The following is a 72,089-nucleotide window of genomic DNA, read 5'->3' on the forward strand; positions in this document are numbered from 1 at the left end:
GTTCACTGAATAGTTGTATATAATTACCAAGAATGTGAATGAGATTTATTGCAAAATAAACAGATAGATTTAAGGACCCAGATAGAATTAATATTTCACTCAGCCGACGTCTGCCATATTTGCAAGAACCTTTTAAAGGAGGAGACGTTAAACATGTATGTCACTATGATTTTTCTGGTGCGTATGGGGTGCTGAACTTGACAGCTGTAACTTGAATTATGGGCCTCACTTCACGATCCCTGTAATATTTCACGTCTCGAGGGATTCCAATCGTTGTTTTGTGATCACAAACTTATGCTAACAAATGGTAACAGACAGTGATACAGAAGTTAAACCAAATTCCATCAACCCTTCTTTGGTGCCATCGAATCTGGAGAGGTGTTCAAAAACTGGCTCTGGGCACTATGGGACTTAAGATCTGAGCTCATCAGTCCCCTAGAACTTAGAACTACTTAAACCTAACTAACCTAAGGACATCACAAACATCCATGCCCGAGGCAGGATTCGAACCTGCGACCGTAGCGGTCACGCGGTTCCAGTCTGTAGCGCCTAGAACGACTCGGCCACACCGGCCGGCTGGAGAGGTGTGAATCATTTACGGAGTCTGTTGCAGTAACGCACCAAGAGAGAAGATGCGATGTACATATACGATTTCCAGATTCGTATAATTTTTTGATATCTTCCCTAAAAAACGTGCATCGTACTTGAGGATGAACGAACGTATGAGGCATTTTTTTGGGTGATCTCAAGTTTAGTGAATCTAGGAGACATATTTTCATGAGGTTAATGAGTCCTTTTACTAGAAGATCGTTTACCACCAATTAAGAGGTTCAAAAGTTTACTAACAGGTGAAATTCTAACAGAATGCGAGTATTGCAAGGAATGCAGTAATGGTATTTATTCAAGAGTGAATCACCAGGAAATTATTCCGATCTGTGTTTGAAAACTGATGTGCTGCTGCTTGCTGACGTAGCAAAAACTATTGTAGCCTATGTCTCTGAACACGTAAATTGGGTCGTGCACATTACACTCGTAAACTGACTTCGCTTGGCAAGGGGTGCTCTACTGAAAATAATAGAGCTGGATTGTAGCTTATTACTCACACTGAACAACTTAAGGTTATTTAACCCTTTCAGACCTGAGTTATTTCTGGTGGAAGGAAAATTTTTCTTTATGCTCTTTGGTGATTTTTTAATGATTTTTGATGCAAGATGTATGGAATCATATGTACGCGTTTTCAAAATATACTTCATACACTTGGCTTCTTCTTCTGGATTAAAACAACTAATCTTGAAATATTCGCTGTTTTAATAAGTAAACTGATGATTCAATGATCGTTCAGTAATCATCATTCAAAATAACATTAATAATAATGTTCATTCATACAGTGAAATATAAATAACCAACCACTTCCGTGTATTCTGGCGCTCACAAGCTTGTGGTCACTGCTACACTGATTTTTTTTTATATTTTTAAAGTGATGTCCAACAGTTTACAGTACTTGTACATGATAAGAAGATGGGGCAACCACGAATGTGTAAATAAGCTTTCCACTGCGGAAGAATTTTTCTGTTGCAACTAAGAGGTAGTAAAATTTAATGCACACAATTGTGACCAAAGGGTCTGAAAGGGTTAAAGAGGCGTGTGAGGGGGTATTCTTTGCTTTTTGTGTACACATGCTGCAGAAAACTATAGGTTCATGGTAGCAAAGCTATGATGATAAAACTAACGAATCTTACATTATATACCGTATGTTGTAATGAAGTGAAGTCTTACAGCTGGGCAATGATGCAATATCTTACAGTGTCCAGTTTTGTATGGCTTTCTCTAGAATATGTTAAAAATTCTGAAGAGAAAAATATACCATCTCTTCCTGGCAGAGGATACATATTGGAAATACATCTCGTATACCCTGAGAGTATTCACAATTTCAAGTCGTTTGTGACCTTGTTTTCTGAAAATAAGGTATCATCATCTGATAGTATCTAACCAAATAAATTAATTTCTACTTTGTATGACAAGAAAAAAATGTTACTCACTACAGAAATCTGAAACAATACTTGCATCATAAATTGGTGTCCAAAAACGTTCATAAAATTTTATCATTTAGACAAGTTCCCCAGATGAAACCATTCACTGAAATTAATTCACAGAAACACGCGAGTGCAAGCAATTACTTTGAGAGGAATGAATAATGTTGTGTTTGGTAAAACTACGCAGAACCTGGAAAACATGAGAAACGTGAAACTAGGAAGGTAGATAAGGAGCAGCTGAACCAATTGTAAAAGGAGCACTATTCTTAAGGAAAATGTAGTTGGAATTGAACTAAACAGATTTAATGTAGCGTATGATAACCCAACAGCTGTAGGAATGGCTACATCAGCACTTCAAAGACTCAATTTGCACACTTTCATTGCGAATATACACTGATCAGCCAAAACATTGTGACCACCGACCTACTGCCGATATAAACGTGTCAGGTGACAGCAGTGGCAACTGACGAGGAATGACTGCTGACCAGACATATATACAGTGAGGTAGTCGGTGAGCGCGCTGTTCGTGTGTAGTAGAATGCGAAACCGAACAATGTATCTTGGTTACACCGAGGGCAGTTTGTGATGGCCTGGAGGCTCGGCATGAGCATTTTGGAGACTGCACGACTTTTCGGGTGTTCGAGCAGTGTTCTGGTGAGAGTCTTCATCAAGTGGCGAAACCAAGGTGAAATCACTACAGACGTTGTGAGGTTGGGCGGCCATCTCTCTTTACAGATGTCGGATTCGTAGGCTGCGCAGACTGGTAAAACAGGTCAGGCAGCGAACTGTGGCGGAACTAATATCAGAATTTAATGTTGAGCAGAGTACAAGTGTGTCTGAACACACAGTGCATTGAACATCCCTAACGATGGGTCTCTGCAACCAATGACCCATGCATGTTCCAATGTTAACACCACAGATCGGAAACTACGCCTGAACTGGGCACGTGACCATCGGCATTGGATGTTGGCATTGTGGCAGAGCGTTGCATGCTATGATGAATGTCGGTACCGTCTTCATCATGCTGATGAGAGGGCGCGAATCCATCGTCCTCCAAGAGGACAGCCTCAAGGTACCTGCACTGAGGGACAGAGACGAACTGGTGGCTGCTCCATTATGCTCTGGGGAACATTCACGCGGTCATCCGTATGTCTAGTGGCGCTCGTGCAAGACACCATGATGGCCAAGAAGTATCGCACACTGATTGCAGACCAGGTATATCCCTCCATAACGACCATATTCCCGGCGGCAGTGACATTTTTCAGAAAGATCATGCTCCCTGTCACAAGGCCAGGTTTGTGATGGAGTGGTTCGAGGAACACAGTGACGGGTTCCAGTTGATGTGCTGGCCCCCCAACTCCCCAGATCTGAACACGATAGAACACATCTCCGATGTGACTGGACGTGGCGTCAGAGCTCAAGTTGACTTTTGTGTGTGTGTGTGGACGTAGTGTTAAATACTTCCAGCGACGTACAAAGGCCTCATTGCTTCCATGCCACGACGCGTCGCCGCTGTTATCTGTGCCAAAAGCGGACATACCGGCTGTTAGGCAGGTAAAACTATGGTATACAGCACTGATAGCTTAATTTATCACAGTAAATCTTCAAATGTTTATGAGGATATCAGGAGTGATGTACATACTTGGTTTGATACTTCAGGTTTCCCTGCAAATAACAGATACGATATTTCACTTGTAAATAAATAGTAGTTTGGATTATTGAAAGATGAATTACATCGTGAACCCATTACTAAAGTATGGTGTAATGGCTAACATGTGAGCACCGAACACTGAATCAGGACGTCTAGTGCGCAGACAATAGGAGTGAAGCAGTTTTCTGTTAAAGTGCTAACCATCTATGATTATCAACAACGTATGTTGAATTCTGAGCTTAAAACAACTGTACAGTATGTTATTAAAGCCAAGTGCCATGTAGTTTCTACCGTTCAATAGCACAAGCTGGGTTCATCGGCACACGATGATAATCATCTTATACTTACGGATTAAGTGAATTTCTACTACATGTTGCTTTTGAGACTGTACCTGTTCCGACAGAAAAGTCACCCCTGACAATGTTTGCAAACATACACACACTTATCATGCACCCTACCTATAGGTAGAATGCTGCTCTCGAATGGATTGTAGCATCTCAGTTGAGAATAAAGCATCAGAGGGACACATTGGATATATTAGTACAGTTGAGTGAACATCAATTGTGCCATGAATGACAATCTTGACCAGTGATTGAGTCCACATCGTCATGTAGTGCACTGAAGGCATCTCAACCAGGGAAGTCGCTCGGCGTGTGCACCAGAGTCAAACTAATGAACTGCAGACGTTCAGTTGGTTCCAATAGACAGGAAGTGTTGAGTACTTAGAACGCAAAGGCCGTCCGAATTAGCCGGCCGAAGTGGCCGAGCGGTTCTAGGCGCTACATTCTGGAACCGCGTGACCGTTACGGTCGCAGGTTCGAATCCTGCCTCGGGCATAGATGTGTGTGATGTCCTTAGGTTAATTAGGTTTAAGTAGTTCTAAGTTCTAGGGGACTGATGACCTCAGCAGTTAAGTCCCATAGTGCTCAGAGCCAGAGCCGTCCAAATTCAGCAGGTGCAAAGGATGATAGATACCTAAGACTTCTGAGCCGAAGGAAAAATGGGCTGAGAGCTCCAGAGCAAAATTCGGCGTTCGTATCAGATTGCCTAGAGACGACTGTATGATTAAAATCTCACTACCCAACGACCATGACGGGCAAGCGCCATAAACAAGAACACCACGCACTCCGTTTCAGATGGAAAAGAAATCAGGCAGAATGGATGCCTCATGATTAGCTCAAAAATGGTTCAAATGGCTCTAAGCACTATGGGACTTAACATTTGAGGTCGTCAGTCCCCTAGACTTGGAACTTCTTAAACCTGACTAACCTAAGGACATCACACACATCCATGCCCGAGGCAGGATTCGAACCTGCGACCGTAGCAGAAGCGCGGTTAGGGACTGAAGCGCCTTGAACCACTCGGCCACAGCGGCCGGCTCATGATTAGCAGCGGGTATTGTTTATGGATGAAACTCGGATCAGATTGTGGCCTCATAATCGCAGACAGTGTGTCTGGAGTCAACCTGGTAATATCAAACGTCCCCATCTGCGTCCCATAACGTACAACAAATGGGTGGTGGAGTGATTTTCTCAGATGCCATTACATGGGGACACTATACATCCTCCATGGTCGTTGAGGACAATCTCATTGCTCTGCGGTACAGGTACGATATTATGTAACCAATAGTGGGACAGTATCGCCAACATTTTGGTGGCAATTCAATCCTGGTGGATGATAACTCGCGTCCTCATCATGCTGCTCCTGTGGACAAGTTCCTTCAGCATGCTAGGATCTCCAGAAGGGATGGCCATCCTACTGCCCGTACATATACCCAATTGAACAAACTGTTTTGGATGTCAGAAACGACAACATACTCAGCATAACTGACGCTGAATCGCTATTGAAGATTGCGACAATATGGACCAGGGCTGGCTTGAGCATCTCACCGACGGTATGCCACGTCGCTTTCAAACTAGTGTCCGAGAAAGAGGACGTTGCACCACGTTCTGACGTTGTTGAGGAGGGCCGTGGAAAACAAACATAGGTAACAGACTATTTTGTTGTTAGAATAATTTTTAGTTTGATTTGTTTTTGATTTGCTGATCTCAGCACATTCTACACATGCCTCAGAGCCAGTTTTTGTTTTCTCTGCCATGAACTTTGAAACAAAGGGGTGACGCATGACTTTTGTTGTTGCATGCATTATAAATTAATTCTACTTGTTCTTTCCGCAGTGCACTTTAACAGGAGGTTGATCGATTCACCTGCCCATTACAATACTTGTAACAGCGCCGCTAATAAATCATCATTCAGAAACCCTTGAGGTAACGTATGACAGTTGTTTAGGCAGTATATAATAGTCATATTTTAACACTCCCCGCATCCCTAAGATAACGGAGACATTTTAGACGTGGAAATGGTGATTGTTATACTGGTATTGTCAGTACCTTTTCGTATGTTTGGTAACAAATTCGGATCGTTCAGATACTTTTGAACATGGCATGAATTTTCTCAAAATACAGATAGTTCAGATACTTTTGAAAATGGCGTGAATTTACATAAACTTAAGATCGTTCGAATACTTTTGAGCGTATATCTTTACCTGATTCTGATGTTGTGTGCGCACATGTGGTATGGATTTTACTGATGAGGCAGAACTTTTGCTGACAAACCTGTGTATCACGTTGCTGAAGAGACAGCATGTCGCCTGCATGCATACTTGATGATGTCATAGAGAGAGTCCGTGGCTTGTGACCTCGTAGGCATGGTACTGACCTGCACAGTGACATCTCGAATGTAAACGAAGCGTGCTGGTGTCACCGTAGCAGAACAGCTGTTGTGACTATCCATTCATCATTTAAAATCATTTGTGTTTTTGTAGGAAATATTGGCATTGATAGAAAAACATTCTTATTTCTATACAATTTGTTGTCTTCCCAGATGCAGTTACGCATATATTACTTTAACACATAACAGCATTGCTTGAGAACCTGGCCAGGACTCACATGTAAGTGAAAATTACATGACATACTTCATTACACATACATAAAGTCGTTCACTGTTAAATCCTTATAGTGTAGTATTCTTACAAACAATGGAGACGGAGATCGGCAACAGTGAACGGCGAAATCTTCTTGTGGTCTCGTGTGCGTGCAACCAGTGACCAACTAATTCGCCAAAGAGGAGAGAAGGTTCCAACATCATCACAAATGAGGTAATTTTATATTTTAAAATGACGTGTTATTTTTTGTAATTGTTACCTCGGCTAAGATTTGAGTACACGTTACTGGTCCTTCCTTAGGTAGAGAAAATGATGCGTTTCAGTTATTTGGTAGTGTAACGACCCGATAAATTCGACCCTTAAGATACGGCATTTGCTTGCGTCGTAAATCACCACCAGCAGCCTTTACGTCAGAGAGACGCTGTCAGTGGATGTGAAGAGACCTTCACTCTATTCCGTAATGATATTTTACAAACTACCACCTCTAAATCTACACCTGCACCTATATTGTGAAAGTCACCTTGTGTTGTGGAGGGTACTTTGCGTACTAGCCGTCCTCTTCCTCCTTTCCTGATTCAGTAACGAACGGACCACGGGAAGAACGATTGTTGGTTGCGAAATCGCGAGGTATCGAAACCTGAGAAGGGTACGCCAAATCTGAGAACCTCCCCCCCTCCCCCGCTCCCCTTTACCTTTGCTTTTGTACCTGAATGATCTGGTAGGTGTAATCGCAGCATGCAGCAACAGATCAATCATAAGGAGCCAGTGCTGATTAGTGAAATTATGCAACGGAATTCAATCCACGCGATTTGGTGTAGGGGGCCCTAAGCACTATATCCTGAGTGAGTATCACTGAATTTTCTATTAGTCCTTTCTGAGACATGAGATTTATAGTCTATGAAAGTAATATCATAGAATACAATAGATTCAGAATTTATTTCGCAAACAATATATAAAAACTTGCAGGGATTGAATATTCACTATTCACAATGTCACTTCTAGTAGGACATTGCTGGTCATCTTAATGACTGCAACGAGTTGTTGGAAAGGTTCGGAGATGGGTGAAGATGTGTTGTTGGTTATAATGATTTACTATGATGATTATAAAATCACAAACTTTTATGGCAGATATGCAGTGATTCCATGGCTTGAAGTTCGAAGCGTAGGAAGACAAATATCCTATTGGCACAGAGTGCCCGTTATAGTGGTCATCACTTCCATTCGAATTAACAACTTACTGTGCTTATATTCCACTGTAATGATAGCGCTGCAGTGTAATCTTACCATGAGCTTTGATGTTCGCCGTCGAGCCGTATAAACTAAAAATGGCTATGAGTACTAAGGAACTTAACATCTGAGGTCATCAGTCCCCTAGAACTTAGAACTACTTAAACCTAACTAACCTAAGGACATCACACACATGCATACCCGAGGCAGGATTCGAACCTGCGACCGTAGCAGTCGCGCGGTTCCGGACTGAAGCGCCTAGAACCGCTTGGCCACAGAGGCCAGCCCGTAGAAGCTAGAGACACATAGACACATGGGACGAAGCAATATACAGGGTGATTACGTGATGATGTTATAAATTTTCAAGGATGATGGAGAAGGGTAAATGTATTGATCTGATATAAGGGACTCTGGTCCGAATACGACCGAGTAGAAGGTCATAAGCGAAAATAGTTCTGACACTTCTATGAGTGGATTTTTCCTACTGAAAGCTCTTTCCTTTCCATATTTTGGGAAGAGGTAATACGTAACCAAAAGAAGAAAAAGTAATCGGGTAAATATGGACTCTAAACTGCATACCTTAGGAGCTAGGAGCACTTCAGTAGAAGAGGTATGTTTCCCAATAGGAAAGAACATGTGCTCGTAGCCCTTGAGATATACATTTTAGATCTGATTTTTACTATATTACTGTTTTCTTGTTTTGTTCCATACCACCTCCTTTGAAAATACAAAAGCAAGGAGCTTGCAGTGGAAGAGATTCACTATCAGTGGTATCAGAACGAGTTTCACTTACAACTTTCGAGTCGGTTGTTTCCCGGGCAGGGGTCTCTTAGCTAAAATTGATGCATCCACCCTTATCCACCGTGCAAGATAGTAAAGGCGTCCTCAATTCACTCTGCGCTGTCTGGCTGCTCTAGGAACGCACAATGTTGTAATTTTACCGATAAATCAAACCGTGATGCAAAACGTCTCTCCTGAAACGTCTGGGACTGGAGTTGCGTGAACATCTCTGTGACACTTTTCCGTTCACTAAAGGAACATTTGGGTCTCTATTTCTTCTATCAATCTCATCTGGTAGGAATCCCAAACTGGCAAGTATTATACAAGTGTTGGTCAAACGAAGGTTATGTAAGCTACCTCCACCGCGGATGGACTGCACTTTCTTTCCGCCGATGAATCTCGGTAAACGCCTTATCTGTGACCAGATTAACGTGGTCGTGCCACTTTCAATCTCTGCTTACACGTTTTCCCAGGTATAATGGATGTTACTGTTCCCTATGATTATTGTGCAAAAGAGCACTCAAACAACTACGGGTTTTTCTGCCTACGTGTCCAAATACGTTACACTTCTTTTTCCCGTACCAAGTGTCGATATCTTTTACGTCGTCATACAGTTCTCTCATTCATCTAAGGATGCTCCCTGCCTATCAAAATAAGGCAGTGTACTGCCTCCTGTGGGTTGTGTACTGATTTCTTTCTCTCAGGAGCAGTTACCACGGTTTATCCTGAAGAAGCCTCCACCACAGCAGCTAATGCATCCAAGAGACATGTTAGTGTACTGGTTTCATGAACTGGATACCAGAGGCCAACAACATTCACAATGGTGGGTGGAAGTTACGACAACTCTCCTTCGAATTTTTCTAATGATGAGCCACAGAGTTAGCAGGTTCCCGAGCGAAAGAGAATCCCATGTAGTGAAGCACGAAGAGAGAGAGAGAGAGAGAGAGAGAGAGAGAGAGAGAGAGAGAGAGAGAGACTGAGGAGCGAACATTTTGTAGCAGTTGCAACTAAACGATAATACTCCTATACAAAGATGGAAAGCTGAAGAACCCTGGCATTGAGACGGGAGCACTATAGGCGATACCGGAGCGTTAAAAGCCATGAATACTGAAAAGAAATATTTTAGTTTTTTTTATTGACTTATTTCCATATATTATTTTACGAATTTATTGGTCTGTTTTACCGTATTCGTAAAACGAAAAGAAGAATTTATGTTCAAGGCTTCACTGACGACCATTGTAGGTCATCGCAGACTGGATAGTAATTCAGCCAAATTCTTTTCAAAGAAGCCAAACCACTGTTAGCTATGAGTGATATAGGGAATTCATGTTAGTATAAATATGGATGGCAGGGCTGAGATTTGAAACCTGCTCTGCACCAAGACAGTTGACTGACTTAGCGTCTGCCACGGTCCCACTCGGACGTTCAAAGAAACGTTGTAACGAAGAAAGATACTGACTTCTCTCAAAGTCTGAGCTTATTACACCTCGATAAAATTAATAAAATGATTGACTGGTGAGCTTAGTATAGGCCTATGTAGTCGGTGCGCTAGCAATTTTGCCGCGGCAGCAACAGCTGGACGCATCGTTTCTGGATACATTCACTCGCTGCCCGTTAACGTGCAGTATCGGGTTTGCTTAGCACTTTTACAACTCGTTTACTGTCGCATGAAATAAACATGTTTTACAGAGGAACAATACAAACATCGAAATCAAATAACATTAGTTACGTTACCGGCTATTAGCGCCGCATACAACTGGGTGCGGCAACTGCCCCTGAGGTGTCAAAGCTACAGAGGGTGGAAAAAATGGAAACATGGTGATGAACGAATGCTTGATGATAAATACAGATGCTCGCCAAGCCTGTGAGTTGGAAATTAGCTGCGTGTTTGCTATTGTGGGACCCTTAACTGATACGCAAGTTAGGGGTCGAAATCACGATGCTATGCAGATTACGCCAACGTGGGTTTATATTGAATCTGCAAAAGTTGTGTAACGCAATCTTGCAATGTCCCTTGTATAAATCCTAGGCGGGATGGTTACCCTCTCATATAATTTACTCATTAAATTAATCGAATTGACCCTTCAAGAATGATGATGGGAAAGGATTCTGGTGAGTGTGACTGTTTAAATGGATGAATGACATCCTAAAAATTTACAGTTAATTTATTTTCTTCAAATGGAACGCAAAATTGATCACGAATTTGTACAAGGAACACTCATGTTTATTAAAGTACATCAGAAATGTAAATAGTCGTCACGTGATGTGTTGGCGGGAACCTAGTACAAACAACACTGCATGGACTCTACTGTACCTCTCTGTTACGAGAAGGGGGAGCAAAGAGAAGAGGTGAAACATAAAATATCAATAAAGAGGTTGGTTATCGGATGCAGTACCATGATTTCGTAAGTGGTTCTGGCCGGCCGGTGTGGCGTTGCGGTTCTAGGCGCTTCAGTCTGGAACCGCGTGACCGCTACGGTCGCAGGTTCGAATCCTGCCTCGGGCATGGATGTGTGTGATGTCCTTAGGTTAGTTAGGTTTAAGTAGTTCTAAGTTCTAGGGGACTGATGACCTTAGAAGTTAAGTCCCATAGCGCTCAGAGCCATTTGAACCATTTTTTTCGTAAGTGTTTCTACACGTGCAACCGCTGAGAAACCTCAATTCCAATTTTTGGTGGCTGAAAAATAAACGGAAACCCTGCAGGCGGGAGCTGCATATGTTACCCACAGTACGGCGCAAGACGGCGTGCTGACGACGGCTGCTATTCGTGGTCGACTCCGCAGCATGAAGATGGGCTCCGCCTTGGAGACCGATTGAGGCGCGAGCGCGAAAGAAACCATGCTTTTTTTTTTCGGGTGCCGAACAATTGAAACTGCGAGTGAAATTACTCTGCAGCAAGGTCAGAAAGGTACGCGACCGATTCCTGCGGTGACCAGAAACCAACTCCCACAAAATTCTCTTTCACCCCGCACCCAGAGAGCGACGGCTCCGTTGTGCTAGAACTCGTGCAATCGCTGCCGATAAACAAAGCTTTCTCTGTTTATTGCCTTCTAACGAATTCGTCTAGACTCCCACTACCATACTCCGTCGACCAAGGTACCAGTACCGTTCCTTCTCGTCAATTCCCGACGGTGACAGCAAACGTGTGCTACCGTAACAGTCGAGCAGTCTACCACAGCCTCCGCCGGGACTTTGAGTAGGAATCTTTCCGGAGACGAGCGCCAACGGACTACGATAATTGAGGTGCTTCATATCCCTTGGAGGTTGGTGACCATTTTTCCGAAATGTCTCAAATAATGGCACAGCCGACTTGTGGTTTTCTATAGGAAACTGCCTGCAGCCCTTATAAAATAGCAAGCGTCAGTCGCTCTGACCCCTGAGACGTTATATCAAAAGAGAATACCGCCAACCACGCTTCAGAACTGTCCGCAATTACCAGTAACCAGAAGGAATGCCGGACATTTGCCACGCCGGACATTTGCCACACTTGCCCCTTCGCCAGCTAGCGATCCCTCAGGTAAGGGACGCCCTTCCTCGTACTACTTCTGTCCGCTTTCAAACCGCCGTCTACACATCTTACTCGATTCAACAAGCAGGCAAGGGACCTTCTTCTTCGACATCTTGGCGAAATACAGAGCTTCTTTTCCGTAGTCGAAATATTTATAATTTTTGGGAAACGAAAGCAATTCCGACGATTATGTCAGTATGTAATTAGTTTTTCCAAGTATAAATATAGATCCCTCTGTCTGTACGGTAGCTTCCTTTCACGCTTACTGATTGCGATAGAAACAGTCCATCGCCATGGGAGCCACAAGAAAGGAACGATGTAAAGAGAAAGCGAATGTACGCTAATCATTTCTTTTCGATCACTGCATTTGTGACTACTTTAATTACTACAACTGCATGCCCAAAAGACAACAGGGAAAGAAGAAATGGGTATGTGAATGTTCGAAAAGAAGAACGACATACTCCATATTAATTTACCCTCTAAAATCCGATATCCCTTGCGACGAAACATTAGCTAATAAAGTGTAGCGGTACAATGTTCAAAACATGACTGAAAGTACGTTCATAAACAGAGATAAGAACATCTATGATTGACATGTCATCCAAATTCGAAGTACAGTTTTAAAATGTTAGAAATAAAGAAATGAAGTAATACAGAATGCTATGGTTGTAACGTACGTTGTTGTTCTACATTGTCTAACTCTGGTATTTACAGGGTCACAGAGAAAGCATCCTAGGTTTTGGAGGGAAAAGCCGTAATTGTAATGATCTCCACAACAACAGAAACAAGAAGCACAACTTAAGGAAAAATAATGTAATGTGTGTTCCAGCTGACAAGCGACATTGAAGCAGGTAGCTCCTGTGAGGTTAGTATGGACAGAGGTTACATTAGACAACCGGAATAAATTAATAACTGGCTCCTTTTACCGACACCCGGTGTCAGATGAAACAGTTGCTGAACATTTCAAAGAAAACTCGAGTCTCATCGCAAGCAGATACCCTACTCATACAATTATAGTTGGCAGTGACTTGAATTTACCTTCCGCATGTTGACAAAAATACGTTTTCAGACCCTATTGTAGATAGAAAACAACTTCCGTAATTGTTCTAAATGCTTTTTTAAAATTATTTTGAACAATTAGTTCACGAGACCATTCAAACTGTAAATGGTTACGAAAACACACTTGACCTCTTAGCCACAAATAATCCTGAGCATCACGATGGATACAAGGATTAGTGAACACGGTCGCAGCGAGGCTCAATACAGTAACAGAGAAATTCACCAAAACTAAACGCGAAATATATCTATTTATAAAAGCAACTGAAAATTCGGTTGACTACTTTTTAAGAGAATGTCTCCAATTCTTTCAAACTAGTGTCGTATACAGGGCTCAACGCGGACGGATGTGTGTTTTGATTGACAGTGAGACGCTTACTGAAGAAAATTTACCGTCATAATCGTGAAATTGCAGGATGAGCTTGAGTTGCAGATGGACTCAACAGTGATGCAGATACCCATAACAGGGAAAATGGTGTTGAAACCAAAAATCCTGGACTGTGGGGCAATAGAAGAAAGTCGTTTGGCCAGATGAGTCTTGTATTACACTGTTTTCAACTTGTGGCAGAGTTTACGTCTCAACACCGATATGTGGCGGGGGTTCGGTGATGATACGGACAGCGATGTAGTGGTATTCCATTTGCCCCATGGCTACTCTGCAAGGTCGCATTATTGCTAAGGAGTATGTGACCATTTTAACTGATCAGGTTCACCCCAAGGCACGATATTTGTTCCCCAACAGTGATGCTGTGTTCCAAGGCGACAGGGCTCCTTTTCACATAGCTCGTACCGTCCAGGACTGGTCTTGTGAGTACAAGATTGAACTGTCGTGTTTCCCCTGGCCACACAGTCACAATATCTCAACATTATTAAGTTTTTATGGCCTGCTTTGGAGGGGAACAGTGCGTAATCGCTATCATATAGCACGTGTGTTAATCGATTCGGAGTCGACGGGAAGCTATTTTCAGTGCGAACTGGTCTCCTAAAGCGTTTTACGCATGGTAATGTGTCATGTTTTTTATGTTTCCATACTTTTGTTCACTCCCTGTATATGACAATGACGAACAGAAAAAAAGCGTGACAAAGCTGACTGGTTGTTGCCTTGGCTACTGACCTGTTAGTGACTTTGTCATTCTGTGACAGGTATATTTTAACGAGACGTGGAGATGGAGAGATGCATATAGTTGCGTCTGACAACTGTTAATCGAGACTGACTGTGAAATAAGTATCCGGACACCCACAAAAAATTACATCTTTTATATTTGGAGCATCGTGCTGCCACCTACTGTCAGGTCTCCATATCAGCGACCACAGTAGTCATTAGACATCGTGAGACAGGAGAATGAAGCGCTCCGCGGAACTGACGGACTTCGAACATGGTCAGGTGATTGGGTGTCAGTTGTGTCACAAATCTGTACGCGAGATTTCCACACTCCTAAACATCCCTAGGTCCTCTATTTGTGATGTGATAGTGATGTGGAAACGTGAAGGGACACGTAAAGCACAAAAGCGTACAGGCCGACCTCGTCTGTTGACTGACAGAAACCGCCGACAGTTGAAGAGGGTCGTAATATGTAATAGGCAGACATCTACCCAGACCATTACACAGGAATTCCAAACTGCATCAGGATCCACTGCCAGTACTATGACAGTTAGGCGGGGGGTGAGAAAACTTCGATTTCTAGGTCAAGCGGCTGCTCATAAGCAACACATCACGATGGTAAATGTCAAACGACTCCCCGCTTGGTGTAAGCAGAGTAAAGGTGGTGGTGGTAGTTAGTGTTTAACGTCCCGTCGACTACGAGGTCATTAGAGACAGGGCGCAAGCTCGGGTTAGGGAAGGATTGGGAAGGAAATCGGCTGTACCCTTTCAAAGGAGCCATCCCGGCATTTGCCTGAAACGATTTAGGGAAATCACGGAAAACCTAAATCAGGATGGCCGGAGACGGGATTGAACCGTCGTCCTCCCGAATGCGAGTCCAGTGGCAGAGTAAACGTTGGACGACTGAACAGTGTAAAAACGTTGTGTGGAGTGACGAATCACGGTATACCATATGGCGATCCGATGGAAGGGTGTGGGTATGGCGAATTCCCAGTGAACGCCATCTACCAGCGTGTGTAGTGCCAACAGCAAAATTCGGGGGCGGTGGTGTTTTGGTGTGGTCCTGTTTTTCATGGAGGGAGCTTGCACCTCTTGTTGTTTTGTGTGGCACTATCACAACACACGCCTACATTGATGTTTTAAGCAGCTTCTTGCTTCCCACTCTTGAAGAGCAATTCGAAGATGGCGATTGCATCATTCAACACGTTCATAATGCACGGCCTGTGGCGGAATGGTTACACGACAATAAAATCCCTGTAATGGACTGGCCTGCACATAATCCTGACCTGAGTCCTATAGAACACTTTTGCGATGTTTTGGAACGCCGACTTCGTGCCAGGTCTCACTGACCGACATCGATACTCTCCTGAGTGCAGCACTCTGTGGGCTGTCATTCCCCAAGAAACCTTCCACCACCTAATTGAACGTATGCCTGCGAGAGTGCAAGCTGTCATCAAGGCTAAGTGCGGGCCAACACCATATTAATTTCCAGCATTACCGATGGAGGGCGCCAAGAACTTGTACGTCATTTTCAGCCAGATGTTCGGGTTCTTTTGATCACATAGTGTAATCATTGTGCTCTGGTCCGGTGTATTTTCTGTATCTACATAAATACTCTGCAAACGACTTTGATGCGCATGGTAGTGGGAAATTTGCCTTGTACCACATGTTAGGTGATTCATCCCTTTCCCAAATGGATTTTGGGAAGAATGTCTGCCTCTGTGAGCGCTGTAGGCAATCTGATCTTGTTCCCAGCAGTTTGTCGTGTTTTCCAACGTTCTTCACTTACTATTGGTTCTCCAAAATCTGTAAGAAATTTTTCGCTGAAAATTAGCGTCTATCTTTAAGAGAGTGCCAATTCAGATTGTTCAGTATTGCTGCAACGGCCTGCCATGAGTCTAAAGTGTCTGACCATTTGTGCATCCTTCCTTTGTATACATCCAATATTCCCTGCTTATCTACCTGAATTGGAGCCGACGCTCTAGACCAGTTTTGTAGCAAGAGCTCGAGCGTTTCGCACGTAGTATCCTTTGTGGATTGAACAAATGTTTCCGGTATTCTAGCAATAAACTGAAGTCTGCCACCATATTCATGCACGACTGAGACTATGTGATCATTCCATATCAATATAAACACACCCAAGTATTAATATGAGCTTATTGTTTTCAGTTGTTGTGATCGGCTGTTTTCCTGCGTTTTGTGCTCACTTTTATATTTCTGTACATTGTATAGGAAGTCGTCAGTCTTTGTACGTCTTTGAACAGCACTGATTTGAAAGAAGTCATCGAATAGGAAGTATCACGTACAGAAAGTATAAAAGGGCAGTGCATTGGCGGAGCTGTCATTTTTACTCAGGTGATTTATGTGGAAAGGTGCCCGACGTGATTATGGCTGCATGACGGAAATTAACAGGCTTTTAACACGGTATGATAGTTGGAGTTATAAGCATGGGATATTCCATTTCTGAAATCTTAAGGGAATTCAATACTCCGAGATCCATGGTGTCAAGGGTGTGCCGAGAATACCAATAATCAGGGATTTCCTGTAACCATGGACGATGCGGTTCCCAACGGTCTTTACTTAACGCTTGAGAGCAGCGGCGTCTGAGTAGAGTCCTAGGCGCTTCAGTCCGGAACCGCGCTGCTGCTACGGTCGCAGGTTCGAATCTTGCCTCGGGCATGGATGTGTGTGATGTCCTTAGGTTAGTTAGGTTTAAGTAGTTCTAAATTTAGGGGGCTGATGGCCTCAGCTGTTAAGTCCCATATTGCTCAGAGCCATTTGAACCATTTGAACCAAACACCACGAAAAAAATTTGAACGGATTATTTCGGATTTTTACACCACACCTTAATAATTGTTTTAACGGACGTAAGTTTTTTTTGGTCATTAGTCTTCCGACTGGTTTGATGCGACCAGCCACGAATTCCTCTCCTGTGCTAACCTCTTCATCTCGGAGTACCACTTGCAACCAACGCCTTCAGTTATTTGCTGGATGTATTCCAACCTCTGTCTTCCTCTATAGTTTTTACCCACTACAGCTCCTCTAGTATCGTGGAAGTCATTCTCTGATGTCTTAACAGATGCCCTATCATCCTGTCCCTTCTCCTTAGCAGTGTTTTCCACATGTCCCTTTCCTCTCCGATTCTGCGCAGAACCACATCATTCCTTACCTTATCAGTCGACCTAATTTTCAACATTCGTCTGTAGCACCACATCTCAAATGCTTCGATTCTCTTCTGTTGCAGTTTTCCCACAGTCCATGTTTCACTACCAGACAATGCTGTAATCCAAATGTATATTCTCAGAACTTTTTTCCGCAAACTAAGCCCGGTATTTGATATTAGTAGATTTCCCCTGGCCAGGAATGCCTTTTTGCCATAGCTAGCCTGCTTTTGGTGTCCTCCTTGCTCCGCCCGTCATTGGATTTTTACTGTCTAGGTAGCAGAATTCCTTAACTTCATCTTCTTCGTGACCATCAATCTGATTTAAGTTTCTCCCTGTTCTCATTTCTACTACTTCTCATTACCTTCGTCTTCCTTCGATTTACTCTCGATCCATACTGTGTACTCATTAGACTGTTTATTCCGATCAGCAGATCGTGTAATCCTTCTTCACTTATCAACGAATCGTATCATTGATATCCTTTCACCTTGAATTTTTATTCCACTCCTGAACCTTTCTTTTATTGTCATCATTGCTTCCTCGATGTACAGACTGAACAGTAGGGGCGAATAGCTACATGCTTGTCTTACACCCTTCTTAATACGAGCACTTCGTTCTTGGTCGTCCACTCTTATTATTTCCTCTTGGCTGTTGCACATATTGTATATGACACGTCTCTCCCTGTAGATTACCCCTACTTTTTTCAGAATTCCGAACATCTTGCACCATTTTACATTGTTAAACGCTTTTCTCGGTCGACAAATCCTATGAACGTGTCTTGATTTTTCTTTAGTCTTGCTTCCATTACTAATCGCAACGTCATAATTGCCTCTCTCGTGCCTTTGCTTTTCCTAAAGCGAAACCGATCGTCATCTAGCGCATCCTCTTGTAAGCAACTTGGATGCATGAGCTGTTAAGCTGACTGTGCGATAATTCTCGCACTTGTCAGCAATTGCCGTCTTCGGAATTGTGTGGATGATGCTTTTCCGAAAGTCAGATGGTATGTCGCCAGACTCATACGTTCTACACATCTACGTGAATAGTCGTTTTGTTGTCACATACCCCAATGATTTTAGAAATTCTGATGGGATGTTATCTATCCCTTCTGCCTTACTTGACCTTAGTCCTCCAAAACTCTTTTAAATTCTGATCCTAATACTGGATCCCCTATCCTTTCTAAATCGACACCTATGTCATCTTCTAGCACATCAGACAACTATCATTGTAGGTGTTGATTCTGTCACTGAACTGTTCACGGAAACACACTCTCTTCCCTACGTTTTTATTCAAACGATTCCAACTCCTGTTATACAATTTTCTGTTGCTGCTGATATTACCCAATACTCATTTGACCAGAAATCCTTGTCTTCTTTCCACTTCACTTCAATGAACCTTACTATGTCTAGATTGATCCTTTGCATTTCCCTTTTTAGATTTTCTAGTTTCCCTATCATGTTCAAGCTTCAGACATTCCACGCCCCGACTCGTAGAACGTTATCCTTCCGTTGATTATTCAATCTTTTTCCTATGGTAACCTCCCCCTTGGCAGTCCCCTCCCGGAGATCCGAATGGGGGACTATTCTGGAATCTTTTGACAATGGAGAGATCATCATGGCACTTCTTTAATTACAGGCCACATGTCCTGTGGATGCACGTTACGTTTCTTTAATGCAGTGGTTTCCCCTGCCTTCTGCATCCTCATGCCGCTGATCATTGCTGATTCTTCCGCCCTTAAGAGCAGTTTCCCACCACTAGGACAAGAGTGTGTCCTGAACCTCTGTCCGCTCTTCCGCCCTCATTGATAAGGCAGTTGGCAGAATGAGCGTGACTTCTTACGCAGCCGGCCGCGGTGGCCGTGCGGTTCTAGGCGCTCCAGTCCGGAGCCGCGCTGCTGCTACGGTCGCAGGTTCGAATCCTCCCTCGGGCATGGATGTGTGTGATGTCCTTAGGTTAGTTAGGTTTAAGTAGTTCTAAGTTCTATGGGACTGATGACCACAGCAGTTGAGTCCCATAGTGCTCAGAGCCACTTCTTATGCAGATTATTAATCAAAATTCAAGCAGCGGCGGCATTCGAACACGGGATCGAAGATGTTTTGATTATGAATCAAAGACGCTATCCTTACACCACGGATAGACCACGTAGTCTGTCTTTTATTATATATGGTATAAGAATGGACATATGCTGTATACAGGGGAACGTTATTTGCAAAAACCTCGAAAAGTCCTTGAGTAACTTACTTATAACTTTTACGCTACACTGTAATAAAAGTTCGGATGGATATAGGATACATTTTTTAATTTTCTCTCACTCGTTACATGCGAACTGTTAGTCCTACAGAAAGAAATGAAGAAAACCCTTTTGTATGAAACAAAAATTTTAAATTCTGTACTGGGATCCGTTTTTTCTAGAGGCAGTAGTTTTAGAATTATTGAAGAAAAACGTACAAAGGGGATCTTCAAACGTGTTTTCCCCGAATAACTCGAAAACCGTGGTCTCCAGCAAAAATGTATCCCGGTACAAACCGTTAAGCCATTAAATTACTTACAACATGGTTTTGTTCATATTTTCAGTTGGCGTAATAGTTTGTCCTTAGCGAGCGAAAGAATATAAAGATCTCGCGTGTGTTTTTAAAAGCCGTTGTGAGTTGCATGAAACCCAGTGGTATGGCAGCTCAATCACCGTGTATCAGTGTGCTTGCGTCAGCGTGCTTACCTAACATGTACCAAAACGCCACGCATAAAAACGGTTCATATATCGGGTTCTGTTGATAATAAAATGGTAGAGTCAAGTGTTTTGGATATCCTTTGAGCTAGGGACCACTTGCGCTAGCAATAGGAAGATCGTCTTAGTGCCACTACCCTATATTACTCGGTCAGAGTGTGAATGTCACACATTTCCTCCCGCTTAGGCGAATGGCGAGAATCGGTTGGTCCTGTTTGAGTTTGATGTCAGCTACGGTGGGCTTGATGGTAGTTATATAGGCACCAGTAGTTCATGGGTGGTTCCTAGGAAATCCCAAAAAGGATTCTTTTTTTTTTTTACAATTTTTTCGCCATCATCCAGTGGAAGATTCCAAGAAGGCTACGAACAGAAAAGGAATGAAATTTTTTTTTATGGATCCCTAACGTCCAAATCTCTAACAACCCTGAAAATATTCTTAATATCTTTGTCCATTTCCAAGGTACAGAGGTTCAAATTTACCCTACTTCTACACGTAAAATCCGGTATGAGACGAAATCTAAATAATAAGTAACAGCAGAAAACGGCTCAAATTTTAGCAGTTTATTCTCTAAGCATTTATCTAGAAGTGTCATATCAGCATTTTCAAAAAAATCTTCATACATTATCGAGAAACACCCCAAAAGCGTGTTTTTTGTATATCAGAATCTAGTCGGAGATTCAAAGACAGCAATGTGCAGCAAATGACTGTAATTTTTACTATGTATTCGTAAGGTTCCTATCTCGAACAACCTTGAAAATTTTCTTCATATCTTTATCCGTTTCCGATAAACAGAGGTTCATTTTAAGCGACTTCAGTGCCCAGTCAAGGTTTCGCTCGCAATAACAGTAAGGCTCAAGGACAGAGAGAGGGACTGAGGGGGGGGGGGGGTTGGAGAAAATGGACATAGAGAGGGGTAGGGGGAAGATTGACTGAGGGAAGGAGGTGGAGAGAAGTAGGAGGGAGGAAGAAATTAGTACGTATATCTAATTCATCCCTACCCCGCCCAGGAACCATGCAGCTTTCCGTTGGTGGGTAGGGAGCGGCCAGGGTGGGGGGGGGGGGGAGGGGGAGGGGCGGGGCTAGCGTGCCTCAGTGATGCAGATAGATACCAAAACGGTCAGGTATCTGTTGAAAGACCACACAAATGTGTGATTCCTGAAGAGGAAAAATAGCCTTTTCAGTAGTTGCAGGGGCAACAGCCTGGAAGATTGACTGATCTGGCCTTATAATATCAACCAAAACGGCCTAACTGCGCTGGTATTGCGAACGGCTGAAAGCAAGAGGAAACTACAGCCTTAATGTTTTCCTAGCGCATGCAGGTCTAAATAATGCTGACATCCTCTTGGCTACAGTATTCTAGTGGTAAAATAATCCCCCATTCGGATCTCCAGGCAGGAACTACTCAGGACGATGTCGTTATCAGGAGAAACGGAACAGGCATTTTAGCATCTGAGGGTGGAATATCAGATCTCTTAATCGAGCAGGTAGGCTAGAAAGTTAGAAATGGATCGCTTAAAATAAGGTGTAGTGGGAATTAAATTAGTGAAGTCCGTTGGCAGGAGAAACAGTTTTTCAGGTCAGGTGAAGGCAGAGATATAAATACAAAACGAAATAGGGGTAATGCAGGAATAAGTTTAATAATGAATCCAAAACTAGGAACGTAATAAGCTACTATGTTCAGCATAGACAACGCATTATTGTAGCCAAGACAGACACGAATCTCACAGCCACCACAATAATACAAGTTTATAAACCAGATAGCTCCACAGATGATTAAGAGATTGAAGAAATGTACACTACTAGCCATTAAAATTGCAACACCAAGAAGAAATGCAGATGATAAACGGGTATTCATTGGACAAATATAATATACTATAACTGACATGTTATTACATTTTCACTCAATTTGGGTGCATAGATCCTGAGAAATCAGTACCCAGAACAACCACCTATGGGCATAATAACGGCCTCCATGCGCCTGGGCATTGAGTCAAACAGTGCTTGGAATGCATGTACATGTACAGCTGCCCATGCAACTTCAACACGATACCACAGTTCATCAAGAGTAGTGACTGGTGTATTGTGACGAGGCAGTTGCTCGGCCACCATTGACCAGACGTTTTCAACTGGTGAGAGATCTGGAGAATGTGCTGGCCAGGGCAGGAGCCGAACATTTTCTGTATCCAGAAAGACCCGTACAGAACCTGCAACATGCGATCGTGCATTATCCTGCTGAAATGTAGGATTTCGCAGGGATCGAATGAAGGGTAGAGCCACGGGTCGTAACACATCTGAAATGTAACGTCCACTGTTCAAAGTGCCGTCAATTCGAACATGAGGTAACCGAGACGTGTAACCAATGGCACCCCACACAATCACGCCGGGTGATACGCCAGCATGGCGATGACGAATACACGATTCCAATGTGCATTCACCACGATGTCTCCAAACACGGATGCGACCATTATGATGCTGTAAACAGAACCTGGATTCATCCGAAAAAATGACGTTTTGCAATTCGTGCACCCAGGTTCGTCGTTGAGTACACCATCGCAGGCGCTCCTGTCTGTGATGCAGCGTCAAGGGTAACCGCAGCCATGGTCTCTGAGCTGATAGTCCATGCTGCTGCAAACGTCGTCGAACTGTTCGTGTAGATGGTTGTCGTCTTGCAAACGTCCTCATCTGCTGACACAGTGATCGAGACGTGGCTGCACGATCCTTTACAGGCATGCGGATAAGATGCCTGTCATCTCGACTGCTAGTGATACGAGGCCATTGGGACCCAGCACGTCGTTCCGTATTACCCTCCTGAACCCACCGATTCCGTATTCTGCTAAAAGTCAATGTATCTCGACCAACGCGGGCAGCAATGTCGCGATACGATAAACCGCAATCGCGAAAGGCTACAATCCGACCTTTACCAAAGTCGGAAAAGTGATGGTACGCATTCCTCCTCCTTACACGAGGCATCACAACAACGTTGCACCAGGCAACGCCGGTCAAGTGTCGTTTGTGTATGAGAAATCGGTTGTAAACTTTCCTCATGTCAGCACGTTGTAGGTGTCGCCACCGGCGCCAATCTTGTGTGAATGCTCTGAAAAGCTAATGATTTGCATATCACAGCATCTTCTTCTTGTCGGTTAAATTTCGCATCTGTAGCACGTCATCTTCGTGGTGTAGCCATTATAATGGCCAGTAGCGTATGGTGCAATAAAAGAAACTATTAAGATTGTTAAGGGCTGCGAAAATTTAATAGTCTTAGGGGACTGGAATTCGACAGGAGGAAAAGGAAGAGAAGAAAAATATTAGGTGAATAGCGACTGAGTGGGAAGGAAGCCGTCTCATAAAATTTTGGTAAGAGACCTGGAGACATCAGAAGGTTTTAGATTGGCTGCATAATGGTAAGACATAGATTTCGGTACCGGAATGTGAATTTAAGACATTTCCAGGGACAGATGTGGACTCGACAATAATTTATTGGTTATGAACTGCAGATTAAAACTGAAGAAACTGCAGAAAGGTAGGAATTTAACGAGATGGGACCTGGAAAACTGAAAGAACCAGAGGTTGGTAGAGTTTCACAGGGAACTTTAGGGAATGATTGACAAGAACAGGGGAAACTAATAATGTACAAGAAGAAGAATGGGTAGCCTCGAGAGATGAAATAGTGAAGGCAACAGAGGTTAAAGTAGGAAAAAGACAAGGGTTAGTGGAGACCCTTGGGTAACACAAAAGATGTTGAATTTAAACAACGAAAGGATAAAGTATAAAAATTCAGTAAGTGAAGCAGGCGGAAGGGAATACGAAAGTCTAAAAAACGAGATTGGCAGGAAGTGCGATATGGCTAAGCAGGAATGGCCAAAAGAAAATGTAAAGATTTAGAATCGTATATCACAATGGGAAAGATAGATGCTGCCTAAATAAACGAGACCTTTGGAGGAAAGAGAACCACCTGTGTGAAGAGTTCAGATGAAAGACAAGTCGTAAGCAAAGAAGGGAAAGCAGAATGGTGGAGGGAGTATATAGAGCAGGAAGCAGCAGCCGGCCGAGACACAAGCAGCGACAGGAAGGTAACCGATTTTGTGACTTTTACGAGCTCCTAACAAGGAGCGAATTTGATAATATCATCTGTGTACTTTAATAGTTTAGCTCCCTGACTTTCTGCGTGTTTGTTTAATGTCTCATAGCCACAGTTTTCGCGGTTTCGTTTGCGTCGGAAAGTAAACCGATTTTGTAACGTATTAAAAGTTCCTAATCAGGGGCCAATTACTTAGTTTCACCTCAATGCTTCAGTAGTTAGGTTTTTGAATCTCTACCGACTAATCTAATTTATTAGACACAGTGCCTGTGTTTTCGTCAGGGTCTACAGTTCAGTTGCGCATCAGGTGCCGATGGTCCGTTTCTCTGCACGGTCTTCCGTATGGACAGGGACTGCGATTGTTGTGTGCGGATACGAGGTGAGTTGGTGACACTTCGGCTTCGGGCTGTGATGGCTTCGGTTATACAGCTTGAGGCTGCAGTGGATGGACACCGCTGTTGTCTGCCGGCCTTGGGGATCCAACGGACGTCCAGTACGGCCAAGTCCTCCGATCGGTCCTCAGCGGTGGCCAGCCCAGCTACTGCTCGCACTGAGGTTGACCCCTCAACTGTGGTCGAGTGGGAGGTCGCCCCGGGCCGTAGCAGGCGGCGAAAGACTTCCCAGGCGGCCGCACGTGAGGCCTCCCCGATTTGTCTGACAAATAGGTTCCAGGCGCTGTCTGTGGCTGACACTGTCGCCGAGCCAGATGCTGTCGCCTGTCCTATTTCTGAAGAAACCACTCAGCCTGCAAGATCAGGGCAATTGGTAGTTGGGAGCTCCAACGTTAGGCGCGTTATCCGGCACCTTAGGGACATGGCTGCCAAGAAGGGGAAGAAAACCTACATGCATTCAGTGTGCCTAATGGGTGGGGTCATTCCAGTTGTCGAACGGGTCCTCCCGGTTACCATGAAGAGCACAGGGTGCAGCCAACTGCAGGTGGTTGCTAACGTCGTTACCAAAGATGTGTGTCACTTTGAATCAGAAGAGATTCTCTCTGGTTTCGAGCGGCTAACAGAATTGGTAAAGTCTCCCAGTCTTGCTTGCAAGATGAAAGCAGAGCTGACCATTTGCAGCATAGTCGACAGGACCGACTGCGGACCTCTGGTATAGAGCCGAGTGAAGGGATTGAATCAGAGGCTCAGACGGTTCTGCGACCGTGTAGGCTGCAGATTCCTCGACTTGCGCCAAAGGGTGGTTCGGTTTCAGGTTCCTCTGAATAGGTCAGGTGTCCACTATACGCAGGAGGCGGCTACACGGGTGGCAGGGGCCGTGTGGCATGGGATGGACTGTTTTTTTAGGTTAGAGGATCTCGGAAAAACACAAGAAGGGCTTCAGTCACAAAGGGTGCAGGCTGAACACAGGAAGAACGTAGATACAGGAATCATCGGTACAACATTTTTAAATTGTCGTAGCTGTGTTGGGAAAGTACCAGAGCTGCAATCGCTAATAGAAAACACTGATGCTGAAATCGTTATAGGCACTGAAAGCTGGATAAAGCCGGAGATAAGCTCAGCCGAAATTTTTGCGAAGAACCTAACGGTGTTCCGAAACGATTGGCTAAACACGGTTGGCAATGGCGTGTTTTTTCCCGTTATAAGTAATTTATCTTGTCGCGAAATTGAAGTAGATAGTTCCTGCGAGTTAATATGGGCAGAGGTCATTGTTGGCAACCGGAATAAAATAATAACTGGATCCTTTTACCGACCTCCCAATTTAGATGATACAGTTGCTGAAAGGTTCAAAGAAAAGTTGAGTTTCATTTCAAAAACGTACACGACTCATACAATTATAGTTGGTGGTGACTGCAATTTGTTCTCGATATGTTGGCGATAATAGATGTTTAATTCCAGAGGTACGCATAAAACATCCGAAATTACGCTAAATGCATTCGTTGAAAATTATTTCGAGCAGTTAGTTCATGAGCCCACGCGAATACTAAACTGTTGTGAAAACACTTGACCTCTTAGCAACAAATAATTCTGAGTTAATAAAGAGCATGAAAACGGATACAGGGATTGGCGAACACAGGGTTGTCGTAGCGAGACTGAATATTGTAACCCACAGGTCTTCCAAAAATAAACGGAACATATACCTGTTCATAAAAGCAGATAAAAATTCACTTGATACCTCCGTGAGAGACAATCTCCATTCCTTCCAAGTTAATAATATATGTGTAGACTAGATGTGGCTTAATTTCAAAGGAGCAATATCGGCAGCAATTGAAAAATTTATACGAAATAAATTAACAAACGACGGAGCTGATCCTCCTTGGTACACTAAACGATTCAGAACACTGTTGCAGAAACAATGAAAGAAACATGCCAAATTTAGACAGACGCAAAATCTCCAAAATTGGCGATCTATTACAAAATCTCGAAATTTAGGGCGAACTTCAATGCGATATGCTTATAACAGTTTCCACAACGAAACTTTGTCTCGAAACCTGTCATAAAATCTAAAGAGATTCTGGTCGTATATGAAGTATGTTAGCGGCAAGAAACAATCAATGCCTTCTCTGCGCGAAAGCAATGGAGATACTATCGAAGACAGTGCTGCCAAACCAGACTTACTCAACACAACCTTCCGAAATGTCTTCACGAAAGAAGACGACGTAAACAGAATTCGAATCATGAACAACTGTCAACATGAGTATCGTAGAAGTAGATATCCTCGGAGTAGTGAAGCAACTTAAATCACTTAATAAAAGCAAGTCTTCTGGTCAAGGCTGTGTACTAATTAGGTTCCTTTCATGTGTGCTGATGCATTAGCTCCGCACTTGACAATCGTATACAACCGTTCGCTCGACGAAAGATCCGTATCCAAAGACTGGAAAGCTGCACAGGTCACACCAATATTCAAGAAAGGTAGTAGGAGTAATCCACTAAATTACACGCCCATATCATTAATGTCGATATGCAGCAGGACTCTGGAACATACATTGTGTTCGAACATTATGAATTACCTCGAAGAGAACAGTTTAATGACTCTTAGTCAACATGGGTTTAGGAAACATCGTTCTCGTGAAACATAAAAAAATGGTTCTGAGCACTATGCGACTTAACAGCTATGGTCATCAGTCCCCTAGAACTTAGAACTACTTAAACCTAACTAACCTAAGGACATCACACACATCCATGCCCGAGGCAGGATTCGAACCTGCGACCGTAGCAGCCCCGCGGTTCCGGACTGCAGCGCTAGAACCGCACGGCCACCGCGGCCGGCTCGTGAAACATAACTAGCTCTTTATTCACAAGAAGTGTTGAGTGCTATTGACAAGGAATTCCAGGTCGATTCCGTGTTTCTGGATTGCCGGAAGGCTTTTGACACTGTACCACACAAGCGGCTTGTAGTGAAATTTTGTGCTTATGGAATATCGTCTCAGTTATGTGACTGGATCTGTTACTTCCTGTTAGAGAGGTCACAGTTCGTAGTAATTGACAGGAAGTCAGCGAGTGAAACAGAAGTGATTTCTGGCGTTCCCCAAGGTAGTGTTATAGGCCCTTGCTGTTCCTTATCTATATAAACGATTTGGGAGACGATCTGAGTAGCCATCTTATGTTGTTTGCTGGTGATGCAGAAGATCAAAACAAACTGCAAAACGATTTAGAAAAGATTTGTGAATGGTGCGAAAATAGGCAATTGACCCTAAATAATGAAAAGTGTGAGGTCATTCACATGAGTGCTGAAAGGAATACGTTAAACTTCAGTTACACGATAAATCAGTCTAGTCTAAAAGCCGTAAATTCAACTAAATACCTATGTATTTCAATTACGAACAACGTAAATTTGGAGGAACACATAGAAAATGATGTGGGGAAGGCTAACCGAACACTGCGTTTTATTGGCAGGACACTTAGAAAATGTAACAGATGTACTAAGGGGACTGCCTACACTACGCTTGTCCGTCCACTTTTAGAATACTGCTGCGCGATGTGGGATGCTTGCCAGAAATGACTGACGGAGTACATCGAAAAAGTTCAAATAAGGGTAGCACGTTTTGTATTATCGCGAAATAAGGGAGAGAGTGTCACTGAAATGATACAGGATTTGGGATGGACATCATTACAAAAAAAGGCGTTTTTCGCTGCGATGGAATCTTCTCACTAAATTCCAATCACCAACTTTTTTCTCCGAATGCGAAAATATTTTGTTGACACCGCCCTACATAGGGAGAAACGATCACCACGATAAAATATGGGAAATCAGAGCTCGTACGGAAAGATAAAGGTGCTCGTTCTCTCCGCGCGCTATACGAGATTGGTATAACAGAGAATTGTGAAGGTGGTTCGATGAACCATCTACCAGGCACTTAAAAGTGATTTGCAGAGAATCCATGTAGACGTAGATGTAGAGCGTCTACACGAGGGAGACGTACTTGAGGTTACTATTATGGAAATGGAAGAAGACGTAGATGAAGATGAGATGAGAGATATGATACTGCGTGAAGAATTTGACAGAGCACTGAAAGACCTAAGTCGAAAAAATGGCCCCGGGAGTAGGCAGCATTCCATCTGAACTACTAATAGCCTTGGGAGAGCCAACCATGACAAAACTCTTCCATGTGGGAGGAAGATTTATGAGACAGGTGCATTACCCTCAGACTTCAAAAAGGATATAATAATTCCAATTCCAAATATAGCAGGTGCTGTCATGAGTGAAAATTATCCAACTATAAGTTTAATAGGCTACAGTTGCAATATACTAACACGATATCCGTACAGAAGAAGAATGGAAATGGTGGAAGCCTACTTCCCGGAAGATCAGTTTGGATTCCGGAGAAAAGCAGGACACGCTATGCAAAACTGACCCTACGATGTGTTAAGGAAAGACAAACCAACGTTTGCAGTGTTTGTAGACTCGGAGAAAGCTTTTAACATGTTGATTAGTATACTCTCTTTCAAATTCTGAAGGTGGCGGCGGTAAAATACAGCGAGTGGAAGAAGGCTGTTTACAATCTGTACAGGTAACCAGATGGCAACTATAAGAGTCGAAGGGCATAAAAAGGAAACAGTGGTTGAGAAGGGACTGAGACAAGATTGTGGTCTATCCCAGATGTTATTCTGTATTTTGAACAAGCAGTAAAGGGAAAAATTTGAAGTGAGAATAAGAAGAAATAAAAACTTCGAGGTTGCTGATGATGGTCTAATTCTGTCAGAGACAGCAAAGGACTTGGAAGAGCAGTTAACGGAATCGACAGTGTATTGAGAGGAGGATGTAAGATGAACATCAACAAAAGCAAAACGAGTATAGTGGAATTTGGTCGAATTAAATCAGATGATGATGAGGAAATTATATTAGGAAATGGGACACTTAATGTAGTAGATGAGTTTTACTTTTTGGGCAGCTAAGTAACTGATTGCGGTTGAAACAGAGAGGATGTAAAATGTAAACTGGCGATGGTAAGGAAAACGTTTCTGAAGAAGAAAAATTTGTTAAGATAGGGTATAGATTCAAGTGTCAGGAAGTCTTTTCTGGAAGTATTTGTGTGGAGTACAGCCATTTATGGATGTGAAACATAGACGGTAAACAGTTTAGGCAAGAAGAGAATAGCAGCTTTTGAAATGTGGTGCTACAAATAAATGGTGAAGATTAGATGGCTAGATCACGAAACTAATGAGGAGGTACTGAATTGAATTGGGGAGAAGAGGAATTTGTGGCACAACTTGACTAGAAGAAGGGATCGATTAGTAGGACACATTCTGAGGCATAAAGGGATCACCAATTTAGTACTGGAGGGAAGCTCATGCGGTAAAAATCGTTGAGGCAACCAAGAGATGAATACACTAAGCGGATTCAGAAGGGCGTAGCTTGCAATAGTTACTCGGAGATGAAGAGGCTTCATAGGATAGAGCAAGGTAGAGCAGCATGGATAGCTGCATTAAATTAGTTCTCGGACTGAAGACAACAACAACAACATCTAACTGCCATACCTATGTAGCAACTGAGAAGGACTGGAAGATTCGCTAGTAATAAATTGAGAAGCTACCGTTTCTGGTAAGGATTCCCGCCGAACATGGTTTAGTGCGGCAAAGATGATGTACAAGCAGCATGTGGCCGCGATTCCACATCGCGACGGCAGAAATCAAGAATTAAACCAGAACTGAGCTGTCACTATGCATTTTTTCGGGTTAATGCTTTCATAGTGGTTTAACATGGTTGTAATGGCAGTCCAAGTTTGATCAGAGCCTAATACGGACAGTTTTCCGTAAGTACACATCGCTCTGAACATGGTAGATTCGGAGTGGTACTATTCTGGACCTTTCAACGTGTAGACTGAATTACCACTAGGACTAGTCATTCTATTATTAAAAACAAAACTCCTTCGGAACAGGTTTCGTAAAACCCAGCGGTACCGAACGCCATGTCATCCTCATCCGATAGGTGTCATGGATGCGGTCTACTGCCTGTTGATTCTCCGGAACAGTTCTGAAGCGAATTCCACGATGTGGTTCCTTCACCTTCGAAATAAAATAAAAGTCACAAGGACTTAAGTCATTGGTGCCACGGGATGCGGTCTACTGCCTGTCGAATCTCCGGAACAGTTCTGAAGCGAATTCCACGATGTGGTTCCTTCACCTTCGAAATAAAATCAAAGTCACAAGGACTTAAGTCGTTGGTGTCACGGGATGCGGTCTACTGCCTGTCGAATCTCCGAAACAGTTCTGAAGCGAATTCCACGATGTGGTTCCTTCACCTTCGAAATAAAATCAAAGTCACAAGGACTTAAGTCATTGGTGTCACGGGATGCGGTCTACTGCCTGTCGAATCTCCGGAACAGTTCTGAAGCGAATTCCACGATGTGGTTCCTTCACCTTCGAAATAAAATCAAAGTCACAAGGACTTAAGTCATTGGAGTATGGTGGATGGTACAGTACTTCCCAGTCCCTTCGAGGGAACAGAGCAGCCACACCGAGCGGTGTATGCGCCCGTGTGTTATCGTGCAAAACGGTGGGTGGGTTTCGCAGAAAGTGACCCCGCTTCTTTCGCAAAGCTGGTCGCAGGTGTTGCTCCAAAAACGAACAGCAATACTGTGCATTGACGGTCTGCCGTGGAGGAACGTAATGCATTAGGATAACACCATCACAGTCGTATACGAGAACATCATAACTTTAGACCGCTCCATTCGCATCATCAACAGAACAGGCTCTGCCAGCGGTATACTACGCCTTCCACATCGCTGGCAACGTGTTCTACACAACACTGGCGACTACTTTGAAGGACAGTAACAGGTGCAGAACATGTAACTCTTTTGAATCGGTTGTGAATAAATAGTTGCCACTATTTAAGTTACAACCCTCTTATAGTGGGTAAATCCTAGATAAATAGTTCTGGAATGTTTTTAATTCGTTATATATATGTAGCTCAACGGACGGCGAGTGTGCATTTAATGATTATCTGGGGAAAGAATAGAGGGGTAGACACAAACGCCAGAAGAACAAGATTAATGATCTTAATTCAGAGTGAACGTGGCGGTGGCACGTATTTCTCTTATGCTTTTATTTCTTTTTCAAATATGATACCGCAGTATTAGTATTTGGGGAGACGTTGGCACTCGTGCAGGGCGACGTACTATATGTATTTGTTTGTGGTAAATAAAACACGTTTCCTGCAGAAATTTTTTAAAAAAGAGAAAAGTCCCTACTAATTTATTTATATGTCCAAGATAAAAATTACGAACCCCGAATCTGTTTGGAAATAAAGGGTCAAAATAAAAAGAAAGAGAAAAGTATAATATTCCACTGAAAGAAATATAGATTTCTAAATAAAACACAGTAAGAGATATTTTTTGAGACTGATATCCAGGTAGCATTAGCAGCTAATAATATTAAAGAGAATTTAAGTTACGACTAGCAGTGATAAGTTTGAAAACGTTTACCTTGATCAGAAAAAAGGATTATACATATATGCAGGGTCTCTCTCCTAGGACACGTCAGGCTCATTTCTCTGGTATTTCGTCAGATGTTTGCAATTTTTTGTTTCCAACGTGTAGTAGGAGTCGGCCCAAACAAATTCCGCTCATGAGCGTCGTTCTATGAAGTCCAGCATGGCCGAGCGGTTCTAACCGCTACAGTCTGGAACCGCGCGACCGCTACGGTCGCAGGTTCAAATCCTACCTCGGGCATGGATGTGTGTGTCCTTAGGTTAGTTTGGTTTAAGTAGTTCTAAGTTCTAGGGGACTGATGACCTCAGCAGTTAAGTCCCAAAGTGCTCAGAGCCATTTGAGCCATCTGATATTGTTGATCTAGTTTCAATGGTAAATTATTGTATTAACTATATCTTGTATTAGATTTAGTATACATCCAACAATTAACTCTTGATAATAAAGAAAGAGCTAGTCGTAGAACTCAAGGTTTATCAACTCTAATGATTCAATTTGCTGTCAGTAACCCATGAAACAGTGCCACCACAGTCACTCATACCTTTTAAAGAACATTAAACTTCGTTTCAATTATTAAGCTGCCTCACCGCATCTATTTTTGGTTGCACTGGGGTGAACTGCTGGGAGGTTGTCGATCAGTATTGATTCTGGGCGGCGATGTGAGTCGGCTGCCTCGTTGTACTGCGTCGACTGCGAGTTTCTCTGAGTCGGCTGTAAGTTGCTCTGCGTCTCGCTGCCAGTAGCTCTCGAACCTTCGACTTGGAAACTAAACATGTATATAGAAATCCTCTCTGCCCCCTAAAGGCTTCCTGTTTTTTTTTCCTGCGCTTTCGTTAACTACTTTCGCTTCGTCTTCTTACTTGCCTCTCCTTTCTTCAGGGTGTCTTCTTTCATCAGGACATATCTTCTCGTTTTATTCGTCTTGGTCTTAACCAATTACTTCTTCTTATATTTTCAATAGTGCCTGCAATTTCCGTCTTGTCACGGTCGCCACTAAGATGTTACTATTTCAGGGTGGGTCACGAGGAAATCTCTCTGTAGGTATTTTAGGGATCGGAAGATTAAATTCTGGCCGATCGTATCTTACATACCTCGTAGTCTAAATAAGTTCCACTATCTTCTTAACAGAGTTAGCTTCTAATCACACTTCTATGTATCAGAAGAGTAGTAAAATTATAATTTAGATATGTTCACTCCGCTCTAGCTGAATAGTATAAGTACTTCAGAAAAATTATCTTTCGGCCTAATTACGTAAGCTGAAACCAAAGATTTTCTTCTAATCCTTTATCCTTTACTTTGCGAACCAAGCATGACTGTTAATACCAAGATGAGTAAGCACAATCATCTCTGGTAAACCTATTAATATTCTCAAAAACAGGACATGTAGTTTATGTTCAATTTAGACACCCCTTGAATAATAAAACTGATAATGTTTTACTGATGTACCCAATCAGATCACTGTGCTCTAAAGATCTTTCCTAAATTCACAATTTATATGACTTCTTGTAAACTCGGTGAGTCAGAGGTTAAACGAACGCCGAACCCGGGCAATACTGGGCTGTAATACACACTGCCATCACAACACTCTTTCACACTCTTACATGAATAATATACCACACCCGGCCCATAACGCAAACCCGCACACACTATCACAGATCCTGTTCTGGAGTGCAGACTCGATCCACAACAAAAGGGCAGAATTAGCCGCGTTCATGGAGCGCAAGGGAATCCTTGTTGCGCTACTGAGCGAGACTAAGCTTAAACCGCACAAACAATTAAACTTTCCTAGCTACTGCGTCTATCGTACCGACCAACCGGGCGACGCCGTGGCAGGTGGAACTGCAATCGTCATACACAAAGAAATTGAGCACATAAGCATAGAGCTCCCTGAACTGGAAAAAATCGAGGCTACGGCCGTCAGAGTCAAGTTCAACGGAGCCTACACCACACTGATATCGGTATACAACAGACCTGTAGGCATTTCAACACGCGATATCAGCACACTACTTAACATTTCACCGCGAGTAATAGTCGCTGAAGATCTGAACGCAAAACACCCAGAATGGAATTCACGCATACGAAATCCCAACGGGAAAAAAATTGTATGAACATTCTCTAGGCAGAAACTACATTATACTAGCGCCGACTGAACCGACGCACATTCCCTATCAGAGGGGACACAGGCCAGACGTGATAGACATGGCCCTCATCAAGGGCATTACATCGACACTCAACGTTGCCGTTGAAAACGATCTGCCCTCAAACCACCAACCTGTAATACTATACATTGAGGAAACACTGCAGCACATCGATCAACGCAAGATGTTGGAATACGGGCGTGCGAATTGGACATTGTTCAAGGAAACGCTCGATAGCCACATCCCACCCATACACGAAATTAATGAAACAGCACAAACTGACGAGGCAGTAGAAACCCTCACTAACGCCGTCCAGGACGCAATGGCAGGCACCATACCTGATCGCACCTCACAACAACACAGTGCGGCCCTGCCCCAGGAAATCCCGGGCCTAATCTCAATGAGGAATCGCCTCAGGAGACAATGGCAGCGCACCAGGCGTCAGTACTTCAAACGGCACATTAACAGGCTACAGGGCATCATACACGATAAAATACAAACACATAGAACACAACAGTGGAACCAATAACTCGAAGGGCTGGACACCGCACGACCTGGCGTGTGGCAACTAGCCCGACACTTCACCATGGAGAAAATATACACCCCAACGCTTGACGGACCTGCATACTCAGCGGAAGAGAAAGCAGAACTAATGGCCCGCACACTCGCAGCGTCATTCACACCGAACGTGGTACCATCAGATCCAGTGTTCACACTTGCTACTGACCAAGAGGTTACACGCATTCTAGCCCAACCAACGCGCGACGACATTCGACATGCTAGCACAGCCGAAGTCTCCTGGGCTATAATGCATTCCGATGCTAGGAAAGCCCCTGGTCATGATGGCATTAAAAACCATGTCCTCCAGGAGTTCACGGATAAAGCAACTGAGTACCTAACACACATAACGAATGCCATACTAAAACACCAACACTCCCCCGCCTTTTGGAAGACGGCCAAGGTCCTGATGTTCAGGATGCCGGGGAAAGACCACAGCCTCCCACAAAACTACGGAGCCATCAGCCTTCTGAGCTCGCTCAGTAAAATTGTTGAGAAGGTGATTCTCAAACGCATCACTAGGCACTGCATAACAAATGACATCCTGAGACCGGAGCAATTCGGCTTCAGGAATCACCACTCCGCAACACAACTCTTACGGGTCGTTGAACATATAACACATGGCTTCAACATAAGCAAAGCTACAGGGGCGGTGTTCATGGACATCGAAAAGGCTTTCGACCGTCTATGGCACAATGGCCTCATTCGCAAACTCAGCGACGCGGGATTCCCCGACGGGCTGTTGCGTTTAATACACTCATACCTCACAGACAGGAGTTTCAACACTGACGTGCAGGGAAAACAATCAACACGACACGGTATACACGCGGGAGTACCCCAGGGAAGCATCCTCGGGCCCCTACTGTTTAAACTCTACATATACAATCTCCCAACCACACACAACACAACGATGGCAATCTACGCAGATGACACAGCAATCCTCGCGCAAGATTGGAAACCATCAAACATTACGTCACGCCTACAGACTGCACTCAGAGTGGCTGAGCCTTGGTTGGAGAAATGGCGTGTTAAAGTAAACGTCGACAAGTGCGAAGCCCTTCCGTTCACTAGAAGACCGAAGCAACTGCGCAAACACCGCTACTGCAGACCAATAACTCTACATGCACGTCCAATACGTTTCCGCGAGAAAGTCAAATACCTCGGTGTCTGGCTGGACCGGAAATTACTCTGGGGGGACCACATAGAACACATGACCAACCGAGCTAGCGCGAGGCTCAGACAGCTCTACCCTATGCTCAACAGGCGTAGCACACTGAACAGAAGGGTGTCGAGGTCCATGTGCATGACACTTATCCGACCCCTGATGACGTACGCAGCTCCTGTCTGGGGATACGCTGCGCCTACAGGCCTGCGCCGTCTGCAGCTCATACAAAACAAAGTACTCAAAATCATAAGCAATGCTCCACGATACTCACGCATCGCGGACCTTCACCGGGGTTACCGACTTGCCGACTTGAGACTCTCACGGAGGTAATCCACAAACTCACCACAAGACTATACAGAAACTCCAGACATTCGCAGAACCCGTTTATTCTGAATCTGGGGAACTACGACCACAACCATAGATGGAAACATAAAAGACCAAAAGACATACTTGTAAGGACCTAACATCTATGGCCAAGCACACGCAAACACAACGGTACACGTGAGTCCCTGTTAATCAGACGCCAATACTGGATATCCAGCTGGAATACACTGCCGAATAACTGGCACCACGCAGGGAAGCCGTACCGTACACTGCATGCAGACAAGCTCCACAAATCCCCCACACAGTGAGATGATCTATGGCCGATCTCCTACTACTGTATAATGATCTTGATTGTTCCAGGAATGTGGCGGCTGCAGCAACTGGGATAAATCGCCATCGCTTGCCACGGTAATGATGCATGATACCCATACTAACAAATCCAACCTTGCATGAACTATCGCAGCTAGTAAGCCACTACTGTTCTTACTACCCATCCCACTGTCGCAGAGGTTCTTTTCCACGGCACAAGCCTTGGCACTTTTTTCCCTCTGCTCTTCAAATCGCTACCCTCACTCGCGTTTCGCCCACTATCTATCACCTGATGGACCGTGTTAATGCGTAGTCTTACCCAGACGCACGGATAACATGACAGCCCAGCATCCTGTGATTCACTTACTAGATAACTAACATGTTTACGGAGGTGACAGTGGAACTTTTGGTTTGGTCACCACGATGGTGCGGGCGTGGAGGGGCCTCATCTCTACCACTTTGTTTTAGCGTCGTAAGATACACAAATTTTCATTTAATAAAAATCACCGCTCTTCTTGATCTATCTTTACACACATCTGCGTATAAACAAACTGGAGTCATAAATTTCCCAAATAATTATTTTTTAACATTTTTCTTTTTAGAAGACACTAAACGTTTTATATCGTAACGCCATACACAGATGACTGATACGTAAATACGAGAATCGTCCACAAAGTAAGTTCCATTTGGCTATATAAAACAAACGTGTACAGACACAGATAAAAGTATTTATTATACAAAAATCTACAACTGTTAAACTACTTTTCTACACAGCTTACGAAGTTTTGTAGGCACTTGTCATAGCATGGCACAAGTTTTTGTATGCCTTCTTCATAGGAGGTTGCCACCTGTGAACCATGTGGTAACATGTTCTTTCAGCTCATCGTCATCACTGAAGTGTTGACCACCAAGGACAGATTTTAGGTGTAAGATGAGATGAACTTCCATAGCAAGGGCACTAAGTGTACATCTACATCTACATCCATACTCCGCAAGCCACCTGACAGTGTGTGGTGGAGGGTACCTTGAGTACCTCTATCGGTTCTCCCTTCTATTCCAGTCTCGTATTGTTCGTGGAAAGAAGGATTGTCGGTATGCCTCTGTCTGAGCTCTAATCTCTCTGATTTTATCCTCATGATCTCTTCGCGAGATATACGTAGGAGGGAGCAATATACTGCTTGACTCCTCGGTGAAGGTATGTTCCCGAAACTTCAACAAAAGCCCGTACCGAGCTACTGAGCGTCTCTCCTGCAGAGTCTTCCACTGGTGTTTATCTATCATCTCCGTAACGCTTTCGCGATTACTAAATGATCTTGTAACGAAGCGCGCTGCTCTCCGTTGGATCTTCTCTATCTCTTCTATCACCCCTGTCTAGTACGGATCCCACACTGCTGAGCAGTATTCAAGGAGTGGGCGAACAAGCGTACTGTAACCTACTTCCTTTGTTTTCGGATTGCATTTCCTTAGGATTCTTCCAATGAATCTCAGTCTGCCATGTGCTTTACCGACGATCAACTTTATATGACCATTCCATTTTAAATCACTCCTAATGCGTACTCCCAGATAATTTATGGAATTAATTGCTTCCAGTTGCTGACCTGCTATATTGTAGCTAAATGATATGGGATCTTGTGTACATTGAGATTCAATTGCCATTCCCTGCACCATGCGTCAATTCGCTGCAGATCCTCCTGCATTTCAGTACAATTTCCCATTGTTACAACCTCTCGATATACCACAGCATCATCCGCAAAAAGCCTCAGTGAACTTCCGATGTCATCCACAAGCTTATTTATGTATAATGTGAATAGCAACAGTCATACGACAATCCCCTGCGGCACACCTGAAATCACTCTTACTTCGGAAGACTTCTCTCCATTGAGAATGACATGCTGCGTTCTGTTATCTAGGAACTCTTCAGTCCAATCACGCAATTGGTCTGATAGTCCATATGCTCTTACTTTGTTCATTAAACGACTGTGGGGAACTGTATCGAACGCCTTGCGGAAGTCAAGAAACACGGCATCTACCTGGGAACCCGTGTCTATGGCGTTCTGAGTCTCGTGGACGAATAGCGCGAGCTGGATTTCACACGATCATCTTTTTCGAAACCCATGCTGATTCCTACAGAATAGATTTCTAGTCTCCAGAAAAGTTATTATACTCGAACATAATACGTGTTCCAAAATTCTACAACTGATCGACGTTAGAGATATAGGTCTATAGTTCTGCACATCTGTTCGACGTCCCTTCTCGAAAACGGGGATGACCTGTGCCCTTTTCCAATCCTTTGGAACGCTACGCTCTTCTAGAGACCTACGGTACACCGCTGCAAGAAGGGGGGCAAGTTCCTTCGCGTACTCTACGTAAAATCGAAGTGGTATCCCATCAGACCCAGCGGCCTTTTTCTTCTTTTTAGCTATTTTAATTGATTCTCTATCCCTCTGTCGTCTATTTCGATATCTATCACTTCGTCATCTGTGCGACAGTCTAGAGAAGGAACTACAGTGGGCCGGCCGGAGTGGCCGAGCGGTCAAAGGCGCTACAGTCTGGAACCGCACGACCGCTACGTTCGCAGGTTCGAATCCTGCCTCGGGCATGGATGTGTGTGATGTCCTTAGGTTAGTTAGGTTTAAGTAGTTCTAAGTTCTAGGGGACTTATGACCACAGCAGTTGAGTCCCATAGTGCTCAGAGCCATTTGAACCATTTTGAACTACAGTGGAGTCTTCCTCTGTGAAACAGCTTTGGAAAAAGACATTTAGTATTTCGGCGTTCAGTCTGTCATCCTCTGTTTCAGTACCATTTTGGTCACAGAGTGTCTGGACATTTTGATTTGATCCACCTACCGCTTTGACATAAGTAAACTTACGGTTGTGCTTAATCTTTTCTTCAATCTAGTGAACCAGTTTATCAGTAACCACAGTCGGGTGCCCACTTCGTTCTTCATCGTGTACTTGATCACATCTTTCATTGAACAGTCTAACCAATATTCTAACCACTGAATCACTCATAGCATTTTGTCCGTAAACCTCGCAGATTTGCCGATGAATTTCGTTTGGTTTAACTTTCTTTGCAGTTAGAAAACGATCACAGGTCTCATATCACACGCGGCGGCATTTTAAATTACGACTGAAAATATAAAGAAGCACTACAAAGTATCCGTAGGCAGGAGCGATCTGAAAACGGCGTGCATGTCTTCTTCTTGAGTCAGAGTAATTGCCACCCATGCTCGGAACTGTGATCGTAGCGCTGCCACGGATAGAAATAGAAACGGAACTTACTTTGTGGACGACCCTTGTATTTCAGCGTGGCCTTTCAGTAAAACTAACATCGAACTATAGACTGGAGTTACAGCATTACATTTTCGTTCATGAAACACAATTTAATTTTTTAAAACAGAGGCCATAGCATCTAAGGGCAGCTTCCGGCATCTTCTTCCTGCGCACTGCCGTCGACGCTCTGACGTCTGCGTCCGATGAAATCAACATTCCAGCCCAGATGAATGATTCCTTCAGCTACCGCTTAGCTGCTGCGCCGCTTATGAAACATAAGAAACAACAAAAACCACATCTGTAGTTTTCAAGACAGAATTTAACATAAATTATACAAACATTGACTGTGTTATATTAACATGAATAAGTTCAGGCGGACACTTGCCATATGTCATTTCTGCGCTAGCTGATACTGTCAAAAACTCTGTCGTCATACCCACTAAATGTAGTTACGATTCATGTGAAAAAAAAATGAAATTTCCGGTTGGTTGGTTGATTGGTGGGAAGTTATCAAACAGCGAGGTCAGCGCTCCATAAGATTAGTGCAGGATGGGGAAGGAAGTAGGCTGTGCTCTTTCAGAGGAACCATCCCGTCATTTCCCTGAAGAGATTTATGGAAATCACAGGAAACTTCAATCAGGATGGCGGGAGGAGGGTTTGAACCATCGTTCTCCCGAATGCGAGTTGAATGTGCTAATCACTGCGCCACCTCGCTGTGAAATTTCAGCATCAAAATCTCTGTCATCCACAGACTTCAGTAGCTAGTCGCAGCACTGACGTTGAACAACATTATCCGAACTGATCAGTCGCAGACGCGACATTTCTGTGCATGTCTCATTACTGTTTGATCATAATTGGCTTACAATAATGTTATTTATGTCATCTGGCATATCTACATGTAATGTGTGCCAGTTTTATACATACATGTTTCACGTAATGTGTGTGATATGCACAATGAGAAAATAGCATCTACTTAAATACAGTTATGAGAAAGCGGACAAAAACTGAAAAAGAGCTTTGGTGGAGTTGCGGAGATGTATTGAGAGAAGGTATCTGAAGCGCAAGCCTCTTCATGTTTCCATGGACAGAGCAACATAAAATCAGTTGAATCTAATGACGATAATCATACTTGGCTATCCTTCTAAAGTTAATTCGCTCCACACTTACTCCAGTTACCAAACTGACGATCAGTTGATGCCTCAAAAAGTGGCCTGTCAACTGATTCCTTGTTTTAGTCAGGTTGTCCCATCAATTTCTTTTCTCCACAATTTAATGTAGCATCTACCTCCTCTTTAGTTATTGAGTTTACTCCTCTAATCCTCAGCGTTCTTCTATGCCACCTCATTTCAAAGTATTCCATTCCTTTCCAGTCTGATTTGTCTATCGTCCACGTTTCACTCTCACAGTGCAACAGTACAGAGAAATACAAAACATTTAAATTTATGTTCGATATTAACAAATTTCTTATTCTTTGTGACGCTTTTCTTGCTACTGTCATTGTACATTTTATTTCAGCACTAGAGGGACCTGCCTGTGGTGAAAATTTTTGCGTGATTCCGTCATTTTTGGAAAGCTCTTTCGTTATTTTCTTGCTAGTTTATATCATTTCGTCTATACTTCTGCTAAATTTTGTTTCCACCTTTCAACAATAAAATCTAAAGGAAAAATCATTGATAACGTATTTGCAGTGAAACATCTTTTATTTTTACTTTAATTCTTAAAGCATGAAAATATACATCCGATGAAAACACATGCATCAAAGCATGAATGTTTGGAAAAAGTTTGATACTGCCACTTTAGAAAGTAGGACCTACCCTCTGTACATACTCTACAAATCGGTGTGAGAATGTCAGGCACACCAAAACATCCATATTACTGGGAGTCAGAAATATTCTACTGTCAGACGTTATATTGCAAAATTTTGCAAAATGACTTCTCACTATCAATATTACTAACTTTGATTCGCAAAGCCTTGACCGCAACATTCACAAAATGCCCATACTTTGATTTCAGGGAAAGAAGAGTAGCAATCATATCAACATCCTTACCTTCTTTACAAGTACTACCAAATATCCTTAAACATTGTGTATTGTTCAGGACATTCTGATGTTGAAAGTTACTGTAAAATTAGAATTTTCTTCAGTATCTGAGAGATTTCGACACTGTCTAAATAAACTTTCATTATGTTTCTTGCATTTACGGATAGAAAAAAAATGGTAATTTCCTGTGTCACACTCCATAAAGTAGTTAAACTTTATCAGGCTTGCTCTACCTACTGATTGGAACAAGGATGTTGCCTCAGCATATCCGAGGTTGTCTCGAAAAAAAATGCATCCTCTAGTAATTTAAAGCTCTTTGAAAGGTCTCTAAGATTAGATTGTAGAACATGAATGATTGGTATCTTTGAGCACTCTAATCTCAGCAGTAAGTTGTAACATTTTGAGGAATGCTCAGCAAGGAAAGTAGCCTGGCACTGGATTTTTCTTTTTAATTAATTAGAGGTCAAGGATTCAAAACAGTTCACAACAAGACTTTCATCTTCAACTATTTCAACGAATTCTGCTATATCACTGAGATATTCTCCAAGAAACTTGACACTGTTAAATAACAAGGAACAGGAAAACGTTTAGATTTTGTGGATTCGTTTTCATATTTCTAATTTAATAATGGCATTTATGCATACTTTCTCTTTCGGGTGTTAAGGAAGATGCGTTTTTTCAGCACAATACAATGGTTAATATCACCGAATTACACCTCCCTCACAATGCCCATCAGATTTAATCTATGATCTCAACATTGCTTGTATACCAACCTTTCTGAAACTGAAACCCTAATTGCATTTACACACTTGCCACATAACGGGCTGAATACGAAGTTTCAGACACTAGATTACGGTACTGAATTTCAAGTTTCTGAATTAGACTCGTAACTGCTTGTGAACATTCTACAGCGTTCGCATTTGCAATAACTTTTATTCTTCCTACAAGTAACTTCTCAACTCTACTGTCGCTACAATTAAGTACTTTTATTAGAATCATGAACAGATACTGCCCTTTTCTGTCCATCGTTTCTCATTTTTCGAAGCTTCTTTTATTCTATCCCCCTCCTGCTCTTTGATGATTCGAACACAGAACCTTCCAGCAGAGAGCTACTCTCCGTACCTTAAAAATGTCAGTAGATCTGATATTAGTATAATATATATAACACCGTTTAAGGAAATATATTACTAATTCTCTTGTCTTTGAAATAAATGCGGGATCCAGCATGCATTACCTAGGTCTAAATATCTTCGAACGAGAAAAAGAATGTAACCACACAGCAACTAATTTTCCACAGTGTACTGAACTCTATTTGAAAACGCTCCTGCAGAAGTTCGGTCGTCATTTGTGCCACATGTATTGCACCTGTGATTGTATTTGTGATCAGTGGGTTCAGCTAACTAGTCCTCGTATTTTTCCATGCCTAATATCAGAATAATAACTAACATACTGAGTATCCAAAATGTGTTCAATTCCATTCCAATTCCCATGTAAATGCAATAACTGATATTACGAAAAATATGGGTATTGGTTCGATTTGTTGTCCCGGAACAGAAATTTCCCTACTGTTTTTAAAAATGGACAAACAGTTGATTTCATGTAACGAAATATAGCTGGGAGGGAAGACAAATCCTTCACGCTTGCCTACAACCCACCACACCGCCCCGAAAACTATTCGTACTTTTATAGCAAGAATGAGACTGAGACTTTATGAATCAGCAAAGTTCTGACTTCCCTGTGCTGCCAACTGTCACGGTGCAATAATTTTAAAATTTAGAAATACTGTAGAGTGACCCAATCAACGTAAATAAACTGTTGCGCTTCAAGATTTTATAATGTTTATGGCGTGATGTTTTTGGATGATGTATCGAAGGCGGCAACCCACTATTTACGTGAGGGCGAGTCGGGCTCGGATTTTCTGATTGCCATCTTAGCAACCGCGCGAAGGTCGCGCGTCGTCTCGGCTGCTTCTATGTTTTAAAATTCTTGCCGCGCGACTGTTGGCAGCACAGGAAAGTCCGAGTTTTGTGATTCACTAGGTCTCTGTCTCATTTTGGCCATAAAAGCAAGAACGGCTTGGGGCCGGATGGCGATTCCTACGTAAGCATGAACGAATTATCTTCCCTCTCAGCGACATTTCGTCACATAAAAGCACCTCTGTCTATTTTTAATAGCACTAGGAAAGTTGCTGCTAAGAAGCCCCGCAATCTAGCCGGCACGAATGTAAGTTAAACTCATATATCCTCCCCTTTAAAATGTGTAATATTACACAAACCACGTACGTATTTGTTCGTCCACTCTCTCAGCTTCGGATGACCAACTTTTTCCAGAGGAATGTTAGCCTCCATACAAGTTCAAATTGTTCTTTACTCTATTTTGTTCTTTTTGCAGCTGCACTAGCAAAGTGAAAGTAACTTGTCTTTTGACACATGTCATCGTTAGCGTCTTCTCCTTGTTCTTCTTATGGGAAGGAATGTTATTAATATATTGTAGACACGTGTACTCTCTCTGCTGCTTAATTCGTACATTTCAGTATTTGCACAATGGTATCTTTCTAGTTTTATCAAACATGTAAAATACTTCTGATAAAAATTCTTTTCCTCAAGCAAAAACCGTCACAACCATATCAGTGAACTGCAGCACCAACACATACGACAAAATATAAAATTGTATGCACCGGTGATCAGCAACAATTTCCATCACGCAGTAAACCGCTACATCTAAGAATGTGCTGAACATTGCTCAATGTCTTACTTCCCTGCGGAGGAAATGAAATTAGCAATACTAAATACGATATCTTTATGCATCTAAATTTTTTAATAGAGAATGTCGTAGCCATAACTCGAAACGAATGCCCACCGTTAACTTCAAATAATGTGATTCATACAATTTCATTGAATGTGTGTGTGTGTGTGTGTGTGTATGTATGTGTATGGGTGACCAGAAAACGAAGGGATACACATACAGACAGACATGCATACACAAACAGATCACAGATATCTCAAAACTTACGTTTGAATGTTGGCAATAACATTGCATCTTTGATGACAATATCATCTGATAGTAGGCAACACAAACCAGAATATTGCATCAGAACAAGTACTGTGAAATGTGGAAAAGCAAAACTCCAAATGGCAATTATAAGATGAGGATCAGCGCCAAAAATGGAACAAAAACAATTAAGTAGAAAATCGTTCACGCAACCGGTAAGTAGAATTTAAGATATTACTACGTCATAGAGGAACGAACCATCAGAATCGTTTACAACCATAGATAAAATGCCCCAAAATGTAAACTAAATAGAAAAATCTGTACATATTCGAGGCCACTGAAGATGCCGTGCACAGAATATAGTTGAAACGCGTATGGCACGAAAATTTTTCCATTCAGTTGCACTTAGATGGTCCAAAAGTAAAAGATATCAATATACCGTAATACTAGTGCTCTCGGTCATTAAGTGAAGGCCATCGGCTACTAATTGTCCGTGGTGAGAGGCTTAGTGTGAAATTCGGTATCCTCGACACACTGTTGACACTATGGCTCACTGAATAACTAATCCTCTAACGCTTTCCGACATGGAATGTCCCATTTGTCTAGCTCCATCTACCATTCCGCGTTAAAAGTCTGTTGATTCCAGTCCCGCGGCTATAATCACGTTCGGAACCTTTTCACAAGAAACACCTGAGTATATATGAAAGGTCCGCTTTTTTTTATTGTTGCTTAATTCTCCCGCCCATATGGGCTGGGTGTGCACTGTCAGTGGTACAATACTTGGTTGTTCAGCCACAAGCACTCTGAATGATATAATAAAGCTGAAAGAAAAAGAATTTGAGAATGTCGCTTTAAATTAAAAACGTTATTGACTGGTTCGTAAAAGGACTAAAATATATACAATTTAAAAAACACGAATGCAGTGTGGTGATTTTCTTCCATGAAAAATCACTCACCATTGCATTTTCACTTAACAACTGAAGTCCTTGCACAAGGTTAGAAGTATTGTGGAAGGAGAGAATATGGTCTACAGAAATTGAGGGATGTTGGTAAAGAGATAGGGGTCTGTTAAGTGGGGAACTATGCATACGACAGATAGAAAATGAAGCGTATAATGGGAATACAGATACTGAGAAAGACAAAAAGTGAGGACGAGTGTGATGTACGTGGAAGGTAGTGGTAAAACAGGAAAATGTAGGGGAACATAGAGAGGGAAAAAGAGAGGGGGCTGGTTGGGCAGTGGTTAAAGTTTGTAGGAGGGATAAATATTCTGGCGGATCTCGCTGTCTGGGAGAGGGATTTGTGTTGAGATAGACCATGGAGTGAATGCAGTGTAGGGACGGAGGGATGAGTTCATGAAGGCGTGGCAGCACACCCCGCTTGGAGATCAGAGGTGATACAATATGGTTATTGGAACCTACTTTGCAGTAGTATAGGAGATGCGGAGGTGTTCGGTGTGGGCGGGGAGGGGGGGAATTTGATAAGATGGTAGAGGATCCATATGGTAGAGGATAAACTGATGCGGAAGGCGAGATCTAATCCATGGAGTTCAAGGCAGCTCTGCCAATGTGTGTACAGCCCTTCTGTATCTTGTGTACGCAGTACTACCGCCATCTGTATATGTGCAAGTTGCTATCTCATGTCTTCTGTCACGTCAGTGTAAGTTTCAATACCTACCGCCGTTGAAGACAGCTTAGAACAGCAATAAAAGAATTAGGAAACATCTGTCATTGTTACTACACAAAGAGAAAAGTAACCTCCTGCCAGAGTAAATAGGAAACGTGTTAACGCCCCTTTTATAAAAGCGAAAATTCGTTGGCAAGCACAGTGACATCATTAACTGTCAACGAGAAATCTGACTGAATGTTTACTACATTTTAATCACGTTTTAGACTGTAAAGATTCCTGTGCTTGAGTATCAAACCGTTCCACTTTATTCAATACTACATAAATTAATAAAAAGATAGATTATATAAGCAAATTAGTACAGAAAACCTACATCACTTTTGTCTACATTAACAATGATTTCATCTAATGAAACTCAATAACGGGGGAGAAATTCGAACCTGGAACGTTGTTGCTTTTCGAGGACAGTGCTTTTACTTAATGGGTTATCCAGGCACAATGTACTCGTAGTTTTACTGCGCACTCGTGCACGTACATCCTGTTAAAGAGTCTTGCTAGATCGCTTCATGAGACCCAGTTCGGTAAAAAGTTCAAATTTCATAACCGTACAGACTCCGCTGTAGAGAGAAAGACTCAATCGGAATAGAAGCAGAGCGGTTGGTAACATCTGGACTCAACTGAGGTCTTATTAGTAGACTCGTGTGGAGCATATCGCGTTCACCTCATTTCTGAAAGATGGACGAAGCCTTGAACCACCTGTGTGTGCGCTACTGCCCTGCCCTGAGGCTTGCCTAAAGAGCAGGCGCGTGGCAAGCGCGCTGGCCGGCTGGCTGGTCGGCCAGACGTCGAGTGCGCATTGTTCGCGTGATTGGCCCTGACGTCAGCACAGGCTCTCGAGCCGCGAGCAAAGCTTTGTCTCAGGCTGCGGCCGCGGGCCTCTCGTGGATGAGCCGGTGCATAGTCTCGCTCCGCTCAAACGGCCGGCCTTCCTGTACTCCCGGCCGTCGTAACAACACGAGTGCGAATGGCAACGGCAGCCCGGTTTCTGCAGTCGACGATATTGGTTTTACATCCACCCACAAGATACGAAAACAAAGTCTGAGCAGCAACATTTATGAGAAAGATGAGTAGCCATAAGAGGAAAATAAGACAGTAAAATAATATCTAAATCAGAAATAATTCACTACGAATGTAGACGAATGCTCTAAAAAATTACACTAAGGTGACATAATTCAAATCGACTCAGGTGGTACACAGATTTCTGATGTGATTATGACCCCATGATAGGAGTTCACAGACTTCGAAAGCGGTATGGTGGTTGGACAAATGGGTCATTAAATTTCGGAAATAGTCGGAAAACTCAATATTCCGAGATGCACTGCGCCTAGAGTGTAGCGGGAATACAAAATTTCAGGTATTACTGCTCACCACGAACAACGCAGTGGCCGACGGCCTTCACCTAATGACCGAGAGCAGCAGCGTTGCTTAGTGTTGTTAGTGCTAAGAGACAAGTAAAACTGCGTGAAATAACCGCATAAAGCAATGTGGAACGTACGACGAACGTACCCAGTCGGACAGTGTGGCGAAATTTGGTGTTAACAAGCTATGGCAGCAGACGACTCACGCGAGTGCTTTTGTTAACAGCACGACATCGCCTGCAGCGCCTCTCCTGGGATCGTGACCGTATCGTATGTTCCCTAGATGGTTGGAAAATCTTGGTCTTCTCAGTTATTCCCGGTTTCTAATGGTAAGATCTGATGGCAGGTTTAGTGTGGCGCAGACACCACAAACTCATGGGCTCAAGTTGTCAACAAGGAAAAAAATGGAAATCTCCTGATCGTCTTCATTGTTTCCCTCAGGTTGAGATTTCAAAACTTGTACAATATTGCAATCAACATATGTGTGTGAAAGACCGTTTTGCGGCTGTGGAACTAAATAAGTCACAATTACCTGAGAACATGAAGGTGAAGATCTGTGAAATTGTCTGCACTTTTCCATATGCCGGCACTTTAAACCAGATAAAAATTATGTCTTCGGCGCACCAATAATAATTAAATGAGTTGCCGAGAAATGTGAAATGTAAAACGAAGTTGTATGCGGTGGAACTGCATTGGTATTTAAAAGTGATGCGTTTGCAGTTTTCTCCTGCCCCCTGCCCATCGTCACACTCAGTCAGCGTTCCTTAATGTGGCGAAGGGGCGGAATGTGCACCCCGGCTTAGCCCTTTGCCTTTGGCACTTGTCACTTGTTCCAGGGCATGACTTGTAAGCAGGGTTCATGTTTCGTTATCTTACACGGCAATATTCCATTCAAAACACTTCACTAATTGGTTTTTTTATTGTTTCTTTAATGGATCATAGAAAATACCAGTACTTTTGTAGAACTTTCTTTTGTTGTAACTATATTTTATGTACAGGTTGTACTTCAACCGTTCATCTCTTTCGTCATGTTGTTAATTGCCCTTTGATTTTCGCAAAGTAATGCAGTGGGTCCACTTCCAGAGCTATGTGGTCAGCTTGTATGACTGTTATGCGTAGGAATCTGGCTCAATTCCCGGTGCTTTCAGTTGTTTTCCTTGTTGTCAGGACTGAAATGTGGTGCACTCAGTGCCTCATAATGCCAACTGAGAAACTACGTGAGCGGGAACTAGCGTACTTGAAGTTCTGGGAAGATGAAAACTGTAGGAAGAACCGTATGCTGACGCCATACCCTGCGTACCACATCCGAACGACATCACTGGCGAAAGATAACACAGTGGACTGTCACTGCTAAATGCGTCGTCAGGGCTAGTATGTTAAACTGTAATACGATGTCGTCAATAAACTATGTACATTTGGTTATCCTCCCTACAACTGCAATAACACGCTGTTATTAAAAGCAGTTTCTAATTGAAACAGAGTAGGCTAAGACAACAGCCTAGTCTAACTTCTCTCCCAGCTTTCGTTGTGTCACTGCATCACCTATTTACTCTTTGTGGCGTACGTACATTGCTTATTAGTCTCTTTGTGTTCCATTTACTTGCGATCTTCTACAGAATATCTAAAAATTTAATGAATCAAACGTTGTCAAACGTTTTTTCCAACACAACCAAAACAGCACAACATTCCTTACCTTTCTCTAGATATCATTCATAGTTATTAATAAGAGTCAAATTGCACCGATCGTACTCCCGTCTCTTCCTAATCCGAGTTGTTCTTCAGTCAAATCCCTTGTACACTGAGGTTACAAGGGTCATAGGATACCTCCTAAAATCGTGTCGGACCTCCTTTTTCCCGGCGCAGCGCTGCAACTCGGCGTGTCATCGACTTAGAAAGCTGGTACTTCCCTGCAGAAATATTGAACCATAGTGTCTCAATAGTCATCCATAATTGCGAAAGTGTCACATGTGCAGGATTCTCTACACGAACTGACATGTCGATTAAGTCCCATGATTTATGTGGGGTGATGTGGTTGGCCAAATCACTCGCTCGAATTATCCAGAACAACTGCAGCCTGCTGAAGGGCGCATCGTCATCCATAAAAGTTCCATCGTTCTTTGGGAACGTGAAGTCCATGAATGAGTGCAAATTGACTCTAGGTAGCCTAAAATATCCAAATCCAGTCAATGCTCTGTTACATTCCATGTGAACACAGCCCACACCATTATAGAGCCACCACCAGCTAGCTGAGTGCCTTGTTGACAGACCTCGCGGGGTAGCCGGCGTCTTGGTCCGTGCGGCTTCCCCCCGTCGGAGGTTCGAGTCCTCCCTTGGGCATTAATGTGTTTGTTGTCCTTAGCTAAGTTATTTTAAGTTCGATTAAGTGGTGTGTAAGCTTAGAGACCGATGACCCCAGCAGTTTGGTCCCCATAAGACCTTAGGGTGCGTTTTTGGATGAGGTATCGAATATATTGCTACCGCCTACTTATACCCCCCGAGGAGATCACGAATGTAGAATTAGAGAGATTCGAGCCCGCACGGAGGCTTTCCGGCAGTCGTTCTTCCCGCGAAACATACGCGACTGGAACAGGAAATGGAGGTAATGCAGTAGCACGTAAAGTGCCCTCCGCCACACACCGTTGGGTGGCTTGCGGAGTATAAATGTAGATGTAGATGTAGACCACAAATTTCCATTTTTTTCCTTGTTGACAACTTGAGCCCATGAGTTTGTGGTGTCTGCGCCACACTAAACCTGCCATCAGATCTTACCATTAGAAACCGGGAATAACTGAGAAGACCAAGATTTTCCAACCATCTAGGGAACATACGATACGGTCACGATCCCAGGAGAGGCGCTGCAGGCGATGTCGTGCTGTTAACAAAAGCACTCGCGTGAGTCGTCTGCTGCCATAGCTTGTTAACACCAAATTTCGCCACACTGTCCGACTGGGTACGTTCGTCGTACGTTCCACATTGCTTTATGCGGTTATTTCACGCAGTTTTACTTGTCTCTTAGCACTAACAACACTAAGCAACGCTGCTGCTCTCGGTCATTAGGTGAAGGCCGTCGGCCACTGCGTTGTTCGTGGTGAGCAGTAATACCTGAAATTTTGTATTCCCGCTACACTCTAGGCGCAGTGCATCTCGGAATATTGAGTTTTCCGACTATTTCCGAAATTTAAGGATTTGTCTTCAAAACGGGACCTACGGTGCAGATCAAACAATTAAATCTGCGCATGCATAGGGCCGCTTTCCATTGAACGGCCTCGGAAACATCGAAACAGGTGTAAGATTGTCAGTGTACTCAAAACTTTAGGAAAACTATTCTTGTAATTATTTCAGAGCCAGAATGACAACACGTAACCTCCCGTTTTCCTTAATGCCAGTGAGCTTTGGAAACGTTGACCGTGTTTCTCAGAGTGCGTTCCTTGGACAACTCGATTGTCTTTTTTAATTGTATCCCCATCAGATCAGAAATACATCTTTTCTCACCTTATAGTGTCTTGCTGTGGGAAGCGTGCAGTCTACCCCACTTTAAATGAAGGGCTTATTTCAATAGTGGTACAAGTCCATTATCTCCACTTTTCTATAATGCTTTTGAAATTAATGATCCAAAAAGAAAGAAAGTTTCATCTCTAGCAATAAGCGATATGCTTGAATATTTCTAGTATCTCAACTGCAGATTTTTCAGCGCTCATTTAACTTTAGGACTCTGTATCTCAAGATGAACAAAAATGGACTTGTACCGCTATTGAAATAAGCCCTTCAAATGCGAGTCTCCAGGCATCACTCTTGAATAAACAATGTTGTTTGCAGCAATATACAAACTCTCCATACTGTTCTTTAAATTCCATCAACAACAGTTACCGCTGACAGTTAAATAATGCGTGCGACTTCAGAATTTTTACAATTTATGCAACAACATTCACCGTCATACGTTAGCAAAAGATCTTGCTGAGAGTCCTAGAAAATTCTTGTTCTTCCTAACGCAATCCATCATCACGTAGCGTAAACTGGAAATAGGAAACATCTGACGTATAACAGACGAAAACATCGACATGTCAACGACAGTAAATTTTTGGAAGACATTACCTTTATAAACATAATCAAAATGTCATTATAACATCATGGGGTAACAGAGATAGTGTGATGAATACGTCTCTTCTTTCTCCAGTATACGCTAGTATGCGAAACTTAAGGACGAAAGTAACTTTCGCATGATATGTCATTACCAAGTAACAAAGCCCGATGTAACCCTGACCATACATAGAAAGAACTACTACTGTAAGGTGCAGAAGGTAACGGAAAGAAATGCGCTATTATATGCACATAAATGACACTTAAATTCAAAGACAATAACTACACTGTAGTCACCGCGATTTCTGATACCTGTACGTTGCAAAAGGAGGGACAATTTTCTTAATCGGATGTGTGATCACCACGGACGGTAAAGAATGCTGTGCAACCTGCTCACACGCTGGCCACAACGTTAGTAAGTAGCTCTTGTGGTGGGGCGTTCCGGTCGTCCACCAGCTTGTTGAGAACTCCTGAATGGTCGTTGGCGCGACTGGACCTTCTACAATATGTCTCCTCAACACATACCACACGTGCTCGGTGCGGCTTAAGTCGAGGGAACGAGCTGGCCCATCTGTTCACCGAATATCATCTCCTTCTAAGAACTCCTCCATCTGAGAATTGCTATGGGGTTCCAGTTTGTCATTCAAAAACCGATTTCAGGCCCGAAAACACCCTTGAAAAGGCGCACTAGGTAAGAAGTACAGTGTCACAACAACGTTGAGTGGTTCAACGATTTGGGGTCAATACGTCCACACACCAGATCGGATTAAGGGAAGACATCAAATCAATTTGGAGACGGGCTGCTAGATTCGTTACCGGTAGGTTCGAACAACACGTATTACGGGGATCCTTCAGAATTTCCTGTGTGATTCAGTGGAAGAAAGGCGATGTGTTTTTCGAGGAGCACTGTTGAGAAAATTTTGATAACCGACATTTGAGGCTGATTGCCACACAATTCTACGGCCGCCCACGTACAATGCGTTTAGGGACCAGAAGATAAGATTAGAGAATTTAGGGCTACTGTGGAGGCCTATAGACAGTCTATTTTCCCTCGCTCTCAACAAAAAGAAAGTGACTAGTAGCGGAACAGGATACTCTCCAACTGTACCATACGGTGGCTTGGAGAGTGTGTATGTAGATGTAGATGCAACATTATACCTCCACACACAACAGAATTCTAAATCTTTGAACACACCGTTCAACGGTCATTGTCAATGTACTCCTTCCCCCCTGTGCGTTTTTTTCAGGGATGCTCTCGTGGCTGTTTTTTTTTATGACAACGCGCGACTACATTCAACTGCTCAGGTGACGATCTCTTAGAAGGAGAAGATATTCGCAGAATGGACTAGTCTACCTGTTCCCCCAACTTAAAACGCAGCAGGTAGATCTCGGCTGTGTAGGCAGCTCACAGAAAAATACCTTATTTCAGTGCCTTATGTATTTATACATTGTACACACAGAGGAAAACCAGTAACGAAGCAAACTGTAACAAATAATTTTATTGCTTGTCTGCTTTTCCATCAACTGCTTCCAATCCACAAAATGTGTCGCAGAATGTTTTGGATGGTTCTGCAGGTAGAATGTTTAACTTTATTTTTACGATGAATGATACTGCTTCACACTGTTGTGGTTGGATTACCGTGGCAGTTGTTTATTGTGGTGCTATTGAAAGCGTCGGTGGTGTGGAGAGCTTTAATGGACGTGATGTTATTACTTATCGTACTTTTCAGATTAGTGAGGTATATAATAGTGATATTGGCACATCTTATTTTGGTGCTATTACGCCTCCTCTTGTTGGGACTCGCAACAGATTTAAGCTTAGTGTCTTTCAAAAATTTTGGGCAGCTGTGATGTGAGTTTATAGGAATGTACAGGGAAGCCTTTCCCAGCCGATGGTACTTATATTAATTCCCAACGACGATGGCGACACGCTGATGGACGACATTCAGTGTGACGTGCCTACAGCGAGTCTGCTCCGGCCTACAGTGGCCACCGTGCGGAACGCTTGTCCCTGGCTCTTGCCTACCCGCTGGACAGCTGGAGCGGATGGGTAGTCTTATCGCGGGGCAGTTCCAGCCGGCTGGACTGCGGCGGCACCGAGGGCAGCGAAGCGCTGAGAGATAGGCTGAAGAAGATGCCGAGAGGGCATGTCGAAACGCTCTGCTAGCAGTGCCACACACCGAGGACAATCTTCTGCATTCTCGCAGGCTGCACACTAAAACTGCGGAAGAACGGCTCAATCTGCAGTTTAACTCAGTCTACATTATCTTCAAGAATACAGTCTGGAACCGCCCCCCTTCTTGTAATGGTGTACCGTAGGTCTCTAGAAGAGCGTATCGTTCCAAAGGATTGGAAAAGGGCACGGGTCATCCCCGTTTTCAAGAAGGGACTTGTAACAGATGTGCAGAACTATAGACCTATATCTCTAACGTCGATCAGTTGTAGAATTTTGGAACACGTGTTATGTTCGAGTATAATGACTTTTCTGGAGACTAGAAATCTACTCTGTGGGAATCAGCATGGGTTTCGAAAAAGACGATCGTGTGAAATCGAGCTCGTGCTATTCGTCCACGAGACTCAGAGCGCCATAGACACGGGTTCCCAGGTAGATGCCGTGTTTCTTGACTTCCGCAAGGCGTTCGATACAGTTCCCCACAGTCGTTCAATGAACAAAGTAAGAGCATATGGACTATCAGACCAATTGTGTGATTGGACTGAAGAGTTCCTAGATAACAGAACGCAGCATGTCATTCTCAATGGAGAGAAGTCTTCCGAAGTAAGAGTGATTTCAAGTGTGCCGCAGGCGAGTGTCATAGGACCGTTGCTATTCACAATATACATAAATGACCTTGTGGATGACATCGGAAGTACACTGAGGCTTTTTGCAGATGATGCTGTGGTATATCGAGAGTTTGTAACAATGGAAAATTGTACTGAAATGCAGGAGGATCTGCAGCGAATTGACGCTTGGTGCAGGGATTGGCAATTCAATCTCAATGTAGACAAGTGTAATGTGCTGCGAATACATAGAAAGATGGATCCCTTATCATTTAGCTACAATATAGCAGGTCAGCAACTGGAAGCAATTAATTCCATAAATTATCTGGGAGTACGCATTAGGAGTGATTTAAAATGCAATGATCATATAAAGTTGATCGTCGGTAAAGCAGATGGCAGACTGAGATTCATTGGAAGAATCCTAAGGAAATGCAATCCGAAAACAAAGGAAGTAGGTTACAGTACGCTTGTTCGCCCACTCCTTGAATACTGCTCAGCAGTGTGGGATCCGTACCAGATAGGGTTGATAGAAGAGATAGAGAAGATCCAACGGAGAGCAGCACGCTTCGTTACAGGATCATTTAGTAATCGCGAAAGCATTACGGAGATGATAGATAAACTCCAGTGGAAGACTCCGCAGGAGAGACGCTCAGTAGCTCGGTACGGGCTTTTGTTGAAGTTTCGAGAACATACCTTCACCGAGGAGTCAAGCAGTATATTGCTCCCACCTACGTATATCTCGCGAAGAGATCATGAGGATAAAATCAGAGAGATTAGAGTTCACACAGAGGCATACTGACAATCCTTCTTTCCACGAACAATACGAGACTGGAATAGAAGGGAGAACCGATAGAGGTACTCAGGGTACCCTCCGCCGCCCACCGTCAGGTGGCTTGCGGAGTATGGAAGTAGATGTAGATGTAGATGTAGACCGCTACGGTCGCAGGTTCGAATCCTGCCTCGGGCATGGATGTGTGTGAAGTCCTTAGGTTAGTTAGGTTTAAGTAGTTCTAAGTTCTAGGGGACTGATGACTTCAGAAGTTACGTCTCATAGTGCTCAGAACAATTTGAACCAATTTTTGTCTTCAAGAAAGCCCTTTAACAAATCTTTTGTTGTAGATTATATAAATATATTTCGTGAATTATGTGTTACGCAGATTTATTAGTTGTAGTCAGATACCGTAACATATGTAAGTCTCGGAGTAATTACCCATTCCAAAATAAACTGGGCAATGGAATACGTTTTAACACAGTCAGCCCAAAAAGAGCATTTTACACTATTTTTCATCACATTACGCTGAGACTCCCTACCTTCCAGAAAACTTCTCGAAGTGAAGAATCAGACATTTACAGATGTAGAGAACCTTAAGTAACTTCTTAACACCTAGGGTGTCAATCATTATGGTTTCTTTTGACTGATCAGACATGTGATCTACAGTACATGAAGCAGAACAACAATAATTTTGTGAAAACTGTCTGCAGTCGTGAAAGCTATATTTAGGAATTGTTGTATTTCTGAGTAATTGCACGATGTACCCAAAATTTTCGTTATGAGAAACAGAAATCTGGGAGTAATTAAGGTCCATTAACAAGTGTATTGTTTCAGATTTAACCTATAGGGAGGGTTTAGTAATAATCGTCACTTTCCTGCTAATGAACATTCGCAGTAGATATGACATAGATTTCGATACCGTACAAGCCATTTTTGGCACAAACTTTTATCTCGACAAACATCATAATAAAATGAAAAGGTGACACACAAATCAAGAAAGGTGAGTCAAATTTCAGCAATAATACTGATCTGTTTCTTGAGAAAGTAATGTCTCCTCACTTGGAAGACATTGGCAGCAGATATAATTATGTTTTAAGCATCAGGTAACTGTACAGATAGAAACTAAGTACAGGAAATGAGTAGGAGTAGAAAATATTTTTTGAATATGCATATTGACAAAAACAAGAACAGGACCAATATCCAGTTAATCCTGTTACTAACTTACTCTACTTCTACATCTAGATAACTACTCTGCGATTCACAGTTAACGACCTGGCAGAGGGGTCTTCGATCCACTTTCATGCAGTTTCTCCACTGTTCTACTCTCGTACGGTGCCTGGGAACACGAGCACTTAAATATTTCCATGCGAGCTTTAATCTCTATTATGGTGATGATTTATTCTGTGTAGGGTGGCGCCAGTAACATACCCGATATCGTTCTTGCACGATTCACCAATGGTTGTAACGCACTGCACGTCTGTGACGGGTGATGGTGGCTGATGGTGAGTAAGTACAGATCGGTATGAGTAGATTTTCAATAGACGGTGCGACCAAGACATCCATTTCATTTGCGGCGGACTAAGACGTCAAGTTCAGTTGATACAGTGCTCGTTTCGCCACACAGTCCTACTTTTATAGCTTGTGTGCATAATTTCCTTTAATCTTCTAATTGCTAAGTAAATGTGACTTTTAGATATATTTAGTATATATGTGTATATTACCTTACTAGCTCATTTTTTAATTGCATTTAGCTTTCTTCATTAATGTACCATATGTGTGAATACTTTTTAATCCATTCTGACGTAAACCCTGCATACTTTTTATTTTTGCCATATAGGCAAAACATATGTGATGTGATGTGAGGGACGTATTGAACAGCATACTTAATACACAAAGCAATGTTTCAGGATTCGATGTGAGAGCTACACAGGAAGTTACCTATCCATTGGCGCATGAGATGAGAAATCTAGAGAGGAAACTGAAAGATGGGTGGATCCAATCCCACACTCCTGTATGGCTGCACACTTGTTGGTCCAGTCGACTTTCAATAGATCATAGGTGCTGGGTAATGTACTCAAGCATTTGTCAACTATACCAGTCTTGTGACTGAAATTTGTAAAATGTTAGCCAGTAAATTATCCTACATGCAAATTTCTTCTGTTTATATAGATTTTAAGGTAATACTTGTTTAGAAAAGAAGTCACTGATATGTACAGTGTAATTCCACATAAATGTATGTTTTTTTTTTTCAAGCGGGGGGATTAACTTACCAATACATTATGTCACTTTAACTCTAGTTTGACTTAGGTTGATGTTCTCTGACTGACAATTTGCTATGTCCAACACAGAAAACTTAAAAAGTTCAAGAGTATGTTCTATGAACCATGTTTTAAATAATTATCAAAGTCTGATAAAATTAGACACTGTTAGGTTAGTAGTCCTACATTTCAATGAGTTTTCTTATCTCAACACTCAGTATGTATTTTTTTATCAGTTGTCAATGAATCTTCTACGCTTCTATGTATGCGGGTTAGTTTGAATGAAAAATTAGCAAATAGCGTGGAAGACATTTAAATTTGTGATCAAGAGTTATGTATAAACTGTGTAACAAGATGTATACATTACTGATTTCCCGTACTAATTTTGGTCTTCATGCTGCCTGATTATATCATCATTCAAAACTGTTTATGACTCTGATTACCTCTGTTTATCCTGAATATTGCATTATTGTACTTCATTAGAACTTGAGTTGTGTGCAAACTCATGCTTCTGTTTTGGGTACTTCCTGGTCATCGTCCCCTCATCTTGAGCATAGACCCTAATTTTTTCCATTATTTTCTCCTCTCATGAGTCACCACATCCCTATATACTCTGATTTATGTGGCTGATTGATTTTGTGGTATACTCCTACTTGTGATTGACAGAAGCACCGTGATAAACCACAATGGCGGACCGGAAGTGGATTTTCAAGCAACACGCGTCTAGTAATACTGGGACGCGTGTTGCGCGGCAGCCTCGCTCTGCGGCTAAGTCCCGCTCAAGGTCACCCGCCTTAAACAGCGGCATACGGTGAACGCACACAGCAAGCTATTTTAAGAGGTACTGATAAACCTCTTGAAGGATTGGAGGCCTACAATGAAAGAGACATTATTTCTTATCGCACCTTTGCAGTTGGAGTTATACCCAACAGGGATTATGGAACATGTGTGGTTACAACAGACAAGTCATTTTCATTGTTCACAAGGAATCGCAGGAGGATTAATGTAGATGATAAGTTAAATGTTTCGTGCAAAATTTCTGGTGTGATAACTAAATTTTCATTGCTGTGTGCGTTCACTGTATGCAGCTGTTTAAGGCGGGTGACCTTGAGCGGGACTTAGCCGCAGAGCGAGGCTGCCGCGCAACACGCGTCCTAGTATTACTAGACGCGTGTTGCTTGAAAATTCACTTCCGGTCCGCCATTGGGGTTTATCACGGTGCTACTTCCTGCCGCGCCCAGTTCTTATCAGTACGAGCATCCGCTACTGAGGCAGCTGCAGGCTCATTCAAGTCGAGGCAGCCGCACGATACACACAGCCATGCCGTACAGGAGGAGAATGTATAGAAGAAGGAGCAGATTGCCAGTGTACAAGACAGTTGACACCTTTTCAATTACACCAAATGAAACTGGTCAACAGGAGTTACTATAAGGACCTATTACTTTTGTTGGTTGCAACATTCAATTTTCTTGTACTACAACAGAAGTAGTTAGTGGCAATTCATGGTTAACAATTGCTAGTTTAAGAGGTACTCATTTCTTATCGCACCTTTGCAGTTGGAGTTATACCCAGAAGTTATCGATACCAGTATTATTTTTTTAATTTTGGAAAGTTCAACATTATCTCAGCAGCTTTTCTGAAAACTTTCATGTAATTTTATACACAGTATGTTATATCACAAACAAATGTTTATGAAAAGGAATAACTTTATTTTCGATATTATAATCAATAAGTACTAGTTCTGAATGTACAGTTAAAATTATTTTTCTTGGAAACATTTGAAATTACGAACTATTGGCGAACTTAAAATTACTGTCATTAATTACGCAATACTATACTGGTCACAATGTTTATTTTTGGATTCGTTTATAAAATAATAATCGAAGTAATAATGTAACAGAAACTAATAGAAATTCATTTTCCAAGAAAAATTGTAAACCCTATGGAATATTGTTATTTCCGCTGAGTGAGACAGTAGAAAGCAAGCCTCTGTTGTGATCGAACATATTTTTGTATTTTGTGCTAACAGTGTAATTTCGGCCTTGATAATGTGACAAATCAAAAGACTGTATGATATACTAAAATATGACAAAATATATTAAAGCAACAACAAACATTCTGCAATAACGATCTTAGAATTTATTTAGATCAGTCCAACCGCGAGGACATAAAATGCGTCATTTTCCGCTTCAGGAATCAGACCCCTAGACAAGAAGAACTGGATCCAATTCTACATAAAAAACTAAGTAGACTAGAAAGTTTATTGTAATCTTCGCTCCTCTCAAATTTTTTATAGAAGACTTTGGTTATTATGGACAATAGCTGCAATTAGGAAGGAGGGCGAGATTATAATTTGTAACTGTAACCATCTGACGTGTCTGAAAACTCAAGTTTTTATTTACAAATGTCTCTAGAGACAAATAAAAAACGTTATGTTAAATTTTTGTGTCCCATCAGACATGAAATGTTCGAGCGCCCGAGAAAGTGAAATTGAAATCCAGTCACTAAAATATATGTAAAGTGATATAATTTCATTAATAATTAACGTAAGGTGTTCCAATCTATTCTTAGATTTGTTCAGAAGCCTTTGTTAATCTAGTAAGTAATTAAAGATGTTCATAATGGATATTAGGAAGAGTATGTGTAAGAGAACATTAAAAAGGAATTCTTTAGCAGTGGGCATTAGTATTGTCGTTCGGTTTGTCAAGTTGTGTTAGGGCGCTTTTTTGAAACTTGATAATGAAAGTTTTCCTAGCAAATGGCTGGTCAGTATCGTTATTTTTAGTGACTGTGCTCACGTACGAAGAGGAGGAGATTAGTGTTTTTTGTCCCGTCGAGCCTCAGAGCACAAGCTGGGATTAGGAAAGGATCTAAAAGGAAGCGGCTGTTCTCTTTCGAACGAACCACCCCACTTACCTTAAGTGATTTACTGAAATCACGGAAAATTTAAATTCCTCCAGAATGTAAGTCCAGTGAGCTAACCGAGCTCACCTACGAGGAGAACGTTCTGCATATGTCACGTGTATAGCTTCACACATACTCTGCTGTAAATTTTTTGACAGTGATTCGACAGAATATATATATACACAGAATGGAACTTTCGCTGGAAGTAGAAGACACTGCTGGCTGTGTAAAGATAAAATGTAAAAGAAAATTAAGGCTCCTTCTGGAAGAGTTAAAAAAATAGTAGAACACGCAGGTATAAATCGTTTGGTGTTCAAGAAAGTTACAGGTAAAAGGTGAAACTGTAACGTGATCTGTAGCCAAACCACAACAAAAAATTAATAGCGTGAAATTAGCGTCAGTACACACTGTTAATTTATGTAATAAGGTTCTGGTTAAGAAATTGTTGAACATTAGATCAATCTGCCATTGCAAAAACTTATTATTAGTGATGTACTTAAATTGACTGAATTACTTGGCTTGTTATTATCATACAATTATTAAAAATTTAACGCCCAATTTAAGATCAGAAAGATGGGTTAGCAGTAGGCAATAGCCAAGCTGGCACCTGGCAGAAATTTTCATTAATAACCTTGAAAATTGGTTATTTCAAAAGTACTACACCTTAAATATTCATTCTCGTCAGTCAGCTTATAGCATAAGCGATTTTTACGATTTTGTTTGGAAAATATTAATGAAGCAATCAACGTGACTCTTCTTGCACATTATTTATTGACTCTTCGATAAAAATTTCTGATTTTTTTAAAGAATTTTAGTCATCATTAGAGTTAGACATCATTAGAGTTAGTTACTCTCTCCAAAATGAGGCGTGTCCATAACAGAAATCACATAGTCTGCAAATCTTATCTTAAATAAAAAGCTGATTGAATGAATATCGGGGATACTAATAAATACATCATTCTGAAATTGGTCCGAATTACTCTACTGGCAGGTCCTTAATGAGTAATAGGATATTTTTTGTTTTAAGTCATTCACTTGTTACTGGAAAATCGTGATGTGAAACATACGAGAAAACTTCATTTTGGGCAGAGCAGCCTTAACTCATCGGCGGAGGGGGGGGGGGGGTTTAATGAGGACTTAATTTCTTAGTAAAAAATCAGAAAATGTTGTCCAAGAAACAATAAATAAGGTGCAAAGAGATTTTCGTTGATTGATTGATGACTTGAAGAAAAAGTCGTAAGAATCGCTTACTTTGTAGGTTGACGTGGAGAAGACATATTAGCAGAAAAGACACTATGCTACAAGCGACATGCAGTTGATGTTTTCATTTTATTTGAAGACAAGGAGGCTGACTTAAATTATTTCTTATTAATACCAAGTGCTGCAGATCCTAAAATTATTTTCACTTTAGAAACTGAACAGGACTGCTCCGTAAACTATTTAGACTTGACCGTTACAAAGAAAAATGGCAAGCACGGACTAGTATACTCAAGAAATCAAAATATACGTGATTGTTAATGTCCATTCCTCTCATCCACAAGGATGTAGAGAGAGTACCAACAATAAAATTAAAAATTACATATAATAATAATAATAATAATACGATTTCTCCTAACAACAATAGCAATCATAAACGAAATCTGCATTTACTGCGTTGGACTACAACAGTCAGGTTTCACAAAAAAGTCGAGAAATCTTTTCGTAATATTAGCATTAGTATTGCTTTTCAGACAAAAATGCGCTTAGGACACGTTTTTGACACCGAATGGACCCAAAAGCCGTTAATTATGAGGGCCGCTACTTTGATGTACGCTTTGAGGAACATACCTTTTTCTGAAGGAGGGCAGCTTTACGTAGGCACATGACTACGGAGAGACACACCGCACTGGGGTTTCAGCACGGGTTGGAGGTGCTGCATAATCCACCTGAGGGGCGGAAGATACGTAGATTCACTCGATGAATTTGAAATCTGCAGCTGTATGAAGCGAGCATCTGTTTGAGAATTTAATGAGCAGAAAGAGTTTAATGAGAATTACCTTTTCAGCATTTTTGGCGAACTGTTTTAAATTGCTGTGAGCTGTACTGATGATTGACTGCAGTACTTCCGACTCAACGACTGCGTGCTTCTACTGCTGGCTTCCGCCATCTAGCGGCATCTGCGCGTTCCACTGCAAGTCGGATCGCCTTCACGTTATTTGTGGTGGCATCCCATCTGAATCAGCTACTTCTCATCGTAGCTGTTAATTCGATTTTCTAATACCATATGTTCTCAATAAAGTTATTTTTAAATCTTTTGTTATGTTGTGGCAACAGGCCATATTAGTGTTTCATGTCATACATGTAACTGTCAAGTTACTCCTACTGGAAATAAATTTTATTTTGTTATCGACAGATTACATGGTGGAACTATGATTTATATACATCTACATGGAAACTCTGCAAATCAAATTTAAGTGCCTTGCAGAGGGTTCGTCGAACCACCATCACAATAATCCTGTACCATTCCAATCTCGTACAGCGCGTGGAAAAAGTAACACCTATATCTTTCCGTGCGAACTCTGATTTCCCTTATTTTATAAAGAGGATCGTTTCTTCCTATGTAGGTCGGCGTCAACAAAATATTTTCACATACGGAGACGAGAATTGTTGACTGAAATTTCGTGAGAAGATCCTGCCGCAACGAAAAACGACTTTGTTTTAATGATGTCCACACAAATCTTTCATCGTTTCAGTGACACTATCTCCCTATTTCACGATAATACAAAACTTGCTGCCCTTCTTTGAACTTTCTCGATGAACTCCGTCAATCCTGTTCCGTGAGAGTCCCACACCGCACAGTTGTACTCTAAAAGAAGACGAACAAGCATAGTGTATGAAGTCTCTTTAGTACATCTGTTACATTTTCTAAGTGTCCTGACAATAAAACATAGTCTTCGGTTAGCCTTCCCCATAACATTTTCTATGTGTTCCTTCCAGTTTAAGTTGTTCGTCATCGTAATTCCAAGGTATTTAGTTGAATTTATAGCATTTGGATGTGACTGATTTATCGTGTGACCTCGCACTTTTCGATATTAAGGGTCAACTGCCAATTTTTGCACCGTACAGATATATTTCCTAATTAGTTTTTAAATTTGTTTTGATCTTCTGTTGACTTTACTAGATAAACGACAGCATCAGATGTAGACAATCTAAGACGGCTGCTCAGATTGTCTCCTAAATCGTTTATATAAGGACCACCAAAGGCCCTGTAACACTACCTTGGGGAACACCAGAAATCACATCTGTTTTACTCGATGACTTTCCGTCAGTTACTATGAACTTTGATCTCTCTGACAGGAAATCACGTTTACCATGGGTACAGTAGATGTACTGATAATGGTTTTAACGTTGTCCGCCTGCAGATAACATAGTGCCATACCTACCAGAATGATATGTGTGCGTGCCCTTTAATATGGAATGCTCACATACAGAAGGCTCACTGTGGTGAAAATGTGTGAAGCAAGCAGTGAAGTATGCCACAGATACGCACTAGTGCTTCCGGCAGCCAAATCAGGCGGTTTGAAACGGGTCACATTGTGGCCTTCCGAGTGGCCGGTTGGTTATTTCCAAGAACTGCCGCACAAGTTTGACCTGCCGCGTCAATTGTGCAACGATGCTGGTATCAGTGGTAACGTGAACATCATCACACCTGTAGACAGTGTTCTGGACGTCCATGCAGGACAGACCTCCACCCGGATTTTAAGGGCAGCAGTGGCAAATTGTACAGGTACCACAGCACAGATAAGAGTACCTGTGAGCCAATACATATCGACACGAACTGTTGCGAAACGGTTATTAGAAGTGCGACTACAGGTATGCACACCTCAAGCACGTCTTCCACTCATGTGCACAGTTCGACTGGTGCCGCCAGAGAATCACTTGGAAGATGGAATGGCGCTCTCTGGTCTTCAGCGATAAAGCCGATTCTTCCTGCACGCAAGTGATCGTGGTCTGCGTGTACAACATAGACCTGATGAGAGTTGTCTTGTAGAGTGCATTCGTCCAAGATACACTAGCACCGCCTCAGGCCCTATGGTGTGGGGTGTGACAGGCTACAACACTCGTTCACCACGTCCAATCTCTATCTAACGCTCACAGCCGTCACTGCATGTATTTAAAGCAATCTGATTTACATTCTTATCATTCTCGGAGTATGCGTGCGGAACGATTTGAAGTGGAATGATCATATAAAATTAATTGCTGGTAAGGCGGCTACCAGGTTGAGATTCATTGGGAGAGTCCTTAGAAAATGTAGTCTATCAACAAAGGAGGTGGCTTACAAAATACTCGTTCGACCTATACATGAGTATAGTATCAGTGTGGAAGCCGTACCAGATCGTGTTGACGGAGAAGATCCAAAGAAGAGCGGCGCGTTTCGGTACAGGGTTATTTGGTAAGCGTGATAGCGTTACGGAGATGTTTAGCAAACTCAAGTGGCAGACTTTGCAAGAGAGGCGCTCTGCATCGCGGTGTAGCTTGCTGTCCAGGTTTCGAGTGGGTGCGTTTCTGGATGAGGTACTGAATATATTGCTTCCCCCTACTTATACCTCCTGAGGAGATCACGAAGGTAAAATTAGAGAGATTCGAGGGCGCACCGAGGCTTTCCGGCAGTCGTTCTACCCGCGAACCATACGCGACTCGAACAGAAAAGGGAGGAAATGACAGTGGCACTTAAAGTGCCCTCCTCCACACACCGTTGGGTGGCTTCCGGAGCATAAATGTAGATGTAGATGTATATGTAGATTGTTTCGGGAGGGGACACTGACCAGCACTCGGTATGTGCAGAATGTTGTTAGACCATTTCTGTTATCGTTTTAGCAACAGAAATGTGATATATTGTTCTAGCAGGATATTACTCGACCACACAATGCCCCTGAAACGCAACTTGATCTGCAAGATGTGCAGCAGCTTCCCTGGCCATCACGATCTCGAGACTTTTCTCCAATCGCGCACGTGCGGCATAGCATTGGACGAAAAGTGACTCGTGAGTCGACAACTAACAACTTTTGCAGAAATACGTTAACGGGTCGGACACGCACGCATAATGTATCCCAGGACAATATTCGCCATCTGTGCAATTGACTGGATGCCGGAATCAGCGCCTGCATTGTCGTCTGTGGAGCTACACCACGTAATAAAATGGGTGTTTGAGCATGGGTTGATATCTGGTAACTCAGAACCGCTTGTGCTACTGATATGTAAATGTAACAATTTCTTGTACTCCATATACACTGTTGCAACAATAAATCATGGGTGAAATGGATCCTCTAAAACGGTGTACTAATTTGTTTTCACGGCAGTGTATGTACTTAGACCGTGGAATTACAACTGACGGAAGGTAGATTATATGGCTAATGTTGTGAGGAAGATGACAAGGGATATTAAATAAACAATAGGGGAGTAGCGGCATTTTAGACAGATGGAAACCTAGAAAGGTCCCGGAAAATGCCGCTACTCGGTGATGCAAACGAAGCGAGGAAAGGTGAATGGCAAATGGAGGAGCGGAGCTACTGTGTGCAAACAAGTGGCCCTGCCCTAGCTATCAGGGGCTCTGGAAAAATAATGTTGGGAAGGTGGAGGTGGGTTGGTGGGGTGGGGGTGGAGGGGAGGTCCTCATAGGAATTTCAAATGAGGTGAGGTACGGCGCAGCGCATCGCACAGGCAGGACCTGGATTACGGAGAGGGTGCAAGGTGGTGGGTGGGGCCAAGGGGTGCGGGGAGTGCGGAGAGGGGAGAGGGGAGAGGGGAGGATTTAAGCCGACGGCGCGCCGGACAGCAGCGGTGGGCGGCAGCCGGTGGGAGCGCGCGGAACGCAGAGCCACGCATCTGCTCCAGTAGGGGCGGCTGGAGGACAGCGTCTCGTAGAACTTGTTGCCACTACAGAAAGAAGGATCCGGGGTCACGTAGTCGTTTGCCTCACGTAGGAAGGGAAAGAGCGAATGTTTACCTACAATACCTTTATATACTGCGTTAAAAAGCAACACCAAACAAACAAAAACTAATAACAAATTTCGGGGAAACGTTTTTCTAGATGATATATTTAAGTTATTAACACTGAAAAATCAAAGGGTAATGTAAGCGCGCTTCCATGTCTTTTGCACTTGTTCGGTCAATACAGGGATGGTTAATGCTAGTTGGAGGTGATGCGGGAATTGTCGTACGATGATGTCCTACATCTGCTCGACTGAAGACAGATCTGGTGATCCAGCAGGCCAAGGCAACATGTCGACACACCGTAGGGCATAGTGTGTGTACGTGTGTGTGTGGGGGGGGGGGGGGGGGCGGGGGCGATATCCTATTTGAAAAGACCCCCCTTGAATGCTTTTCGTAAATGGCAGCATAACCGATCGAATTACCAAACTGACGTACAAATTTGCAGATTTGCAGTCATGGTACATGGGATAACCACGATAGTTATTCTGGTGTCATGCGGAATCACATTCCGGATCATAACTCCAGGTGTAGGCCCAGTGTGTGTAGAAACCACACTACTGAAGTTGAAAACTGTAGTGGTTTGGGGGCCGTGGAATGCACCCTGCAGGGTGTTTGGCTCGGAGTTGTCTTTGAGGCAACCGACTTGTAACTGTTCATTGTGTCACTGTGGTTCCAACTGCTGCTGAAATAGCTGCTGCTTGTGAGTATGACGAGCCAGAGCCATACGATGAAGACGATGGTCTTACCTCTCGGTAATGCCACGTGGTTGTCCGGAGGCCGGTCTACTTGCGACCATACATTCTTGCGTTCACCGCTGCTACCAGTCATGTAAAATGGCTATATTCCTGTCAAGGCTCCCTGCAATATCGCAGAGGAACATCCAGTTCCTCGTAATCATATTACACGACCTCGTTCAAGCTCAGTGAGGTGCAGATAACGGCGTCTCTGTCTAATTTAGAGGCACTCTTCACCTACATCAACTCACCACGTCCAATCCAATCTCTATCTAACGCTCATAGCCGTCACTGCATGTATTTAAAGCAATCTGATTTACATTCTCATCAGATTTGTAAAAATTAGTGATTAGCACAACACCAAATAAAGTTAATTACTAAAACTACGCCTACATTCCAGTAACATACAATTGTTCCCATTGTGGCCACACATTAGGTTGTTAAAAGTTCCGTTCGGTACCGCAGTCAACACAAAGTGATATGCGTTAGGTCTCTAATTTTTACTGCATTGTAGAATGAGTGCGGGAATGACGAGTTGGTGGGACACAGTGTGAGATTTCTGGTCGAGGGAAGTACTTTACTGTTCCTCAACTACACACTTCGCCGCTATCAACGTGAGGCTCACACGCTCCACTCCAATGCACTGAGTTAAGAAAAGTCCTGCGATACCCCTTAATATCGTGTCGGACCTCCTTTTTTCGGGCGTAGTGCAGCAACTCAAATGTTCAAATGTGTGTGAAATCTTATGGGACGTAACTGCTAAGGTCATCAGTCCCTAAGCTTACACACTAATTAACCTAAATTATTCTGAGGACAAACACACACACCCATGCCCGAGGGAGGACTCGAACCTCCGCCGGGACCAGCCGCACAGTCCATGACTGCAGCTCCTTAGACCGCTCGGCTAATCCTGCATTGCAGCAACTCGAAGTAGCATGAACTCAACAAGTCATTGGAAGTCCTCTGCAGAAATATTGAGCCATGCCGCTTCTATAGCCATCCATAATTGCGAAAATCTTACAAGTCCAGGATTTTGTAAACGAACTGATCTCGATTATGTCCCATGAATGTTCGATGTTGACGCGCTCTGGGTGGCCAAACCTTTCGTTCGATTGAATTGTCCAGAATGTTTTTCAAACAAATGGTGAACAATACTGTCCCGGTGACACGGTACATTGTCATCCATAATATATCATCGTTGTTTGGAAACATTTAAGTTCATAAACGGATGCAGATGTCTTCAAGTAACGGAGCATAACCATATCCAATCAACGATCAGTTTCGACCAAAGGACCTAGTCCAATCCATGTGAACACAGCCCGCACGATTATGCAACCACCAGCAGCTTGCATGGTGTCTTGTTGACCAGTCTGGTCAATGGCATTGTGGGATCTGCGCCACACTACAACGTTACAATCAGCTTTTACCGACTGAAATCGGGATTCATTTGACTAGGTCATAGTTTCTGAATCGTCTAGTGTTCAAACGATATGGTCACAAGCCAAGGAGAGTAGTTGAAGGCGATTCGTGGTGTTAACAAAGGCACTCGCGTCGGTCGTCTGCTGCCGTAGCCCGTTAACGCCTAATTTCGCCGCACTGTCCTAACTGATAGGTTCGACGTACGTCCCACACTGATTTCTGTTTTTGTTTCATGCAGTATTGCTTGCCTATCAGCACTAACAACTCCAAGAAAACGATCCTGCTCTCGGTCGTCAAGTGAGAATGTCGGTCATTGCGTTGTCCATGGTGAGTGGTAATGCCTGATATTTGGTATTTTCGGGACACTCTTGACACTGTGGACCTCGGAAATTGAATTCCCCAACGATTTCGGAAATGGAATGTCCCATGTGTCTAGCTCCAACTACCACCTCGCTTTCAAAACGTGCTTATTCCAGTCGTGGGGCCAACATCAAATTGCTAGCCTTTTCACAAGAATCTCCTGAGCATAAAAGACAGCTCCTCAATGCACTGTCCTGTTATGCATTGTATACGGAACATTACAGCTATCTGTATATGCGCGTATGACTGTGTCATGGCTTTTGTCACTGTGTGTACATCACCACACAGAGCTTGCGTATTAGCAGTAGCTGACAAAAGCTCCATGGCGTCTTTCTTACAAATTCTTAAAAGTTTTATTTAAAACTAGGTATTGACGTACAATGGACTCGTTGGTCTGTACTATGACGAAAGCGCAACCGTGGATGCTATGACATCTAAGTGGAAATGTAAGAACCATTTAGATATATACAAAGCACTTATTAGCACGTATTCCATAGCCTTCCCTTAAATAATCGAAAAATCAGTTCAGAATGAACAGTTCGCTTAATAAATTCAGCGGTATATTTCTTTCCGAATGTACAGTCGTGCTCAAAAGTATCCGAACGACCAGAATTGCATATCGCCTGATTCGAATGCAACCCACATAACACAGCTGTCTAGCGGGTCCTCTAATCGCTCCTTGGTACAGTCGTTTGACTATTGAAAATAGTTCCAAGTCACCACTAGAAAACACTGCTCTGTATCGCAATAACTCAAGATGTAACGCAATACCAGGGTACTGCAAATATCAGGGAACACCTTATCACGGATAAGAAGGTCCTTAAGGCTTGTAAGCTCACATTTATTACAATAAATGACATACCTGAAATGTTACCAATCTCATTATTACGTCAGATAGGTAATTCACGTAGTAAGTTCGTCGTATTCATGATTTCCTCTTCAAAATAACATACCGTACTTATTATTTAACACAAAATGACATTAAAAATTTAAGTTATTCACGAGCAGCTAGTTGAGAATATGTATGAACTTCAAATGACACGACAAACCGTCTCGTTCTGCATATGGATTCAAACCCAGGTCATGCAGACTAAGCAAAGACTTCGTGATTGACGGAAAACTAACAGTCATTCCTGACTAAGCATACGGAGAGTGATATACCTCAATTTTAGACAGTTTCAGTTAGCAAATATCAACTTTAAATTACATAAAATAAACATTTTTAACGGAGGCGAATTCCTACCCAGCATCTATTGTCCTTGTTAACGAACTACGAGAGATGTTAAATATTGCTGCTTCACAAGTAACTTACTTGAAATGCCGTGAGGTAAAGCTTTGTGTTGGGCAGGGATTCGAACCCAGAACCTAATTTGATTGTCATCGAAACGCAATCTACTGTGACATATCTGATTTTCTCGGCAGTAGCTAGATGTTTTAACTGAAATGACGAGACGAAACATTAATTTTTTCTTTCCCAGGACTCCAACCTGGCACCTATCCCTGTTATATTCTAGAGAAAACGAACTTTAAAAATCGGTTTATTACACCAGCAGCGATATGTGAGCATGTTTGAACTAGAAATAATATGACGAAGAGTTCAGTGCTGACTCGAAACCGAACCCCACTCATATCGTTGTTGACTGCACACAAAAAGACGTCAGCTACCGAATTTTTCTCCACCAGCAGCTCGGAATAACTTCTTTGAACTTACAGTGATCTCGCAAACAGTTCTGTGTCTCACTGGGACTCGAAAATGTCAGATATCGTTAGTGTTGACAACGAATGAAACATCAAAATTTAACATCAAAATTGTTATCCACCAGCAGATAGGTGCTCCCATGCTAGAGCTTGGTAATATATAATGAAAGCTCTAGTGCCGGGCGAGGATTCGAACCGTTTCACGCCCAATATGTGAGGATGTTGAGGAATCTGCACTTTTGAACAAACAACAAATTTCAGTTGAGCTTTATTGTCATGAAGGAATCTAAATCCGCGTTAAGGTCGGTCTAAGTTGCATTCCCAGTTCAGAACCAATTTTATCGACATACAGAAGCTCAAATAAAATATGGAATAAGTGTCCTGTGACCCTACATGGCGTTTGTTTCGTCACTAGAAATAAATAACTAGTATAAGAAAAGTTACTGTTGATAGAGTTTCTACGTGTCGCGACTCCTGCCCTTATTGTGGTTCAACCTAACATCTACTTGGTAGGGAAGGACTATCATGTTTAACATGAATGTCAGACCACAAAGCCATTATACCTTCTTCACTTGGCGTAGCAAGAAGAGAACAGAATCTGTCTCTCCATATCAAAAATCATCAGCAGAAGTTGGGATCGAACCTAGACCATAAGTATATGAACCTAGCATCAATCCAAGAGACTATCAAATTCTCTTCTCAATCACTCCTTTATCTATAATAACAATGTTGCGCCACACTGGATGAGTATTCTGACACACAGGCTCCCTGTAGTGGTTTGCAGCATGTTCAGTACATTCATTTACTTGGTTGACCAAATCGCCATGAACTAACTGCCTCGCCTATCCAGTGCAGACATTCAACTCTGTTTTGTAATCACGGAAATAAAATCACGTAACTGACACCTACACAGAACCGCCAACAATGTAGGATGCAGAAATTTAAATAGGAAGTGTTCCTTTCGACTTGAGCTACTCTATTGCGCTATCTGTTTTTTGAAAACGTCGTGCAGTGCAAAAGAAGAGCTGTAACTGTGTGTCTCTCAGAAGTCTAGATCCGGCCATATGCATTATCTCACAGCACTGTGAAATTCGGAAGTTCTGGAGGAATTGTTGTTGACTTCCGGAGGTGTT

Source organism: Schistocerca serialis, chromosome 4 (genome assembly GCF_023864345.2).
Source record: "Schistocerca serialis cubense isolate TAMUIC-IGC-003099 chromosome 4, iqSchSeri2.2, whole genome shotgun sequence".
Classification (NCBI taxonomy): domain Eukaryota; kingdom Metazoa; phylum Arthropoda; class Insecta; order Orthoptera; family Acrididae; genus Schistocerca; species Schistocerca serialis.